At 44.2% G+C, this 60,795-nt stretch overlaps 1 protein-coding gene across 1 annotated transcript; it reads right to left on the reverse strand.

The window, feature by feature from the left end:
* Positions 1-9,876: 9,876 nt before the first annotated feature.
* KLF9 (KLF transcription factor 9) lies at positions 9,877-26,011 on the reverse strand. Its single transcript, XM_050329009.1, has 2 exons — positions 25,133-26,011; positions 9,877-12,572 (listed from the first exon to the last, which is right to left on the reverse strand). Exons 1-2 carry the CDS (start codon positions 25,596-25,598, stop codon positions 12,340-12,342), a joined length of 699 nt encoding a protein of 232 aa, XP_050184966.1. The 5' UTR covers positions 25,599-26,011; the 3' UTR covers positions 9,877-12,339.
* Positions 26,012-60,795: the final 34,784 nt, after the last annotated feature.

Raw genomic sequence — 60,795 nt, forward strand, 5'->3', positions numbered from 1 at the left:
TAGGAGAGATTACTTAGTCAAAACAAACTAGAATGAGGAGAGACCCTTGCACCACTACGCTGTTTTTAACATGCTTAGATGAAGCTTAGTTTTGTACTCGAAGAAAAATAAATGTGTTCTGACAAAGTTGTTGCTGACTGGGAACATCTGTTCTCCGGGCTTTTAGAGTTACTGAGATGACAGAGCTGGGCTGGGCTGCAGGACGCTTACTGAGAAGTACAGTAGGTGCTCCTTAGGGGCCGGGATACAAACCTGCTCTGGGCTTCATAGCAAAGGGTACTTAGAGTTAACACTACTGGAGGCTTTTGTCTATGGTTTATTACAAGATGTCTTCTGTTACGAAGATCTCTGTCCAATGCTTCCTGTCTAGAAGCTTCTGGACCATATTCAGATGCTGCTTACTGTGGATTGTGGAAACTAACTTAGGTTTCTTCCATGAAACTGCAGTTTCCTGCTTGTTCCCTTGGCAAGGTCTCTAAATTTTCCAAATAGCTTTTACTAAAAAGCCTTATTTTTCACCTTTTTTGCCCTTCCCATGCCATTTCATAGTGTCTGCTTGAAAATAAAATGTTAGAGCAAACAGATAATCAAGATGTAAAATCTGTCTGTTTTACAAACTCTTGGCAAAATATTAGCATGTTGTTTGATACTATCCGTGCTGTCCACTTTGGACAGTGGGGTTTGCCTGGGGGATGGAAGGAAATGTGAGAAAGAAATCTGTCGTTCAAGTTGCTCTACATTTGCTAAATGGAGCAGGGGTCCTGTGGCTGTTCAAAGGAGTCCCACATTGTGCAGAATTCCTTCTCTTGTCTTAGTACCTCACAATCCTCAAAACCACCTGTGTTGGCAGAGGAGCACCATGCTGAGGTGAAGGACTGTCCCAGCTCAGCAGTACCTGGTAACTCTACCTAAAAATGTTTCATAATTTCATAGAAGTTGTTTCAATGTTGCATGCATCATTTCCTTGTCTTCTCCCCTGTCTTTATTTGGCCTGCATTTTGAAAGAAGAGCTGTAGTTATTTCTGATTTGATTGTGTCCTGGTTCCATCCAGGACAGGGTTACTTAATTTTTATGGTAGGTGGGAGGGAACATGGCCAGGACCTGGATGCTGTTCTATACCACCTTAGGTCGTTGGCAGGGATGGAGGGAAAGGGACTTTCCTTGGAAGAAGGGGCTCCTTCTGGTCCAGAAAATGTCACAGAGAAAGGTGTCCAGTATTGTCTATTCTCACAGAGTTTGAGTGAATTTTTTTTTTTTCTTACACCCTTTGTCATTAGTATTGTTGCTGGTTTTATTTTCTTATCTCATTGCTTTTTCCAGTAAATTCCTATTGACCAATGATCTTTGCCTTTTGTGCCCCCAGTTCTCCCCTCTGTCCCGCCACAGCAGGAAGAGAAAACGGAGCAAGATGGAGCAGCACCTGTTTGGAGAGTCTTGGTGAGGGCACTGAACTGGGGAGTACCATTCCTAAACCAGGACAGATTGGCACAGTATCTTATGGCAGATGGCTGTCAGAACTACATTATGGGAAGCAGGGGGAACCTTGACACGCTGGCTTCACTGTGAATAACTGAGCTGCGCTTCTGACTCACTGAAACACAATGTCCAAATAACTTCTCCTAAAACCTTTTGTTACAGAAGCATTTTTCCCAGTGCCTTGATAATTAAGAATAAAACCAGGATTCAGTACACTATAATTTGGAGACGAAGGAGATAAGGAAGGGAATTAAATCCACCTCTGCTCCAAGTAAAATCCTCCTCCTGTTCCTGCCTGCACATCTGAAAATCATGGGAGTATTTCTGTGCTGTTGCAGTCCAGCCAGGCTTGCCAAGAGCCAGGTTTCTATGAGGCTCATTGGTCCAGCTGTCCTTTGCATATTGCAATTGCCTGGGAGAAGGACAGTGTTTGTAGTAGGGACTCATTTAGCAGTTGCTATACCTCATTTTTTTTGGTGCTAACTTTAGCCATTGACAATGCTGAACTATTAAACAGGGAGAGGGGAAATGAGTGCAGGAACCAGATGTTTCTTTGCTGTTAAAAGTTTTTCAGGCATGACTGTAGTGACTGTAGCAGTGTTGAAAGTCAGCAGTAAAAGCATGGAAAAATAAAGGCCAGCAGCAACAGCAGAGGCAGAATGAAACGTGGTGATAACCAGCACTATAGCAGCCACCCTCTCCTCTGGCTCACCTCTTTTCCCACCATCTCTTTAGTTTCCACCAAATTCCACCAGATTTTCTCCACTAATCTCTCGGTTCCTCTTGAAGTAAAATTCCCCAGTTGTCCAGTCTTTCTTCTGTTGATTTGTTAACCCCACCAGGCCAGTGGGGTGGTTTTTTCTGGCAGATGTACTGGTTTGGGCTGGGATAGAGTTAATTTTCTTCATAGTAGCTTTTCTTCACTTTGGGTCTGTGACCAAGAACACTGCTGGTAACGTCAGGATGTTTTAGCTATTGCTGAGCCGTGATTGCACCGCATTGAGTCCTTTCCTGGTTTTCACACTGCCCCACTAACAAAAGAAGTTTACAAGAAGCTGGGAGAGGACACAGGCAGGACAGCTGACCCCAGCTGAACAGAGGGCTGTCTCATGCTGTATGACATTGTCCTCAGCAGTGAAAGCCAGGGGAAGAAGGAGGAAGGGACATTTGGAATTATGCCTTCTCAAGTAACAACTGTGTGTGATGGAACCTTGCTTTTCTGGAGGAATAGCTGAATACCTGCCTGTTGATGGGTAGTAGTGAATGAATTCCCCCTTTTGCTTTGCTTGTGCACACAGCTTTTGCTGTACCTATTGAACTGTCTTTATCTCAACCCACGAGTTTTCTTACTTTTATTCTTCTGAGTCTCTGGCCTGTCCCAGTGTGGGAGTGTGGGCAAGTGGCTGTCTGGCACTATCCTGCTGCCTAGGATTAACCCAGAGTGTATCTTTGTCTCAAAACATGACGTTATGCCCTTCATTATTGCACCTGGAGCTACATGAAATCATGGCAAATATCTTTGCTGATTGTATACTCATAGAAGAGCAAGTCACCTGCTCACAGGGAAGCATGCATATGAAAACATGGCAAGTTAGCTGGAAAGGAATGACAGAATTCACTTTGTTGGGGATAAGGAACCATGCACAGTGGCAGTCAAAGCTGATTTCGCAAGAAGCAAGAAGGAGGGAACGGATGATAACTCAGAAGATATCAAGGAGCCTTGGAAAAGAACAAAGAGCAGAAGAGGGCACAGGTAATGTGGGAAAATGAATGATTCAAAGCAAATTAGGATGATGTAATTTAAAGGGGAAAACTCCAATTCCCCCTTACCCAATTTGTAACCGCAGCTGTAGACTGTGAACAGTATGCAGCTTGTTCTTAACTGCGGTCCATTAGCACTGGTTTACCTCAGTTTGGGTCCTGTAATGGCTTTTTCATGGAAAATAGAGTGGTTTTTGACTGTTGATTTTTGGTTTGTGGAGTTTTTTGAGGTGTTTTTTTTGGTTGCTTTATTTGGGTTTTTTGGTGGTGGTGGTGTTTTGTGGGGTTTTTTTTGGTGTGGGATTTTTTTTTTTTTTTAATAGGTATTTTGTTAGTTTTGTTGTTGGTTTTCCTGAATTACAAATACAGCATAAATCCAAAGCAGATGATGGGCAGAAGGAGTGCAAAGGGACTTGCTCTCAGACACCGCTGACAGTATCAGCCTCACTTTGTGCTCCTGCACTGATATTTAAAAGTCTTTTCAGGTGAAAAGCGACTGATAATACAGTTTTCTGTGGGCTGTGGTGGTTGAGGAATATGATTCCACTTTGTATCTGCTTCTGAGCTGGCTGACTGTACTGTCCGTGAAGAACTTTTTTGGTCAGAAATGTTGTAGTATTTAAAATACACTTTGCTGTATAAAATATACTGGCTTGGTGCTAATACAATAAAGTGGTACAGTCGCCAGTGTGTATGCAGTTCCTTAAGCATCAGTATGTTCATGAAAAATCATTGGAGTTAGTTATACTGGGAGAATCTCATTTGTTTCAGTTTGGATAAATTTACAGTAGGGCTGTCCCTCTTGATATGTTTCAGTTTAAAAATGATAGCCCTAAGAAATATGGTTCATTAGGTATAAGAGCTGAATGTAGCTTAGCTTCTAGATAAGGCCTGGATTATCTGCTGCGGTTCAGCAAAGCAGAGGCAGTGATTTGCCACCAGCATTGCACAGGCTAGTAACACAATTGTGGTTTTCTCTGACAATGTGTTTTCTGACAGAGCAGTTATATGTGGCTTTTTACAGTCTCTCAAAAGTGTTTTTTGGCTTGGAAACACTATTCGAGGCCAGCAAAGCAGTCATTAACAGCAGAAGGGCCCAAATCCAGTATGGTCTCTCCAGGGAGCTCTAATGCAACTTACATCTGTGTCTGCTGAAACTTCTGCTGTTGTCTTTCTGGCCCCTGCCCATTAGCCAAAAGAGGAAGAAAAAGCCATTGGGAAAAGCCTAAGACTTTTCTGTGCACCTTTTTAGCACAGTGTCGGGAGGGGTCTGATATTGTCTCTGTTCTTTGGTTTCTTTTACCCATGTGTTCTGAATTCGAGTAGGGTTTTCTTGGATCTTGGCATGGGAAGCTGCCCTTATCTACTCCATGATTCTCCTCTTGCTGCGGTTTACATGCTCCGTTTCCTTGGTACCTTGTGTTTCGCTGTGCAGACACCCAGGTGTTACATGGCCTAAGAGGCAACAGACAGCACTGAAATAGAGACTGATGGGTTTTGATATGAAAAGTGATAGGATGTTTATCCTTGTGAACTGGAGGCCACAAGCCAGTAAAAATACAGTAACAGTTGTAGCAATTTCAAAAATACAAATCAAAAGCAATAGGGATTCTTTTCTCTCTCACCCAAAAGTTAGAAAAATACAGAAAGAAGCATCTGTTAAGGATTGGAACTGATGGCAGTCAAGACCTTCTCTTTTTGAAATGGGAAGATTTCCACAATACTTGTGGAAGTGTTTGAGGAGGTGTTTTAGAGGTCAGGGAGTTTCCTGGTTGAGGAGAGCACAACACTGAAAACATGGTACCTGCAAAATTCTTGCCATTGGGAAAGCTTCCCCCGCTTTAAGGCAGTCCCTTAAAGAGTAGTTGGGTAAGTACAGTTGGCTGGCAATTGTGAGTTCACATTAAATTACTGCTGATGAAATTTGTCAGATGTGGCTGGGAAGTGCAAGGAGCTCAACCTGGAACAGATTGTTTCCAAAGCAAAAGCCATTGAGAAACCTTTTGAGAAAGCCATTGAGAAAGCCTGCAGAAAGGAAACCTCACTGACTCCTTAGCCCTAGAAGAGGGAGTACTGAACAACATTGTTCTGGACTCCTGTGGAGATCAAAGTCAGTCATGTCAACCAGCAGGCAGATTCAGAAAGCCACCCTTCCTTGTATGCAGCTTTCTGAACCACTCTGCAAGCATTGAACCAGACTTTTAAGACATTTTATGGCACATTTCCCTTATTCTGTTCTTGGCAGAGAGGAAAAAGGAAAATGCAAGAGACCCTCACAACCTTGTAGATGTGCTCTCAGAGTCAGCTGGTCTGTGTTCACGGTCACTCTTCCCCGTACCACTGTCGAGTCTGCCAGCACCACTGTGGTGTACCCAAGCCTTCACATGATGTACAAAGTCAAGTCAAAATTTACACCGTTCCTGGCAAGACTACTCTTAGAGTGTATGAGATCTCAGTCGTACATCCTCCTAAGGCTAAGGCCTTCTCTGCACTAGAAAGATTGTGGCAGCTCTTCCAATTACACCACTAAAGACAAATACCAGGGGTTCAAGGTGAAGAATGGTAAATTTGTGGAAAGTCTTTAATGATGGGTTTGCAAGGGAATGAGGCCAATGCCAATGCCACAATGTCCCTTATTCCTAAAATCAGTGACAAGCTAAAAGAAGAAAACCTTATGCTAGTTTATCTATCCTTTGGCCATCTAACCCAAGAAGAGGAAACTCCATCATCAAGTCAAATCTGGAGGCTACTTAAAAGTTTAGTTCCAGATGCAGATGATGTGCTTCCACTTGACCGTCTCTGCCCGCATTGCTGGAAGGTTACATGTTCCCTTGGGTCCAGGGCTTATCCTGCAGCCATACCCTAGCACTGTTCCCATGCACCAGGTTAAGTTAGTTCATCTAAGTAGTTGCTTTTAGGAACTACAATGTCAGTGACTGTAAATGTCAGTGAGCTTTTTGGCACAGGGTTCCTTGCTCTTTTCTCCTTCAGAGGCTAAGCAAATGCTTTTTAATCCATACACCAGCAACCCTCCCAACACCATGGAAAGCTCAAGGCAGCAGTGTGGCTGCACAGGCTGAAGCGTCATTAGTTCAAGGAGCAGCTGTGTGAGGGAGAGCACCAGTCTGAGCTCAAAAACCATGGAGCAGGGGGAGACAGATGTCTTAGGAGCTGGGGCATGCAGGTGATGAGACACTTTGCCCCCACTACAAGTTGTGTCTCCATCTCCCTGCTGTACTGGCAGGAGGAATACCTGGGAAAACACCTGGGAAAAGCAGAGAAACAAGACCCAAGCCAAATAATGACTAGCAACACTAAAACCTTCAAAGCTGGTTCATACAGTACTCAAGCCATGGATTTCATCATGTGCAGCAGGATTTTTTTTGTAATCACTGATTACAAGGCAATGACCACTGCTTGACTCCAATCATTCAAGACAAAGTTGAGTTTTTTTACTCTTTTTTCTTTATTTGGACAATATATATATACATATGTACAAAAACATCTATGCCTACTTTTTTTTTCTTTTCCTTTTTTTTACAATTTCATATGATTTACAAAACAGGACAGCAAAATAACTTATAAAGAATACGAATACTGTACAAAAATAAAACTGATTAAACTGTTGGAAGATGGTATTTTACAGTGTTACAGATCACTAGTTTGTAAAACAGCACTTTGAAGTATGTGTCCAGTCTGGGCTAAGTCCTTCTGTAAGCTGAAAACAGATCTGTAATACAGGTAATGAAAAACTGTTCAAAAAGAAGAATGTTACATAGCTATACCTTTAAAGCCATGACTTCTCTATACTAATGGACTTTCTTAACCAAGGAGAGGAGCTGTCCTAACTTCAGCACTATTAAGTACTTCCAAAATAGTACAACAAGTACATACGGTATTAGAGAACCTGATTTTTCATTTCTTTACCAACATTTGCAACACTCTTCAAAACTTAACTTCAAGATGCAAAGAACTAACCTGCAGTTTATTTTATGTGTTAAAGACATTATTTGCTTTTACAAAAAAAAAAAAAAAAAAAAAAAAGAAAAAAAAACCAAACCAAATTAACAAAACATTAATATGAAATCCCCAAATCTGATTATTCCCAGCATATTGTGTTAGTGGTTAACGAATCACATTAATCCTGTCTGCCCAATGCTGAAATACAGGATACATTACAATTTTTTCAGAAACAGGATCTTGTCACCGGCAGTGGTGACACATACCTCATATGTCCCATTGTCCCACGGACTGAAGTATTTCCCTCCTGTTCATTCTTTCAGACTTTGCAGGAACAACAATATTTCTTTAAATGTGCATTCTACCCCAAAAAAGCAAGGTGGAAACTGTAAATCTGGCCCTTTACTTCCATGTATTGGTTAAACGCGGTAGCTAAGTGACCAAAACATCTACGTACTGATTTAGGAGCTGCTTATCAGCTGCTTATCAGTGGCTTCCCATTGTGGTTGACAGAACGTGAGATTCTCTTGTATTTCACAGGATCAGGCTTAAATTTTCCAAGTGCTGCATTTGTCCCACAAAATGGCAATAATCCAGACTGCAGGACGGACTGGAAATCTTGCTTGATCTTCAGAAAGAAGAAGGAAGATGAACGTGCATGCACCTTTGAATTTCACCAGGCTACTTGTGGCTCTGACCCCACTCAAGGCAGCATGAACAGTACTGGTAAGCAGAACACTTTCTGTATTTCTAGATCAATAGAAATACTAGTGCTACCAGTTTTTATTGTGAAGAACCTATGTCCCTATGACTCAATTTGAATACGAGAAATTAAAGTTTGGTTTCTAAAACAAATGTTTCAAAAAGGTGAAACGGAGGTAGAAAGTGTGCTTGGTTTCCTGATGTCTTCACTGAAGAAAACACATCCCTTTTTATTCCACAGACTGTTCAATATCCCCAATGCTTTAAAAGCAGTTCTCTTCATATAGACAGAATTTATCACGAACTACACAGGTAAAAACACAGTATGCAAACTGATTTCTAATGCTGAAAGCCATATACAACTGTAGAGGAAAACACTCTAATCTCCGAGTTAATTTTTTATGTTTTTTTTTCTAGGAAGCAAGCTTTTTATCAGATAAAACAATAAGATACTGTAATTGCAGGTGTACTAACAAGACTTTTTATGTACAGGATTTTACAAGGTGACCTAAATTCATCTGCAGTGGAAACACTTTGGGTTTCAGTGTGATTACTCAGAAGATGAATTTGGCCCTAAGTCTCTGTAGTAGGGGTAAAAAACCAAACAGAAGAATGTTTCTGGAAAAAAATAATGTGTAAACAGAATTCTCCGTCTTTATGCAGCTGGGGAGGAAAAAAACATATCACTGATAACCCCTATAAATTTCATGCTTTTAACATAAAAAATTTGACATTTTCAGCTAATCACCATGACCGAGAGTTTTCATTTAGTGATCTTTTTGCTCCTTTTAAAGAGCAAAAAACAGCTTTCAAATAAAAGTAATATTGCCTTTATCAGCATTTGACGTGCCATGCATGAAACACGTACAAAGCAAGGTACCAAGAGAAGCTTGTGTCGTAAGGATTATTGCAACACACCTTCCATATTTCAAATTAGCTCTTGGTTTTCCCCATACTCTAGAGAATTAGCAATCAAGAGACAAAGGAGCCCTTCCGAAGTGCTCCTTACAATAGTTTCAGGTGTTTCCATTAGCAGAGTACTCTTAAGGAAAGATCTACTCTCTCCATAAGCACACACAACTCCCAGAGGGCTCAAAGGGAGTTAGGCCACGGTATGAAGAGAATAAATCTTTAAGGCAAGTGTAGGAAGAGAAAAAGCCTTTAAAAAAGCAGCAGTTTGTAAAGATGGTAGCTGCTATTATGCACCCATTCAAACAAAACACAGCAGAATAAAGCACTGTTAGTGGCATTTCTACAGTACAGTACTGTATTATTGACAAGTAAAGTACAGGATCACATGAGAGACATATGCTCAGCTCCCACATGCCCACCACGCTATCTAAGCAGACTTGTATTTTTCCAGATAAGTGAATAACAGAGCTAAATACACATATGGTCAGAAAATGACTGAGCTGTTGTGGGTTTTTTTTGCTTTAAGTATCTTCTTCGATTATACATGTTTTTACTGGAAAAGTCCAGCTTATATTCAAAAGTATAGGTAATGCAAAGAAAAATTAAAAAGACCCATTTATTTGATGGGCCTTCTTGAGTATAAAATCACCTTATCTCAGTATATCAATCAGATGCTATTAGTAACATATGTAATGTTCTCTTAACAGTATCTTTAAGTGCAGGATCACTCTGACACAGAAGTAAACCCACTTCTACAATGTGCTATGGAGTTTTTATCTGAGAGTTATTTATGTGACTCGGAAAGTGTTTTTACTCGACAAACTCTAAATACAAGCAGCATTACACTGTTCAACAAAACATGTTCATGACACAGCAATCACAAAGACTTTGGGGTCACGCTACTGTGGTGGCACAGGCCAGACCACCCAGTCATATGTATGTACACCAGTATCAATGCTTTATGTTTGAGGAGGTGGTCACCTCCTCTGCTGGCTGCCCCTTCCCTCTTCTCACCTTGCAGTCCGCTTGCTCCAGACTGTTGTTCTCAGAGCAGAGCTGTAAATCTGGCCCTTTACTTCCATGTATTGGTTAAACGCGGTAGCTAAGTGACCAAAACATCTACGTACTGATTTAGGAGCTGCTTATCAGCTGCTTATCAGTGGCTTCCCATTGTGGTTGACAGAACGTGAGATTCTCTTGTATTTCACAGGATCAGGCTTAAATTTTCCAAGTGCTGCATTTGTCCCACAAAATGGCAATAATCCAGACTGCAGGACGGACTGGAAATCTTGCTTGATCTTCAGAAAGAAGAAGGAAGATGAACGTGCATGCACCTTTGAATTTCACCAGGCTACTTGTGGCTCTGACCCCACTCAAGGCAGCATGAACAGTACTGGTAAGCAGAACACTTTCTGTATTTCTAGATCAATAGAAATACTAGTGCTACCAGTTTTTATTGTGAAGAACCTATGTCCCTATGACTCAATTTGAATACGAGAAATTAAAGTTTGGTTTCTAAAACAAATGTTTCAAAAAGGTGAAACGGAGGTAGAAAGTGTGCTTGGTTTCCTGATGTCTTCACTGAAGAAAACACATCCCTTTTTATTCCACAGACTGTTCAATATCCCCAATGCTTTAAAAGCAGTTCTCTTCATATAGACAGAATTTATCACGAACTACACAGGTAAAAACACAGTATGCAAACTGATTTCTAATGCTGAAAGCCATATACAACTGTAGAGGAAAACACTCTAATCTCCGAGTTAATTTTTTATGTTTTTTTTTCTAGGAAGCAAGCTTTTTATCAGATAAAACAATAAGATACTGTAATTGCAGGTGTACTAACAAGACTTTTTATGTACAGGATTTTACAAGGTGACCTAAATTCATCTGCAGTGGAAACACTTTGGGTTTCAGTGTGATTACTCAGAAGATGAATTTGGCCCTAAGTCTCTGTAGTAGGGGTAAAAAACCAAACAGAAGAATGTTTCTGGAAAAAAATAATGTGTAAACAGAATTCTCCCGTCTTTATGCAGCTGGGGAGGAAAAAAACATATCACTGATAACCCCTTAAATTTCATGCTTTTAACATAAAAAATTTGACATTTTCAGCTAATCACCATGACCGAGAGTTTTCATTTAGTGATCTTTTTGCTCCTTTTAAAGAGCAAAAAACAGCTTTCAAATAAAAGTAATATTGCCTTTATCAGCATTTGACGTGCCATGCATGAAACACGTACAAAGCAAGGTACCAAGAGAAGCTTGTGTCGTAAGGATTATTGCAACACACCTTCCATATTTCAAATTAGCTCTTGGTTTTCCCCCATACTCTAGAGAATTAGCAATCAAGAGACAAAGGAGCCCTTCCGAAGTGCTCCTTACAATAGTTTCAGGTGTTTCCATTAGCAGAGTACTCTTAAGGAAAGATCTACTCTCTCCATAAGCACACACAACTCCCAGAGGGCTCAAAGGGAGTTAGGCCACGGTATGAAGAGAATAAATCTTTAAGGCAAGTGTAGGAAGAGAAAAAGCCTTTAAAAAAGCAGCAGTTTGTAAAGATGGTAGCTGCTATTATGCACCCATTCAAACAAAACACAGCAGAATAAAGCACTGTTAGTGGCATTTCTACAGTACAGTACTGTATTATTGACAAGTAAAGTACAGGATCACATGAGAGACATATGCTCAGCTCCCACATGCCCACCACGCTATCTAAGCAGACTTGTATTTTTCCAGATAAGTGAATAACAGAGCTAAATACACATATGGTCAGAAAATGACTGAGCTGTTGTGGGTTTTTTTTTTGCTTTAAGTATCTTCTTCGATTATACATGTTTTTACTGGAAAAGTCCAGCTTATATTCAAAAGTATAGGTAATGCAAAGAAAAATTAAAAAGACCCATTTATTTGATGGGCCTTCTTGAGTATAAAATCACCTTATCTCAGTATATCAATCAGATGCTATTAGTAACATATGTAATGTTCTCTTAACAGTATCTTTAAGTGCAGGATCACTCTGACACAGAAGTAAACCCACTTCTACAATGTGCTATGGAGTTTTTATCTGAGAGTTATTTATGTGACTCGGAAAGTGTTTTTACTCGACAAACTCTAAATACAAGCAGCATTACACTGTTCAACAAAACATGTTCATGACACAGCAATCACAAAGACTTTGGGGTCACGCTACTGTGGTGGCACAGGCCAGACCACCCAGTCATATGTATGTACACCAGTATCAATGCTTTATGTTTGAGGAGGTGGTCACCTCCTCTGCTGGCTGCCCCTTCCCTCTTCTCACCTTGCAGTCCGCTTGCTCCAGACTGTTGTTCTCAGAGCAGAGCAGGGGAGGTGGAGGACAGGGAGGGAGGTGCTGAGTACTTTTGTTTTTTTAATGTCGGCTACATGTGCTTTTGGACAGTGAAGGTGACCGGCACCATAGCGGATGCTTGTGCTCTGGCACCACTGCCTGCATCCCCTCCCCAGCCTGCCTCTCCCCCTCTCCCCTCCCAGGGCCAGCCCTGCCTTCACAAGGAGCTGCTGGAGCTGGACTTCTTGGATCGCTTGATCATGCTGGGGTGGAACTCGGTGTGGCGGCGGGCGTGCTTGGTCAGGTGGTCACTGCGCATGAACCGCTTTTCGCAGAGGGGGCACCGAAACTGCTTCTCGCCAGTGTGGGTTCGGTAGTGCCGGGTGAGCTCATCGGAGCGGGAGAACTTCTTAAGGCAGTCGGGCCATGTGCAGGGGAATGGTCTCTCACCTGCGGGGAGGAAAGGATGACAAGAGATTTAGGGAGGCAGGGATAGTACAGGTCGGCACACACCAGCTTTGCAGAGGAGCCAGAGAACATGCTGCTGAGGGGAAGAAGCTGCTTTTGTTTCCTGCCACGATGCCAGTGGAATCTGTGGACTTGCTGATGACTCACTTCATCAGGTTACAGTCTCACCTCCAGTAGAAGCCAAAAACTCCTCCAACCACATGAAAATCACTCTCTGGTGCAGAACCTTACATGACCTGAAGACTCAAAGCAACAGATGAGCACTGCCTGTTCCTGTATGCTTTTCATGTTGGGCTCACTACAGTGGTTTGGGAAATGAAAGCTAGAAGTATTCCTCTGACACTTACATTCTACTAAACAAAAGTATTTGTAATGGTTAGAAAATAAACCAAAAAAAATCCTGCACCCAGGACAAGTCATCCCAGCCCACGGACAACCGAGTGGGGAGGCATCAAGGAGAGCGCTGAAGTCTTGGGGCTGCAAACATGTACAGCAAAACCGCTGCAGCCACAGAGAGAAGTCCCATGCTCCCCCTACATGGTATGGGTACACCACAGGCCAGGAAAGCCCTAGTGAGCCTCAATTAATACCACAACTGCTGTCATTATTGAGGCTCCTGATGGTTTGGTGGTCCCTAACAGACAGCCACCCCATTCCAGACCAACCAGTGTGCAGCAGAGCTGCACCTGGATGAGTGGGACTGCATTAGTTACAGCAGCCTTGGAGCTGCATCCTCTGAACTTGCCTCCCTTGCCACATGGCTATGCTAGTCCTCACTCAGGGAAAAAGAAGCAGAGGAAGCCAAGTCAGCTGAGTGCCTGAGCCTGGTGGAGGCCCAGCTGCCAGCCATCCCAAGCTGGGACTTTGGTGGGTTTTTTTGTTATACATGCATTTCTTAGCTCTCTGCTGTATGCTTTTGGACATGGTTGGAAGACTTTCTGAACAACCACTGCCTGTATAAAACAAATTAATTAAAACTGTATGTACGCTCACATATGTGTGAAGGTCACAACTACAGTTACACAGCAGAGCAGGACCAGGAGCTGTCCAGAGGCCTCACAACACCGCTCTGCCCCAGCTTTGCCCTGTCCAGCATCTGCCCTCAGCGTCTGAGTCAAGTGTTTCACTTGTACTGCTCTTTTGCTATCTATCTCACGGTTTCTGTCTCAGCTCCTGGAAGCAGGTGGCAGTGGGAGGTGCAGAACAGCTTTCTAGCTCCCCCCAGGAGTGTGGGAAGACAGTGCTACACACCCTGCACGTGTGGAGCCACCTAGTATATGGCTCTGTGTCAGGCATTTACAGCCCAGAGCAGCAGGAGCAGCTGAGGCATCCTGCCCCTTGTGAGAGGCTGAAATGATTAATGGCTCAAACGTTGTTTAGATCACCAAAGGACTTTGCCCACTATATCAAACTGTGCTAAAAAGCAACTGCTCATCTTCAACCACCAAGACCACCCCGTGAATATGCCTCCCAAGTGGAACTGGAACTGTGGGTTAAGCCACTTGACAGAAACTTGAGATAAGGTAGCTGTGATACTACTGTCCAGTTATCTCAGGTCTAAGGAGAGGTACACAATGCTGGGGGAGGCCATAGCCCAGAATCTCATTTGCCGAGGCAGGGTTTGCACATGCTTCTCCCTCAGCCAAGTGGAAGGAGAGTTTTTGGGTGTGTGGTGGTGATCCACATAAGACAGAGGGGGTTAACACCCACCACTGGAGACTACAAGCTTTTGAGGCAGGTAAGAGGCAGATCCTTTGAGGTGGGATGGTGCTTTTAATCATGCAAATTGTCCTCCCTCATGAAATTCACTGTTGTAAAACTCCCCTCCCTCCCCCTGGGGAAGGTCTGGTGGGACATCAACTGGCTCAACCTCACTGATGTGCGAGGCAGCTGTCATGTCTTAGAAGGGGTCATACACCATCAGAGACCCCAAAGCGCACCCAGACTCATTTCTGAGGCCTTCCAACAGAGAACTGAAACAACCCCTTCAGGGAAGGTACCTGGGTGTTCCCAGCAAGCATTATATTAACCCCTCAGACTTTGTGTTTTGTGGGCTTTTTCCCCAACCCAGACAGATCAAGACTGACCATCACATCAACCAATGGACATCAAAACTGCAACAATCAACTCTTGTCGCGAGATCCACAGGTGGCGATATGTTTCTACTCTTCCTTCCTTCCTTCCCTTGTACATTTTCTTAAGTGATATTTTTATGCTTTCCTATTGCTGTATTACTACAGTAATAATAGCAACTAAAATGGCTACATACCTGCCTTCCATTGCAACCAAATTGTTCTAAAATAAACCCTAAAAAAATATATACCTGTGCAAACACCAATCATTCAGTGCCATTTCACTCTAATCTGCCTCACAGGATCTATTAACAAGAACCTGGGTTACCCTTGCCTTCTGGGATGGGTCATAACACCCCATCTCCAGAAAGCACGTTTCCAATCACCCACCTCAGGACAGCTCTTCAGGTCTCAGCCTGCAGAAGTGCCCAACTGTACAGCAGGGAGATGAGGTGCCTAGGCAGGATAACAAGCATCATAATCTTTGGGGTGCAGCACCTGCATTTTAGGCAAGGCAGTATCCAACCTGTGTGCCTAAAAGCAGTGTTTAGTATCTGACCCTCAAGACAATGAGCTCCTCCTCCATGCTCCCTGGAAATTGCACATGGCAAAAGAAAATGAAGCCCTGCTTCTGGAATTCCCTGTGAAACATGATGGGAGCAGCAACACCTTCACCATGGCTACCCCACACACCCATTCCATATGCCAGGGGAAAGCACTCTAAGGTTATGCAGCACAACCACAAAGCTTTAGGGAAAGGCAGGGTTTGCTCAGTATCCCTTGTGTATATTTGGCACTGCAGTCCCCGGTGAACCAACTCAGGGCTTGGCTGGGGGAGCGCACCAAGGCTGCAGGAGACTGCTGTGGTGTAGCACGCCTCGCTACCCACAGGAGACGTAGCTTGTAGGGATGCAGGACAGGGAATGCAGCAGAGATCACAGATAGGAATGAGCAGCTGTGCTCCCTGGATCACCAGAGCTGCCACTGGCACCCACCACCCACTGCTGAGCTCCCAAGTACAGTGGCTGAGAATGGCTTCACCACCTTGGCAACACAAACCCACGGAAGCTGTCACAGCCACTTGGAAAGTGCCGGAATGAAAGTAGGCCAGGCATAATCCCTGGCACCTGAATGCATTAAACTCCAGACTTCTCAGAGTAGAGACACAAGGGGGAGGGAGGCTTTTCCGGGCCCTCAGGGGTTCTTTCCAAGCCTAAGGATCCACCACTCCCCTCGGTCACAAAGCTGTAAGGGGTGGTGTCAGTGACAGACTCAATAGGTGCAAAGCAGGGATGGAGTGTTCCTCCAGGAGGCTTTTAATGCAAGGCATATGATAACTGTCCACCTAGCAATGCTTGTAGATGTATTTGCTACTTTGTAAAGCAGCGGAGATGTTTGTGGAACAGCCCTCTGAGAAAACAGGTCTTGCAGCTCATATGTTTGCTGGGCAGGCAGTGCCCACAGAGCTGCAGTGCAAGTTAATGCTGCCTCCATCTGGAGATACGGATTTCTTGCCATGTCTCAGGCAAGAAATATCTTTTCTGTATGATTTTTCTCCTCTAGTTTTGGGGGTAATAATACTAAAGCTTGAAACAGCAGAATGAACCATCAGAACAGAGTGCTATTATACACTGATTCCTTTGTTGGTTACATGTTACTAACATTTTAAGATAAGCCTTAGATGGGATTTCTATCAAGAGATGAATTAAAAAATTAATTAAAAAATTACCTCAAAAATTAAAAAAAAAATTATCAAGGGCAGCTTACAGAAGTAAGAAGTGAAATAGAAACTGATTCACAGATGCATCTGCAGACTCCCATTCTTTGTTCTCTGTTCCACCAGGAATGTAGTGAGAGACATGGTTTATTCTGACTACAAGCTAATGGTGGTGCTTCACAGGTCTTCTCTGCAGTCTGAAGAACTCCTGCTCCTGCAACCCTGTCTTGTTTTAAATACCATATGGATATAAAGGCCATCACAGATCCTTTCAGTCTTTGCCCTCTTGATTCACCTGCCCTTTTCTAGCTTTTCCTTCTCCCTGACCACCATCTCAATGTTTCGTTTCTTCTTCCTGTGCAAGTTTAAACTTGCAAGCTACATTGCATGACCCAAGACAGGCCCACTTTATTCTATTCCATTTCAATTTTATTCTGAATAGATGATAAATAATTTAGCTTTTTTTCCCTACCCCAGGAGATTTCAGATTTTTCCCACTGTGGTCTTGTGCAGGAAGAGTTTATGAAAAAGAATACAGAGTGGGCATTAGCAGACTCATTAAACATAAGTACAGGTGGTAGTGGTATCCTGATCTGCCATTGCTCTTATCACCTCAAAATGCTGCTTTGTGCAGGGATGACTGAAGTTAGGAGCTGCAGTTCATGGTGGCTTTAATAAAAACGAGTTTGTTTGGTCAAAATAGGGACAGAGAAATCCTTAGTGACTTTTTTTTTTCTGGGAGGGAGGGAGGCTTTGCTTGAGAAAGCTGGTGACAGTTTATGATCACCCACTTGGACAACTCTCTCGGTGTGTAACAGGACATGCACTAAGACTGGAGCACAATGAACTTCTGCAGTGAATGAAATACTAATTTTATGTGAATTACTAAAATTGCTTGAGCACTGGTTTCATGGAAGACATTCAAACATTGTTGTTGTTGCGGACAGAAGTCTGGCCAAGATGAACTGTTTTAGTAGGCTCAAACTGGCTTCCATGCTGACAGAAGAGGGGTTGGACACAGTCATGAGTCAAGAGCCTGGCACCACCACTAGCTAACACAGGACAGTTTGCTGTCCAGTAGTGTTAATGATGCTGCTTCACACATGAATTAGAAGCCAAATAGCTATGGCTGCATGAATGGATGGACACCCAATTAGACCAATTATAAGGGATTTAAAACCTTCACTGACCTGTGTTATTGAAAATGAAACCACTGAGTACAAGGAAGGGTTGTGCTGCCTGGTAATGCAGTCACTGTTTTAAGTATAAAAACTGAGGAATGGTTCAGAGTTTGACCTCTGGGACATGGCTCCAGCTCAGCCACTGCCATGACACAGCCCACCAGTACCTCCTGCTGCAGGGATGCCCACCCTGCCTGCAGCGCCTGCCCTGAGGCCCAGCCTGACTGAATGGCAGCAAGGCTGGCTTCCTGCCAGAAAACTGAAGCAACTGATGGAGAAGAGGGAGAAGGGAAAGCACACAAATACAGAAATCCCAAACTGCAAAATCTCTTGCCATCATGCAAGAGCAAAATAGTTCCGGCAACTGATGGAGGGCAAAGGGAAAGCACACAAATACAGAAAGCCCAAATTGCAAAATCTCTTGCCATCAAACAAGAGCAAAATAGTTCTGGCATAATTAGATCTGCATGGTTCAAATGGCAGAATCTAATCCCCTCTTTCTTCTTCCAAAATCCTCGTGTACCTCTGGCACCTGGGGCTTGACATTTTCAAAGAAATCTTGGTACCCCAGTAATAACTGAAAGAAGAACTACAAGCCTTAACTTAAAGATGTCACTGATAAACAATTCTTTATTTTTTTCCTGTGATCCCACTCAGCCACCATTCTTGTGTGTCTCAGTGCCTACTGAAGTATGACAGGTTCTGTAGGTGGATGTCAAGAACATGGTCCAGCTTATTGCCAAGAGGGGAAAAACATAATATGAGGCTATCTTCCTTACCCTAGAATCCCTGCTATCTCAGGTCTCTCTCATTTTTCTCCCCAGTGTGTTGCTTGCCCCACACACCCTGAACGAGTAATTCCCTGTGGGACACTGGACTTTGACTAAGTGTCCACATGCAACATACGCTGGTGAAGATGGATCTTCAGGGCAGAAAGACTGGAGACCTTTCTAGCAGACTTCTTCCTCTTCAAAGATTTTCCAAAATCAGATCATTAAAACACATGGCAACAAGGTACAGATACTGGTGCAGAGTGAGATCAGTGATGAGGATGCTATATACCATGTGCCTAAACCAAGACTTTCTGGAACACCTAAACTGTGGCCATCCAACTTGGCAACAGATCAGACAGACACTGCCTATTGGATAGGTGATGGATGGGTTCCAGCAAGGGGTTTATTCTGCCAGTATTTAGGATTAAAAAAACAGCATAGGCTGATTCAAGTTCTGCTTTCAGCAAGTATTTTGAAGGTTCTGACATCCTCAGAACCCCACTCAGCAGCTCCTTCAAAAGTCCAGATGCAAAACTACCTGCTAGAACCTACTGCAGCTGAGACTCTGAATTTCAGGGAAACTCTGTACTGCTCATATCCTGCTGTGACATAGTATCAGACACAAAGAATAGTCTTACAGCTTCTCTGTCAGAGCAGAACCACCTTGCCCGAAATACAAAAGGCTTTCTCTGGGGCACTGGGCCTCCATATCCATGTGTAAGTATATATAAAAAAGTAGGTATCAGTCAGAGAAGCTATTTGGGAGAGGAGAGACCTTTCCAAACCTCACAAGAGAGTAAAATCTACACTTTCATAGCTGATCAGTGCCCTCATCAGTGCTTTTGGGTACATGGGACAAGCACTTCTCCTTTCTTGACTTCTCTGTGTGTGAACTTCCTCCATTTTGCAGTAATACTTAAATATTAACTGAGCACTGGAGAGAGACCAACTCCTAGCCTGGTGCTTAGGGCACTTACCTGGGATCAAAGAACATTGGATTTAAGCTCCTGTCCTATCTGAATAATCAAATGCTCACTAAGAGGAGACAGCTTGGACTGAGAAAGGAGAAATGCACTTCTATGTGCATTCAGAAAGATAATGTAACTTTTGTTATTTCACTCTAAATTTACTAGCCAGTGTTTCAACTGACTTTTCCATCAAGTTTGAGGTACTTATAGAGTGCTCTCAGGCTATTCACATTCATCATAAACAGATGTTAACTGTAACACAAGTTAACAGTATTTGAAGTGTGCTTTGCTTTCACTCCCTCAGATCCTCTTCGTTTAATCTCAGATTGGCTCTTGCCTGCTCTTCCAGCTGCAGGTTGGTAGCTGTGCAAGGCCAGGAGCACAGGAGTAGCAGCCTGATGCACAACACAGCAGGCAACAGAGGGGAGCAATTGTTCCTGCATGGATCCTGACAACTGGGGCTGCAAGACACACAGTGACATCCATCACATGGTCTTCAGTGCCTCAGCACAACAGTGTGCAGGAAATCCATAAAGCTGCAATTTCAAAACATCCATCTGGAAGCAGGAGTTGTGCTCTTATGGGTGGTGATGCCTGCTCACTGCTTCTGCGCTACCTGTGCACTTCTTCATGTTGACTCAATTGATAAACAAACCTTTCTGGAGTGCTTTCCCACTGTGACACATATACCTGCTTCATTTTTTTTTTTCCTAGCAGAAAACAAAAGAAAACAACTGGGAATTAGGCAGCATTGAACTTAATCTTGAGGATTTTTGCGTATCTTACTCAGCTGGCAAAAGTTCCAATCAGAATGATCATGTTTCTCCAAGACTTGGAAATATGCCCACTAGAACTCCAGCAATTTGCACATTTTCACTAACCCTTGAGAATGGGTGTTCCAGATGGCATTCTGAATTTAGCAAAAAATGCCCTGCTGGCTCCACTTTTTGCTCTTTGGTCCTATTCTAAAGGATCTGGCAAAGTGACATTGCATGAGTTGGATAAGAGGGGCTTAAAATGCTAAATTTCAGATTATATTCAAACAAAATCCCCAAAAAAGCTCTCAGTGAGCACAGGACTGTCAACGTACCAGCATCTGTACAGTCTGTTGAGGCAGTGATAATCAAGAACACAAATAATAAAGCAGCAGAGTAAAACCCAAACTGATACAGGGGCTGGTCTGACACCATCATATCTAGATAGCAACTGCACCACTTGTTCTTCCTCTCTACTGGAAATGCTCCTCAGCTTCACTGTGCAGATCACCAAGCTATGGGTCCACACCTTTGCCTAAGCCCTGCTACCAAGCACTGGTGAGAGTCAAATGCCTACGGCACTCAAGGGTGCATCAGCTGTCTGGTGTAGCAAAGCTATTGGCATTGTTTGGATTTAGTTTACATGATGATGCAGAACTTCTCCCACATTTGCGTTTTGGTGCATCTAAGCTTTTAATTAAGGGCACCTGAGGCATATGTGAACTTCCCATCAATCCTCAGCCTCTCCAGGCAAGTAAACTCCCACAGTTCTGTAGTAGGAGACATCTCACAAACTAGTTTTATGGTACCTTCTGTGTCCCTCCTTCCTGACCAGGAGGATCTGGTCTCAGTGGCCATGTGCCCTTTAGCTGGATTACATTCACACCATCATAACAAACAAATTCCGTAGAGCTTCTTTCTCCTGCCAGCTTCTCTCCTTGCCCTTTGCTCTGCACTCCCTGGCCAGGACTTCTGAGGTTGCTTGTTTACTCTTGTATGCCTTCATTTTCCCTGGAAACTCTCCGATCTGAAATTCCCTCTCTGCTATGATGCTCCTCCCACCTTTGTCTTTGAGGCTAGTAGTAAACCTATATAACACCTGATATAATCAAACCTCTAAAACTATTTAGAGAAGTCTGTGCACTTTAAAGGTAACTCCCTGGGTATCTGCTGTTGCTTGTTATTTTCTGGTTCAGATGAGTCCTTCACCCTTTCATAGAATCATCATAGAATCATAGAATAGATTGGGTTGGAAAAGACCTCCAAGATCATCAAGTCCAACCCCTGATCCAACTCCAATTACTGTATCATGGCACTAAGGGCCACATCCAATCTCTTTTTTAAAACCTCCAGGGATGGTGAATCCACCACCTCTCTGGGCAGGCCGTTCCAATGCCTGATTACCCTCTCTGTAAAGAATTTCTTCCTAACATCTAACCTAAACCTCCCCTGGCAGAGCTTGAGCCCATGTCCCCTTGTCCTACTGTTGGTTGCCTGGGAGAAGAGACCTCTGTACTGCTTCCAGGGCTCAGGTCTCACCTGGGCCTTTTTCTATGCTCTGAAGGGTAAGGTTGCAAGACTTGATCATGACAATTCAGTGCTCAAGTCCCTTACGCAGACACACAGCTCATAATCCCTCCTGCCACCACTAGACTCCAGCTGAGTTTACATGCCCATATTCCCATAACACCATCCTTTTAAGGGATGGGCAAACTTAAGGCACAGTCATGTTGTATGACCTATCCCTCCACCTGCCTTCCTGAATAATAGCTTTCAGCTTGCGAGCCATCAGGCATAATATCACCTTTTCCCTCCTACACCAAGCACTGTGAGCCTCAGAGATTCTACTGGACTCAGCTCATGCCAAAGAACAACCTTTCCTGGGGTGCTCTTCCTGCCCAAGACACCAGAACTAAATTCACAAATTCTAAGCTACTTTTGGATGGTAGTAAAGGGAGAGGAGAGACAATATCTCAGTTTCAATTATGTAGTTGACCTTGTGTCCCTGGGCCGTTGCAAACTGCTACATTTTGAATCTAGGTACACATACATGACAAAACAAAGAAGTGCCTGATTGTATTGCAGAAACAACAGGGGTCTAGTGAGGGATGAAAAGACTGTTCTCCCAGGAAGGGGCAGACTTCCTTGGCTTCCTCATACAAATTCTGCTCTTCTATGTCAGGCTGAGTTCAGTGGGACAAGCAAGGGGGCTGTTTGTGCAGGTAGGATGTGCAGTGCTGCTGCCCACTGACCTTTTTCTATTAAGATCAAGTCAGAAGACTGTTTCCAATGGATGGCTAATTTGGGTCTTTTGCAAAAGCCCAAACTTCAAGGAAACAGTTATACAGACATTTTTAGTACCTGAAATATGGAACCTTTGAGCCAACAAGTTTAAAGAATTATTAGTAAGATAAAGACCTCCAATCTCTGAGCATCAAATCTTTGGCTTTCTAGTCTTCTACCTTGATTTGGTATTTCCTTTCTTACTTTGCATTAGCTTGCCAAGGATGGTCTGGTGGGTTTTTATATCTCCAGCCACTACATAGTAAAAAGCAGGATACAGAGCTTCCCAACTTGCTTGGTTAGGATCCATGAATAAAGAGAGCTGCAGCTACAAGCAAGCTCATGGGTATGAACAGGAATCCTGAAGCCATTTTCCAAGGTAGAAAGACTAGGATTAAAAATTAAAAATTTAAGACCAGGAAGCTTCTGTTGGTGGTTGCAACCCTGGTCCCACTAAAAAGGCCACATAGCAGCAAGAAACCTAGCTGGTGGCCTGATGAAAAAGGGCAGGTAGATGAAAGAGAATATATTTTCAAACAAGGAAAAAATACAGTACTAAGGAGGGAGCATTAATGCTCTGCAGTATAGAATTATGAATAACTCCAGAGGTCCCATTGAATCCCACTGTTGCTAAGGAATTGTTCTGTCATCTATGAAAATAATTAACATTAGCAGTATCGTTTAGCATTTCAGTTAGCTACAATTAACTTCACATTAGGAAGCTCTGAAAGTTCATTACTGTTGGATGTCTACAGTGGTTTTAATCACACAGAACTATCATGATGGTACATCAGTGTGTCTGAGTCAAACACCTTATACTTGGAGCTAAGGCCACCCACTTGTGAGCAGCACATGCTAAACCTCATGCCACTTTAGGAGTACTTATTATAACAGTATTGCTTACAGCAAGCTGTGTGGGTTGTACAGTACATTAATTTACATGTCATCACACAGAACGCTATCTCAGTCAACATCTATTTTGGTTCCCTTATTGAGGTGCATATCTGAGCATGGGGTAGTAAATGAAAATGATGCTAAAATATTTTCTTTGTCACTTATGAGACAACACTTTGCAAGGCACCAGTTACATTCAGCCTCCAAAAGAGCATCAGAGCTGCAGTCTTTGAGCTGGTAACACAGCAATTCTTGGCATTGGTCATGAGGTCAGTACAGGGTCACTACTGACCATCCTCTTTCCCGGCTCACACAGACAATCTAACTGCAGAGCTCATCGCTGAGCCATAACCAGTAATCCTCCCCGCCCTTGCATCCAGTCTCTCGAGCTAAGCACCCAGCAGATCTGCCAGCAGGGCACCAGCAGGCAAGAGCACCAAGTCTCTTCCTCTGCAGTGCATGTACACCTGAAGCTTAGCTGAAGACGTGGTCATACCCTACCCAAGCTGTGTTAAATTCTACAGCTATGCCTTGCAGTATGTTCCTTGGGTGATAAACTCGTTTTGTACTTCACTAATAACCATCTCCACCAACAGACAAAACCCAGAAAGGAACCATCATTGACAGAACCGATATGAAGCACGTGAAATAAACGTTGGCAGCATTTGCCTCCTTTGATTCGCTTTCCGTACTTGCGCACAACCCTTTAATTTCGAGCACTATTAAAGCAGCCGTGTGTACTCCGTGACCCCAAATGCAATTCAGACACGTAAAGATTTTTATTCAGTCACTTGTACTGAAAACAAACAAACAAAACTACCAAAACGAAAACCAACAAACGAACAGAGAAGTCTGCAGCTGTTGCCCTCTCGGCGGCCAGGCAGAGTCGGAGGAGGTACGAACTGCTGCCACAGATGTGTTTTATCTCTAGGTTTCCATGCTGCCACACCCTCCGAGGCGCCCAGACGAGGGCCGGGAATGGGAGCACGGAGCCTGATGAAGCCCTCCACGAACCCGCCAAAGCTCGGGTCGCGATAATCGATAGCGAGGGGCGCTGCTGCCGGGAGGAGTGGGGTCGGTATCCCCCTGATGGCGACTCCATCCCCTCAGACGGCTCCTCCATCCCCTCGGCCGGGCGTGGGGAGCAGCCCGGCACCCCGCCGGTGGTCTGTGACACCGGGAGCCCGAGCGCCTGACATCGGCTTCAGGGGGTGTGTTTCCAGAGTTCCCCCATCCAGCCTGCCAGAGCGGGGTGTGTCCGCAATGCCCGCAGGTGCCGCTCACCGGCGTTCAGGGAGACTCCACCGCCCCCTCCGGAGCCGAGCCGGCGGCCTCGCCCGCTCCTGCTCCGTCGCCATGGCCCGGGGCGAGCAGCCCCTGGAGCCGAGTGGAGCTCACCGGCAGCTCTGCGGGTCCGGACGGCGGGAGCAGCGAGGGCGGCGCGGGAGGGAGGCTGCGCTGCCCGCGGCTCCCTTGGGGAATACGCGCCGAGCTCTGACCCGGTGCAGGCGCTCCCCGCCCGCAGCGGCAGGAAACCCCAACCCCGCCGCCCGCCTGTTTCCCTCGCCGACGCCCCGAGCGGGGTTGGCCCGCGCCGGACACGCGAAGTTCGCCCCGCTCCCGGTGGGCGCAGGTGGGCGGCGGGGAGGGCGCGGCGGGAGGCGCTGCCGCAGCCCCGCCCGCAGCGGCCCCGCTGCCGCCTGTCCGGCACCGCGGCGGGAAAGGAAGCGAAGAGACGGGGTGGGGGAAAGCGGGGCGTGGGGGAAGGAGAGCGATGAACCACCCCCGAAGCCCGGGCGGATGGCGGGGCCGCGCAGGGATGCCGGGCGCGCCGCCGGCCGGGTTCACCCGAGGACAAGCGCTCGCTCCTGCGCCCCTCCCGCCGCCGCCGCCGCTGACCTGTGTGCACCCGGTAGTGCGCCTTGAGGTGGGAGGATTTGCCGTAGACCTTGCCGCAGCCGCTGTAGGGGCACTTGTGCCGCTTCTCGGTCGCCAGCTTCCCCTTGGGGCGGCCCCGGCCGTGCGCAGGCGGGGGCGGCCCCGGCGGGGGGCTCCGGGGCGGGCTGGAGCCCTGCTCGGTGGCCGCGTCGCTGTCGGAGCCCGCGTCCTCGTCGGGGCTCTCCACGCTGTCACTGCAGACGGAGGGGGCGGGCAGCGGCCGGTACTTGTTCAGCTCCAGCAGGCTCTTGGCGATGGCCAGCAGGGCGCAGTAGTCCTTCCAGGCGTCGCGGGGGTCGCGCAGCTCCCTGGCCGCCTCCCCCTCGTCCGGCACCTTCAGCCGCGCCGCCTCGGGCACGGCGGAGCGGTTGGAGATGGAGACCAGACACTGCGCCGCCACGAAGTCCACGTAGGCTACGGCCGACATGGTGCGGCCGCGCCCCGACGACACGGCGGGGGGGCGGCTCCGGGCGCCCTCACAGCTCGTCCGCCGGTCCGGCCGTGCCGCCGCCGGCCATGGCCCGCCCGCGGCGCGGGGTCTCTGCAGCGCGGGGAAGAGCGGGGCGGAGGAGGAAGGGGGCGTGGGGGGCGAATAAATAGCGGGGTGCCGGGCAGGTCCCTCACCGCCGCCCCCCGGGGGCGGCGCGCAGCCGGCGAGGGGGGAGCGCCGCCCGCGCGGCCGGGCCGGGTCCGGCGCGGGGGCCGGGGGAGAGGACACCGCCCGTCGCGTCGCCGCCCGCCCCGCGCCCCGCGTGCTCCTGCCCGGGGGCGGCCGCGCCGGGGCCCATCACGTCAGGCGCGGAGCCCCTCCCGCCCCGGCCGGTCCGCGGGCTGGGCCGCCCGGCTCTGTTTACTTTCTCCCCCCGCCACTCACGGCGCCCCTTTTCTAGGGGGGGCGTGTCCGCCGCGCGGCTGTCCCGCCAATCGCCGCGCTCCCTCCCCAGGCCGCGTGCTACTCCGGGCGCCCCCTTAAAACAGCGATGCCGGGGCGCCGCCGGGGGGGCGGCGGCGGGGACGCCGCGGCCCCGCTCCCCGACTCGGGGGCCGTACCGCCAGCCCTCCCGCGCCCCGAAGGAGCCGTCGGCGCCCCCCGGCCGCGGGCCCGCGGAGGGGGCTGCGCGGGGCGGCGGCACCGAGCGGGTTAAGTGGCTCCCTGTAAGTCCTACGGTCCCAGCAACGGGCCGGCCAATGGAAAGTGAGCCGGCTGATGTCACTGGCAGCGCCCGGCCAATCAGCGCCGCGGAAAGAGGGGTGCGCAGCGCTTGGAAATGCGGGGAGCGGCGGGCGGGGAGCGGCGGGCACCGAGCGAGTCCCGGCGGCCGCTCCGCCCCTGGCGCTGCCGGCAAAGGGCAGGGGTGGCGGCGGAGCCACCCGTACCGTTCCACACCGGGGATGCTCCTCCTGAGCCGGGTGTCGGTCACTCGGGCGCGAACCCGAAACCGCACCCCCTTCAGTGGCTGCGGCGCCGCGACCCGTGATGCTCCCGCACGGCCCAGGGATAGGGCAGGAGGCGGGAGCGCGGGCGCCGTGTCGGGAAACCCGGCGGTGTCACCACGGAGACACACGGGTCCCTCAGGCGGGACAGAGAGGGACCCTCCGTGCCCCCGCGGGTACCTCGGCGGGGTCACTCCCCGAGGGCGCTCGTCAGGGGAAAATTTTAGTGCCATTTTATAAAAATTCCGCTGTCGGCTCGCCAGTGTTGGCAAAGTCAGGTGTGGCTGGTTAAACACTTCATCCTGTCGTTCGGTTAGTGTCCAGATTAAAAGAATCTGAAAACCCTGACACATCTGTTCAAATAACATGGCCCTATCTCCATCTGCTTCAGCGAATGTACAGAGCTCGTGTAGTGTTGTGAAAGTTTACTGACCTGAGTTCAGCTGGAGAAGAGGGAAACGTTGTCTTCTGGATCAAACACGATTTAAAAGAAGGAAAAGAATTTGTCATCACCAATAAACCAGCAATGCTGAGGTGTGAAGTATGTCAGTATGTTTTGCTGCTTTGCAAGTGTCAGGAGAGAGCATAACAGGGAAAGAGTCTGTCTTTCAAATTGTACACAGAGGCCTCCATACAGAATTAGCCAAAGTAAAAACGGGTGCCTCTGAAATCACATCTAGATGGAGAAGCACTCCTGTCAGATGGAGGAGCTTTCCTCTCCTTTTGTGAACTGCATCCCAAGGAGACTGACCTGCTGCAGCCCAGAGTCCTTCCCTGAATCTCACTGTCCTCAACTGCAGCCCACCCTTCCTTGCAAAAACAGACAGGGCCTGAATGGTGAAGGGCTTTATGGATTACTATTAATCTCATGAATGTTGAAATAATGAGGAAGCAGCTACAGAAATGAGGCTGTGTTGTTCTCTTCCTGCAGGACATAAAAATTAGTAGGTGTCAGCCATTTTGTGTGCACGCCAGATCACTGCAATAATAATCCTTTAACATGGATAATTGGCATCAAGCTGAAATAATTTTACAAATCATAGCTGTGAAAAAAAGCCAAAACACACAAACAAAACAACAGAACTAGAGACTAGATCTGTAAGTGAATAGTCATCTGTAGGGTGATGAAGATCAAATAGAGAACATGAGTAGAGCAATATACCTAGCAAGGCAGTCACCAAGGGATGAATGTCACTCTTAAACAGTTCATGAAGAATTTTTTCCCAGCTGATCCAACATCCATCGGCCTCTGGTGTTTAGGAGACACTAGACAGAATAGGAAGCTGTGATCTCCAGGAAGGAAGAGCAGAAGATAGTGTCCTTCCTGTACTACTAATACTGTTGTCTTTTTCTGTGCCTACAACCGTCTCTTTCCTTCAAAGGGGCAACAGCATTTTACACGGAAAGCTGCACCCCAGTCCGTTAATCCGGACACCCAGGACGTATCTTCACAAGTTGCTTATTTGACATCTTTTTTCACAGCACTTCCAGAACTACTTAGGCTGACACTACCCAGAAGTTCCTGCTAGGAGACGTCCTCATCCACATTTCAGTGACATGAAACTTGCTTCCCAGAAGGTTACCTGCCTATTTTATATCAGATTCTCACATTAGCAAATCCTCAGTTACATGCCTCTTGCATTAATTTACACAGTTCAGAGAAGGAAATGTTAATAACCAATAATAAAAAAAGAGCCAAATCTTTTTTATTTGCAAGCTTGTTTTATTTTAAGCTAACCCTTGGCATCTAAAGATTAGAAAGTAATCTGCAACCAGTTCCATAATGAGGAACCATACCAAGCTTCTAAAATAATTCCATTATGCCTCCAAGAATACACTGTCTATTAAAGACAAATCATGTCTTTCCTTTTGTTGTGTGTAGTAGTCCAAAGCTCCAAGACTCTAAGATAATTAGGTCTAAACAACACTTAGGAAATGATGCCAGTGGAATTTTATACTTGGAGAGACTGTCAAAATGACCATAACTACTCTCTGAACAGGAACACTCATGTACCAGGAAATGGGAATGTGATTGCAAACCCCTTTATCTCCATGTGATCCAGATGATAGGAGTCATCACTTGGCCTGTGGTGATGGTAACATTTGGATACGGTTTCAGAGCATTAATTTAATCCAGTTTTTAGTTCACAGCAAAGCTAATTTTTTGAGATACCTAGTCTAAGCAAGGGTGATACTCGCATATTGTACAGGTAAGAGATAAGACTCAGCAGACGGGTAGGAAGTAGGTAATCTTTATGGTCCCCTCCAGTGCATACAATTCCATGATTCTAAACCCACTACAGCACTTTGATACAGCCCTAACACCTTGGGTGCCTTCATCACCCAAGAGCACGTGCCAAAGGCTGCTGTTCACAGCTCCAAACCATCTCTTGGTGGGCAGATGTTTGCCCTCTGTGTGGTCCCCAGATACAGGAACATAGCACGTCTAGGTGTGGTCAGGGTGGAAGGTGGCAGCAGCCACTTTTGGGGCAGCTGCTTGTTCTCTGGGCCAGAGGAGAGATGCACAGACAGAAACTGCTACAGAGAGTGAAAGAAATGAAGACTGTGACCTCCAGATGAGTGAGAAAGGCATAGGTAATGGCTCAGGTTGCTAGGGGCTCACATTTGAGGGGAGGGCAGGGAGATGTTGCAGGGGAAGTAGCAAAGAGAAGAATGAGAAGTGAGATTCAAGAGCCTGCAAAGAAGGTGAAGGAGAAGAAGTCTGTCAGTTTGTGTTTGTGAAGGAGAAGGACCCTTCCCACAGTGCTTATACATTCCTCACCACAGAGATGTACACAGGTTCCGCAAGAGAGGAGAGGCTGCAGAGGAAGAAGGGCTATTTATTATTTCTGAGGGTTTAAAAAATGTCTTCTGCTTTCAAAACCAGAACTTTTCAGAATAAAAAGCATGCCAACTCTCCTCCTCAAATCTTGTGCACTGTTGCAGAATTAGAGGCTCTCTGGGTTGAAACAAGAATAGATCAGTTGGTGGGAATCTGAAAAGTCCCAAGAATAGGTGTTTTGAGAACTAGACGAGTGTTTGGAGAACTAGACACTTGAGAAAAATAAGGGCAAAACAGCACCTGCTATGGGAGGCATGAGAATGGAAATATTGTTATGAGATTTAGAAGAATAGGAATTTAAAAAATAAGATATATAGAATAGCCAATAAGAATTGTGTGAACAATGTGTGTTTTAAATGTGTAACCAATAGCTATTAAAATAGTTAAATATGTTTTAAGTATGTATCCAATGATGTGTGAAATAGTAAAATATATTATAATTATTAGACTGCATAAAAGTTTGTGTGATGGCTAATAAAGTTTGAAGCTTCCGACATCATATTGGTGGAGACGAAGTTTCCTTTGGAGTTCTCGCACGTGTTACAGTGCACCCTGACCCTGTTCCTAAAACACTGCACCTTTTTTTTGGGAGGATGAAGATAACATGCAAGCACCTGGCAAGTATACTTGAAGAAACCTAGAGTCTGAGAGAACCCTCAAGTTTTTTGCTCCAAAAACCAGTTTGTGTAATGACTTTTAGTGGCACTGTGTCCAAGACTGTCTTTTGAGGAGCAAATGTGTTCACAAAGAATGTCAGGAATCATGTGTTCTGCTTCAAATCATGTTCTGTTGCTTTATGTGGGCTCTTCTACAGAGCACAGAGGTTTCTTCTCTGATAGTGTTTTTCTTCCAAGACAAAATGAAGAAATCCGTCCTGGTTCTGTATTAATATTTGCTAATATTTTGAATGTCAGAGGCTCCAAACATTATTCCAGATTCTGCTTTGACTTCTTTCATTCTCCAGGGCTCTTGGTATAAGCTCCAAATGATTTGACAAGATGCTGAGGGACTGATCAATGGTTAGAAATGGCTGAAATTATATGTCAAGATAAATGGCCTGTTTGCTGACCTGTGTTTTTAAAGCCCAGTCATGCTGAAAATTCATGACTGATATTCTGGCAACATTACAGAATGGAACACGTTGTAAAATATTTTGCATGTACGTAATATCTTTCCTACCAATGTGTTGCCCAGATTGTCTGCATGTGTTATCAGGGAAGTATGACAACCTCTCCCATCAGACAAGAGACACAGATCTCATTGTGGAATCTGGTGCAGTAGGAAGGAAGTATTTTAACCTTTTGAAAAAAGTCTCAGTCACTGAACACATAGAGCAGACAAAAAGCTGCTTTATAAAGCCATCTGATATAACAGAAACCTTCAAATTCAACCTCTGTAGATCAGAAAGAATCAGCACAATTGCTTGCTATATAAAGGCCTGCAAGAAACAGTGAGTACTGCTAGTAAATTGTCCTTCTAAATCAAAAGAAGCTTCACAGTAGAAGGCTACTGACAGAACACAATTCTGGCCCCAGAATCCAGGAGTATGAGGATTATCCATCTCACATTCAGTTTCCTTCAAGAACAAACATTGTGAGAACAGAGCTGTGCTCCTTTCCTGTTTACTACTCTATGGCATACCATTTGCTACTTGGAGAATGTTCTTACCTTTAACTTCTTCTGGTCTAGTTCTGCCTGTATTGTGAGTGACAGGACTGATCGCGAGTCTTGGTCTTGAAGTCTTTCTACCTTCTTCCCTAACTGTGAGCAATTCAGTTGATCCTGAGCCTCGGTAAGAAGGATGGCTCCTTCCTCTCAGATCTTACCTCTGCAGTGGTAAGTACACAGGGGATGTTTGTGCCTGAATGAAATGACAGCCCACATGGGCACCAGGAATCTGCATTTAAACTTGGTTTGGGTGCCGATAGTGGTGTAGCCATGGCAGCATTGAACTCAGCGTGGGCTAGCTACTTGAGTATGCACCCAGGATCCCAGATGGATTTTACTGCATCAGACACCATCCTTCTGTGTGCATATGGGTGCGTGAGCCTCAAGTTCAAAAGTAGAAAGCTAGACTAGAGTTAATTTCAGAACATCTACCTTTGGCTACAGCAAAGGCATCCAATGAAAAATGAACTGGGAGAAGAGGAGCCATGACATACTTGGGGAATGTGGACTGGGGGTCAACCTCATTTTATGGCTAGCCTTAAAGGATGCAATTCCACTTGAATAATGGTTCAGACTGTTCTCTTAAGCTGATACAAAAAACCCCCACCAAACCAAACATTCCAGCCTCTGCTTTCTCAAGGTTTGTACCACTGTACTAGGTGAAAATATCTCATCATTTCCATCAGACAGCACTGGGTCAAAGCTCTTCAGGTAAGTTTGTTGAGTGCCATTGTATGCAAGGCCATTGAAATTTCCAAATTTACATTGGTGTGACAGCAAGAGTTGGTAGCAGCTCTGCCGTTCCACCGTGGAAGGCTGTCAAGGGGAAGGCTGTGATACAGGTGATAAATAAGCAGTCTGGGACAGCTCAATCCGCTAAGGAGGCACTGCAAAAAAGTAAGGTAAAAAAAAAGTTAAAAAGTAAAGGAAAAGGACGGAAATCCAATGAGCTGAAGTGCACTCCATGCGCTTCGAGGAGAGCAATAGGTTCCCGAGGGCGGGAGCGGGTCAGTTCAGGCAGGGCCCTGCTCCGCACTGCGGGTTGCGGGTGTACGTGCGGCGGCGGCGCGGTGGGGCCCGCTCGGCGGCATCGCCGCTTTAAGGCGCGGTCTGTGTGCGAGGGCAGCGGCGGCGGGTTCAGCTGAGGACACAGCCCCAGTTCTCAGAAATCCCCGCGCTGCGGGAACATCGCGCTCCCGGTACGGAACGAACTGCCCTACATCGGGGGTGCCGGGCCCGCCCCCCGCCCGCCGCCGGCCCACGTGAGAGTCCCCCCACGCACACCCCTCACCCGCGGCCCCCGCCGCACTGGGGCTTTGCGGCTGTTTTCCTCTCCGTGATGTATCACTGCTATTTCATATTATTGTTTAGTGGGTTTTTTCTTTTCCTTTTTTTTTTTTTTTTTGTTGTTGTTGTTGATCAGAGGGTTTTTTTTTTTTTTTTTTTTTTTATTCACCGCGGGGAGGCCCCTGCAAGAAAACGGCGTCATCCTTCTCAACCTTCTGCCATAAAGAAAAAACCAACCAACCAAACAAAAAAAACCACTACACAACCCCCCCCCCCAAAATATATAGAATATAACATGCTATATACGGTATGCTACATAAAAATATACACACATATATTTTTATATTTTATATATAATACATGTATACCCGTTGTATTACATACATATATTGGTACATGTAAATATACATGTCTATAATATATACATACATAATAAGTGTAGTATATGCATATTTAAATAATAAATATAGAAAATGGATGTTACATTTAATTTTTTTTTTGTCTTCGTTTGTTTGTTTCCGGGAGGGTGGCAGAGCATATCAGAGGACGGCAGGCGGAGTGGGCTGTCGGGGCGCGGGGAGCCGGCGGTGCACCAGGAGCGCCAGGGCTGGCAATCCACCGGAGCACACTTTTGTTGGGAGCCGGGGAGACCGGATTTCAGAGACCTGAGGTTTATTAATAGCGCCGCGGCCGCGCCGATACGTGTGCAGCAGAGATACCCCTGTACCAGCACCCCCCTCCCCCTCCAGCTCCAGCCACAGCCCCTCCGACCCCTCCTCCCCGGAAAAGGGACGGGCGTCCCCGCCGCTGGCTCCGCCTCGCTTCACCTCGGATGCCCTCGGCCGCCTCCATCTTCCTCCCTCCCTCCTCTCCTCCCTCCGTGCTGCCTCCGCGGCGCAGGCGGGGCCGCCCCCGCCATGTCCTTCTCCCGCACCCTGCCCCGACGGGCGGGACTGGGGCTGCCCTGGCTCCCCCTGCCCGCCCGTTCGCTGGCGTTCCCCCGCTGGTGTCCCCCCGCCCCCACCCTTTATCTTCTTCCAAGGGCCCCTGGACCTCTATGGGTTTGTGGCTTTCTTTGCTGCGTGCCGTGCGTTTATTTTTGGGAAAACCGGTGTTTCTCTGGATAGGCTCCCGAACAGGTTAGCACAGTGGACTTAACCCATCACTGAAGGGCCCTCAAACTGAGGTACAGTGAGAGGCTAATGGGGCATCCTCTGAGACGATGTCATACCACCCCCCTGTCAAAACTGAGATGTTACATTAACCCATAATTTGAGACCTTGCCACATTAACACATAGCCAGAATTTGAGACGATGCCAAGAGGTGAGGCATCACCTTACTGCTGCAGTAAAGCCGCAGCAGTCCTCTACCACAGCAGCACCACCCCTCCTGTTCCACCATGTCTCCTGACATCTGTGTATATACAGTTACTGAAACTTAATTTTCTACAAAGCCCTCAAAGCCAAGATGGCAGGTTATTCTTCTTTAACTTAATCATTTGAGATTTTCTGCACAGCAGTTCTTGACAATAAGGTTTTAGGGAGGGTGAGAGGCAGTGAAACAACTGCTTGTGTTGTACATCCTGAAAATCAAAGTTATTAAAAAAAAATGTTTCCCAATACAGTGTTTTATTTAGATATCCCATTTGCCTCAGAAACAAAAAACAAAAGGGGGGGGGGGGCAGAGGTGAGGGAGAGGTGGTGGGTGTTGCCTGACTTTATATTAGACTTTCTTAATGTGGTAGCTGAATTTGAAGACATCTGTATTTGTCTCCCTGGATGATTCTCCTCAGGAAGTGAGGATCTTTTGCAATCAATCTCTCACCATTGTGTTGCTACTACTGCAAATCCTCCAGCAGTGGGAGTCCCGAAGCATTAGCATAAACTGCCTTTGGAGCTTTGCAAACTATTGTACTGGAAAGACGTGCTAGATGCTGTAAGACTACCAGCAACTAATAATAATGGCCACTCTTCGCGAGCGAAGATCCGGGGAAGGTCTTTCCACCTTCCAGCCTGCGCATTGGATTTTTTAGGTGAGACACAGTGTGCGCGGAACTGAGCCCACCCTTTAATCCTAAGGTTCATCTGCCGGGGCCAAGCGAGCTTGGACGGTGGCAGCGAGGTCCTTAGGACGTAGGTGGGTTGCCTTTAAGAGCTAACGAGGCCCACCTGCCCAGGAGTGGCCCTGACCGGGAATCGAACCCGGGTCTCCGCGGTGATAGCGCGGCGCCTTTACCACTGGACCACCAGCAACTAAATTTATAAAAAAGTGGTAATTGCCACTGCTGGTGGAATTATGCCAATATGCAGTTCACTTGTGAGAGTTTTCCTTAGGAAGTTTGATTTTTCATCAGTAGAAATTCTTTCTAGACAAAATAAGTGTCTGGAAAGCAGCTCTGCAGTAAAAGGCTGGGGGTACTAGTAGTTACCAAGGTGAACATCAGCCAGCATTTTTTCCTTTGTAGCAAAGAAGGTAAATGGTGCCCTGGGCTGCATCAGAAGGAGTGTTGCCAGCAGGTGGAGTTAGGTGATTCTGTCCCTTCCCTCAGCACTGGTGATGCCACACCTGTAGTGCTGGGTCCAGTTCTGGGCTCCCAAGCACAAGAGAGGCATAGACATACTGCAGCAAGTCCAGCAAAGGGTACAAAGGTGTTTAGAGGACTGGAGCATCTCTCTTGTGAGGAAATGCTGAGTTGAGACTTCTCCCTTCAACCTTGAGAGAGAAAGCTCAGGTGGAATCTTACTGATATGCACAATACCTAAAAGGAGGGTGCACAGACAGAACGATTGGTGGTGGGCACAAACTGCAACACAGGTAGTTCTCTCCAAATATCAGGAGACAATTTTTTGCTGTGAGAGTGACACAGCAATGACCCTGATTGCCCAGGGAGGCTCTGGAGACTCCTTTCATTCCATAGCTTCCTGACCATGGTCCTGGGCTGTACATGGCCCTACCTGAAGAGGGGAGTTTGACTACGTGACCTCCGCTCCAGATGTCCTTTCCAAATTCAACCAGTCTGTGATTCTGTGATCTGATAACTGGATAGGTCCAGTCACTGCAGATTTGGAGTCAGTGTTTGGGAATATGCAACAGAAAAAGTGAAACAATTAAACATGTTAACTTCTTTTGATAATTTTGGGTACTGTTGAGTAACATTCTCATATGAATTCTTTTGTGTTTACTGGTACTAGTGAAGGAGTCTTGTGGGTTCTACAGCCCATACCCCTAGTGCTTTTTCAGCTTTTAGGATTTATTTACTACACAGACTTTGTACGTGTAGTACAATGTGAATTATATTGTGTTTGAATATGCCTGCACTTGCATATTTGCACTGCGCTATTATAAATCACCTCTAATGGAAATAGACTAGAAGGATATCTCTGGCCTTAAACCCATCCTCGTAGTCCCATTTTTTTTGTTTTTCTAAAAGAAGATATCCCTGTTAAAAAAAGTTTTATCTTGGAAAAATGAACCTAAATATTGTGATAGTAGGTCCTGTTTTGAGGTTTGCCTGTACCAGCACAAGCTTTGTTTAGTAACAATCAGTTAAGAATGTTGACTTACTCATTAACGTTATCTTAACTGTTACATTCACCTTAGAATATGAAAGATGTTATCATAACCCTAAATGGAAGAAAATACACGATTGTTTCCTTATACTTCTGTATAACAATCAGCCATTGATTTTCACTGCCACTCCTTTTCTATGTTCCTGTTTTAACCTTAGCCTGTACTGGGTTTAGGTAAAACTTCTTCTAGTAAGCCTTGCACTGAAATCAGCTTAAGCTAAAGTCTGTGGCAAAGGAGCTTTAGTTAACTTAATTTTGACTGTTTTGCAAGAGAGGCAGAGGAGGTTTTAGATACCTAAAGCACCATATGGGCACAGAAACTCTACACAAATTCAAAATTGAAAAGGCCTGCTATGTAGCTGACTCTTAATGCTAGAAGAGCATAAACTCCTGGCATCTCTTAAATTTCCCTGAACTCCTAAGTGACCCCTTGGACAGTTAGGTCCAAGTGTTAGGTCCAAGCATTAGATTTGTGAATTTGGTCACATTTCAGCCCCTGCTAAGAACATCAAGGCATCTGCAGCAAGCCTGTCAGGCCCACCATGCTGTCTGCAGCAGTAACCTTGGGAAGAGTTTAAGAAACTGCTTCAAACAAGCTTCGGAGCAACTTGGAGGCTTTTTTGATATCTTTATGTTTGACTGCAGAACACTAAGGAACTCTGAGAGAGGAGCCTTGGATTTGGATCTCACCCTGTTCCACCCAAAAATCCTAAAGAAAAGGTTCATTCTCTCATTCAAAGTTAATGGTTTTGAAAAGAAGGGTAGATACCATCTTCTTCAGATTAGCCCAACAGCCTGAGCCCTTGGTTTCAAGGTGAGACCCGTGGATGTCAATCTCCTCAAGACATGAGAAACTCCATTTGTCTTTAAGGACTGATGTCCTGGAGATAGCCACATCTCAAAGCACACCAGGGCTGGGATCCAGGATGCAGACTGGGAGCTGGGGGAAGCCCAGGGTTATACATTTCAGTTGTTTGAAATGTAGGAAGAACAGGAATTGTTACTTGTAGCATTTAACTGAGTGCTACTTTTTTTTTTTGTATTACAACTATCAACACTGAATCAGACAAATGGAACATCTTGCTGTGGGTTCAGAGTGTCGGACTTCAAGATTAACAATGTGCTGTACATCATTTCAGGTAAACTTTATTGCTCAAAAGAGTAGCCAGGCCTGGACTGAGTAGGTCTAGCTGACTGTAAGCCAATTTTTTTAACTTCAAGATACATGGAGAAAAAAATCTTTGAAAGACTGAATCAGTAAAAACATCGAGTTCATGGTGGCCTTAGACTATACAAATAATGGTGCTGATGTTCAAAATCAAATAGTTCAACTTCGTGTAACAGCTGCAGAGGTTTAGTTTTTAAGTGAGGCAACTTAACAAGACAGCTGCAAGAGAGCTTTGCAGGACAAATCAGTCAGTACTTCTAGTACTATGTCTTTTCCTCTGTGAAAAAAGTTAGTATTGTCTCACTAATACCATTTAAGAAGAAACTAATGCTGCTAGAAATACAAAACTAGTATGAAATATCCATTCTTATTCATTGAAGGGTTGGGAAGAGAGTCTTAATTTTGTCTACTACCATGAAGCTCCCTTCACCCAGTGTGGCAGAACCTGGAAAATTCTCCTTTTATGTTCCTGCTTAATCTGGCTGAGAACCTCCACTCACAAATGGGTGTGAATCAGAAGTTCAGTTATATAAAGTGTGTTTCTGGGCAGGTCACACCAGGCAGAAACAGTAACACAAAATGAAAATATGAAATATTTTCTAATGACCTGTAATGCAAACATGTATTTTGCCTGCTAATTTGGATTTAGCATCATGAAGTCCAAAGACATTTAAGAATGCATCCACTGGTTGCCAGAACAGAATTATAACAAAACTAGCACTTGCTTGCTGCCACTATTGCACATGAAGTTCTTTATAAATATTAATGTAAATTACCTATCTTGCAAGTTAAGTATTTGTCTGCATACAGCAAGTGGTACTTCCTGGTGTGCAATGGTTGTGGTTTAGCTCCACCTGGAAGTTACCTGTGAGGAGCTTATTGCCCACAATGCTGAATCTGCCAAGAGCTGGTCAGATCCACAGTTTGTTCTGCTTAGAATTCAATATAAGATCAAATAATAAAGACCAACTTCAGTAAACATTTGCTCTTATAAAAAAACATCAAATGACTATGCTGTTCCATTTAATACCCATAATGTCATATTTTGTGTGAGAGTGTGAATGGAAATTCAATTTACCTGTTGATGTTTACACCAGAAGATGTTTTGAGAATTTCAACATTCATTTCATTAAGCAAGTAAATATTTGCTATTCTATTTTTCCTAAAACAGCAGTGACTGATATTGCATGACACCAAAAGAAGTTTCAGTATTTTGCAGAAATTAATACATCATGATGCTTCCTCCCAGGAGTATCGCCCTGACTGTGAGAGGCAAGAAAAGTGATTAAATGTGCACTCAGGTATATTTACATGTACACACAGTTTTGAAAGCTGATTTAAATACTCACGTAAATAGTTTTCTTTCTATTTTATATATAAACATTTACTGACTTTCAATCTGCTGTACTAGAGAAGGTCCACTGAGAACAATACTGCTCAGCAGAAGCCAATAAGGAAACAATCTGAGAGCTAGTTTTATCTGTTTCTAAGGCTGCTGAAGGTACTAGTAGGAATTTCCCTAATTATCTTCTTACGCTCGTAGCTTGTAAGATAAATGTGCTTTATGGAGTAGGTATTGATATCAGAGTGAATACTGAAAGAGTTTGTTCCGTCCAACAGATGCAAATTGCATTATATTTTCATCTGTTGTTGGAGACCCTGCAAGTGCACACAGGTGTCACTGAGAAGTTTGTAAAGAAGATCATCTAGGATTTTCACTTTGTAATACTTTGCTGAGATGCAAACCTTGGGCTTTTTGGGATTGCAATCCACTGTTCTCATAAAACTGATTAAAAAACTCCAGCTTTTAATTGTCATTGTAGCCTTTGTTCCCAGTCAAACAGTTTCAAAGGGATTGCCACATTTCATAGCTGATATTACTTCATTGTGGAGTAGTCTGTCCTCCAAGAATGTAAAAGATGTGGAAGCACTCTGATAAAGTATCATGCCAATTCAAGACAATACTGCTCTTCACATGAATGATGAATATTGGAATAATCACAAACATTACCTCCTTTATCTGGATTATGGTACTGGAGATCTTAATTACACATACAGTGCTCTCCAGCTTCTTCTGGCATGCAGGAATGCACGGCCCAGAGCAATGGTTAACGTCCTCCCTTTGGGAACAACACACTCAAAAATTCTCTTAAAAGCTGGCATCTACAACCCTGAGCAGCTTTTCTGTAGTCACAATGTCTGTTGATTATTTGATATCTTTCCATGAATTTTGGTTGTTTTTCCTATTAAGTACTGTGTATTATTGTTGTTTTCACTGATGTGCAGAATGATTTGTAGTTCTGCACAAACACAGTGCAATACTCAGAGCAGACAGCATTTTTTTGCAGTGTTGCACAACAAAATTTATTTTTAGGTCATACAAACAATAAACATCGTTCTTGTGTTTGGTAGTGTTGTTTTTTACAGACATCATGTAATGAAAAATTCTCCCAAGATTAATGCAAAACAGGGTCTATTTCTCTAAATTAATCCTTCAAGGGTTCAGTTAATAACTAGAGCATAATGATTGTTATCAATAAGAAAGATGAAGCCTACACTTTTTGAAAGAAGTTGGATAGATATGTAATGACCATAAAGCAATGCATTTTTGAAAAAAATATTTTGTTTCAGTGACTATTGTTAGCTTATCTGTCAAAATAACAATTAATGGAACCTCAGAAACTAATATGACAATGAAGTAACAGTTATCATCTTCTTTCTTTTTGAAAATATGCAGTATCTCAGAGTTCCAGTAATCAGTGAACTTTGAGTGTTACTGGCCCTAGAGATGGTCTTTGAAAGTGAAGTAACCCTCCAGATGGGCTCCCTTATGTCCACAATATTGTTCCTGGTAAGTGAGTGATTTATGGAATTATTGACAGAATTCGTGTTTCAATTGGTGCTTCTGCTGTTTCAAGCAGTCATTTTTTATTTTTTAACAAAATGCAATAAAAGAAAAAACTATGAGAAATGACAAGGAATCTGTCTAGAGGCTATTAGGACATGAGTATGGACTGCCAACTAACATTTTACAGATGGTACCAAAAAATCCTGCAAGTAGGGGTTGTATGCCTGACCCAAACATATTTACAATTTGCATTTGAAAAATAAAGATCCTTACAGACCAGCATGCCCTGGATCTCCAAGGGGCAACACAGGTAAATAGATACTTAAGAGTGCATAAGTTTCCTTGGGCTGCCAAGAGTCAGCAGGTGATCATGATATTCATTCTGTTTTGTGCCCTCCTGAGGAATCTCCAAATATTTGAAAAGCAAGGTATGGGAATTATCATTTCATCCTTTGCTAAAAGGAACTACTTCTTCACAGGAATGAAGAAAAGACAATCCTCAAACAGCATAAAAATATAGGGCAAGAATGCTTTTTATGCAGCTGCAGAAATATATCCAGAGTATAATTATTTATATTGGAATTTGAACAGGAAATTTCAACTTCCAGTCTTTCATCCTGAGAAGTGCAGTGGCAATTTTCTAGCTACCTCATACGGGCATGAGTTTCTCTGCATTGAGAGCTAAACAGCATTTCCTAACTCCATAATTTCTAATTCTCACTGGTTTCATTCTGACCAATGTGAATCAATGCTACCTTTTGAATTATTGAAGTTAATTTTTGTGACTGTCTTCTTATTCTCTAAAATTCTTTTTTTCAGCTATTGGTCAGACCCATCAAATCTCAGCTGATGAGATCTGGTCAAACAGGCATTGCTAGGCAGTGAGTTTTATTAAAAATTCCTATGTGTTTTTGATGATCATGTTGTTTTAACACTTTTCTAATTTGTGCATAGGGCTGGTTCTGCAGTACTGCTGGCCTGCCTATGGTAATTTTGACTCTCAACTTTCTGATGCTCCCCTCAACCACCGTATTTTCTGTGCCTACAGCCTGGTGTGTGTACCTCCATCCTGCTTCATTCTAGCAGCCACTCATTTCTGAGCCGGTAAGCTACTGATGAGACTGTGAAATAAGTACCAACAATTCGCCTTCATTCCTGTTGGAAAAGACTGGGGTGTTTGATAAGCATGAAGCTTTATGTGGACAGCTACTACTATAAACTGCCTCTTGTTACAGTGAAACAAATAAGTGTTGTAACTGTTTGAATGTGTTGCTCTTCTCTAGCAAAGGACTTCTCTAGCAAAGAAAGTAAGACCTAATTAGTATTTTGTTTCACCTACACTTATGTTTGGATGTTGGCTAATGAACAGAAAACCTGTTTTATATTACTGCTCACACAGCAGGGCTGGAGATGCTAAACAATAGGCTTGATTAGATTATAAATAAGTGAGATAAAATGGTTGTGATCTGAGATCTAAGCCACCAAATATTTGGGCTGTTTCTATATTACTGCTATGTTTGTAAAATGTGTAAACTTCTCACTTAACTGTATGTTTGTAGAGTTTGCTCTTGTAACAGAGTCCTTAAAAATCTCACATACTCTTAATCAATTTTTCTTTCAGTTGTGTGGGAAATGCTATGTTTGGCATACACATTGTAGAAATGAAAGAGAGAAAAAAAAAAAGAAAACCCAAACCTCAAAACTTAATTATAAGGTACTCTATAGCAAAACAGCAAGGGGACTTTGTAGCTGTTATGGAAACATCCACATGCTTACTTTTATTCTTGTGGTTAAGAACGAATATTCATGCTAATAATGAATCTCCCTAAAGCAGAAGAGAAGCAATCTAAGCTTTTAGCATGTGGTTGAACAATCTACTACAGCTTTTAAGGATCAAGGCAATTACTGAGCTAGAGTATTTACTGGGCTAGGGTATCTCACTGTGCGCGAAGATAAATAAATGTAGAGGAGAAGGGAAACTGAAATGTGTCTCTGACCATGAATTGTAACCTACACCAGATTCCTTTGGTATAATTGGTCAGTTTGTAATTTCTTACTAATATTTAAGAAGAGCAAGTTGCAGTAAATACAGTTTTAGGTGGTTGCTAAATTACAGTCTGAGTTGACACTGAGATGGATGCTTTGTTTCCCCAGGCTCTCATATTTAGATCTTTTACTCTATGGTTCTGTGAGAGTAAAGCCTGTGACCCCATTCTGATTTAATACAAAAATATGGATCACTCGGGACTGTTTAATCATTCATAGAGAAATCAAGGCAAACTTTCCTCTGCCACTCAGTGCCTCCAGGAGCTGTGGGTTTGTTGAGAGATAGTAGTCTCACCCTTGTAATAGGTTGTTGCCCTTGACAGTATCAGAGCAGATTAGTATTTGGATATGCTTACACACCCCAGTGTGGGAGGGAGGCTTGTCAGTTATATGTTTTCTGTCAGCAGTATGAACGTTAAAAAAACCCCCAAAACAAAAAAACAAATAAACAACAACAATAACAACAAAACCCACAAAATCCCCAAACCAACAAACAAAAAAACCTTACTAATAAATTGATCAACTTATTTCTCAGCATTCATATTCCAAGAGGAAGGAAAGTGTCCTTAGAAAATGAAACCCAAAGGGAGATAAGTAGTTTTCCTGATAGAGCATTAATTCATAACATGGAAAAAAATGATATAGTAGATGAGAGGGCAGATTTACTACTAGAGTTAAAATATCTCAGACAACTGCTTGTTAATACCTTATAGCTCAGCACAGATGTCATGAATAAGCCAAGCTATGGTTTTAAGAAGTCTTGAAACCTAATTCAACCCCCTTATTAGCCCTGAGAAGTATAGCATAGGTTCTGGTGCCACAAGATAGTACTTGAGCATCTCTCAGTCCTCCCCACCATTTAGATTGTGACCGATTTCCATCTTTGAAAGCTGCACCATTGAACAGCCTTCACCATTGTGGCTGCACTGTCACATTTTTCACCCTTCATCCCCAGTCCACTCAATGCATGATAGTGCAACCATACTTCAGAACAATTCAGTTAGTTCTCAGATTTCTTGACCAATTGCTAATTCAAGCCACACAGCTTCAAACACTCTTACTCACTTTTGGCATTCTCTGTGATCCAGCCTCTTACATTCCCTTCCATTTACTATGTGGTGCTATCACCCCCTATGCTTTCATAGATTCATAGAAATTTTAGGGATGGAAAAGATCTCTAAAACCATCAGGCCTAACCCAGCACCATCATGTTCACTGCTAAAATATATCTCCAAGTGCCACATCCACACATCTCCTAAATACCTGCAAGGATGGTCACCTAACCACTTCCCTGGGCAGCCTATCCCAATGCCTCATCACCCTTTCAGTGAAGAAATTTTTTCTAATATCCCATATTGTTGGCTGAGAGGGTACGGAGCAACTGCACGCAGACGAATGTGATCGATAGGCAGATCTCATTTATTATGTGTTACAGCATTTGTTTTATACTCTCACACACATACATGTCACTACATTATTGGTTAACTGTAAGTAAATGTCGCTGCATAGTTGGTTTGCAATACTTAAACGCACTTCTTGCTACTTAGTACATGTCACTATATGATTGGTTTGTATGTGCTGTCCATGCGCATGAAATCATTGTCTTTCTCTGAGAGCTCCTTCTTATTATCTCAATAGTTTACGTTCTTGCAGCCTGATATCAATGCTAGTACTTTTCCCACAACCTGCAAGCAGGTCTCTTGCTAAGGCAGGCTGAGGCCTAATAGTATGGTTTGCTCATAGTGCCTGTTTTAGCCAAGCACCCCACACCATATAAACCTCCCCTGGCACAATTTGAGGCCATTTCCACCCATCCTGTCACTTTTTACCTGGGAGAAAAGACCAACCCCCATCTTGTTACAACTTCCTTCCAGGTAAGTTGTAGAGAGGGATAAGATTCATGCTGAGCCTTGTTTTCTCCAGGCTGAACAACTCCAGCTCCCTTAGCTGCTTCTCATCAGGCTTGTACTCCAAACTCTTCAAAAGCTCCATTGTCCTTCTCTGGACTTGCTCCAGCACTTTAATGTCTTTCTTGTAATTAGAACCCCAAAAGTGAAGATAGCCCTCACCAATGCTGAGTACAGGGCAACTGTGCTTTGCATGAGCGTTGTTTATCTACACACATATATTATCACCTCACAGTTTCTAGGCTTCCAAAGTGTTTCAGCTGCATTTCAGGGTGAGAGCCAAATATTCAACACTTTTGCTTGTGCCTTCAAAGCACAGCATTAGGATTTAAGTAAACAAGAGTAGAATATGTAGCATATCCAATGTTTTGGAAAACATTGAAATTAAAAATAAGAATTAGAAAACTGAAGTGATGAAACACAAAGACTCACCAAATCCTCCCTGAGAGGTATAAACTGCTTCCTGGTGAGTTTTATATAGTGATATTTCTGGCTGAAAAATGGATGTGAATAAAAAGACCTTGTTGATCTTCTCTAGGCCGTAAATGTCTTTCCTGTTTGCAGCACTGCAAAAGCCATTGCAGCTATTGTGAAGGTTGATGAAAAGTGTGCGTGTGTTGTGTGTGCATACATGTATGAGGTAGGTTTGGTACAATATGGTAAGTATTTGTATCTAAATTTGTCTTATATGAAAGCAACAGTTGTCTTTTGTGGTCACTGCAGTTTTTTTGTCAATATGTAAAAATTTAGAAAAACCTCCTGCATTTCACCACTGTCTACAGAACTGGGGCAGCTTATTAGCTGTGAGAAATAAAAGATATAGAAAAAAAACCTTGTGAAATCATTCCTTTGAAGCTGAAATAAAAACATTGTTACACCCAGAGATTAATTATGAATAATCGGATTCTAACTTCAATCTGTTCAGTTAAGGAGGGAAGCATGACTTGAGGAGGAATATTTTTCCATCTTAGAATGATCAAAGTATTTTTGCATATTTGCAGAAATTGGTGGAGACATGACAGTGAGAGAGGGGGGAAAAGAGTGCCAGTTTAAAATAAATAATGATATCAGATGAAACATGGAACTATGCAAAAAAAGGAACTGAACTTGTACTGGAGATTGTGCAAAACCTTGCATGGTTTTGCAGAAAATAGTAAACTCTCAGTTTCTTTATAATCTTCTACCTAAGTCTGTAGAAAAGTATTTCCATCTTCCAGCACTGCAGACATAGAAATAGCGCAATGTAAAAATAATACATGTACAATGAAAGGTAACAATGGCCAAGGACTGTTTGCTCAATGAGAAAGCCAATGCTTAAACTATGCAGTTTGACTTTGTATATTTTCATTTTATGATTAATTTCAAAATTTCTCTTCACCCTTTTTGCAACCTGTGCACCAAGGTAGTCTTGGAAGAGAGGAATGAAGAAATAATATGTTCAGACCTGAGATGCATTTTTGTTAGAGAAGGCAATACAAGGAATGAGTAATGTTTGTTTGTTTTTTAACCTGCCAATGGATCTGGTAAGTTTAAGGTAAAGCTAAAGAGAGAACTTTGTCTGCCAGTGTGCTCCATTTACTAGCTAACAAGGAAACTGCTTACATGCAGGCATTGTAAGATTGAAAAGACAGTTAATACCACAAACTTTTAAACACACAGTTTGGAAAGTGTCCCTGTAACCTGGAGCTGTCAGCCTGCAGCAGGGTACCACAGCCTGAGCCTGCTTCCATATAGAGATCCACATGGCACACTGGCCTGAGCTGCATCTCTTCACAGCCTCGTGATTCCTGCCTGTCTTCCTCTATCAAGCACCTTTAGCCTACGACTGTTACCTACATTGTCAAAGACAAGCAGCATTCCTTCTTCATGGCCCTTCCTTCCTCTCAGCCTTCACTCTGGTGACCTCTGGTTTCATTTTGGTGGCATCCCCTTATACTGGGAACCAACTGTCAGAAGAGCACAGATGGGGTTTTAGTGTCAGATTTTTTGTTTTGTTTTGTTTGTAAGAGCTCATATATTTTTCACACCCAGGTTCCATTACAGATTATTGTGCAAGAACAAGCCTCAGTGCTCTTATGTATACGGAATGCTTGTGGCTTTCTCAGTTCTCTGCATTTCTTCAGAAAAAAGAAAAAAGTCCGTACCAGTCTCACTTTTCTACGTTTAAAGTGTAACAATACCCAGTGACTGCTGAAGGAATGAATCACCAAAATTTACATATACAGGTCAGCAGGGAACATTCTCACACAGCTGAAAGCATCCCTGCAGTCAACACTGTGCTACTCCCATTGCAGTCACCTCTTGGCAAATCCAACGCGTTTTTTTGATCCTCTAACCTTTTGATCCTTTAACCTATTGATCCGTTAACTGGTTAACAGGTTGAGTGGTGAGGAGGCTACACTTTTCGTCGCTGGGAGGGGACCTCACCATGCAGGAACCTTCGCCTCATGAAAGCTGTTCCAAGGCTTGGCTGGCTGCAGCTGTAGAGGGGGGGGAAAGAGGTGTTCCCTATTGTCATTTCCCTTTGAAGACAGTTAGAAGAAATCACTGGTGGACCCAGGCTGCCATGTTGGAGTTCAGGTGCTGGTGACACATGAAAACACTTTATTTAGTCCCTGTCTGGGTGGTGTTAGTAGGAATGGGACAGTGTTCCAACCTTTCCAAGGAAGGTCACGATCCCTTCCTTCAAAGTGCTTTCACTCTAACTAAACTCAGTGGAGGGTGGGTTGGGAAGGAAATGACCTTCTCCGTCCATCTCAAAGCGAGGGAAAAGCATCTCAGCGTTCACACTGCATGCGGGTAATGGGCAGGAGAGCCGGCAGAGCTGAGCTGTGCCGCGCCAAGGAGCACCGGGTCGTGTCGTGCTGCTGATGGTGTGTTATGGCTGGACCAAGAACAGAACGTTCCCTGCCCGCTCCTGAACTGGTATTGAACTTCCCCAGCCCACTCTGAACCAGGACCGTGCAGGTACATTGCAGGGAAGAGGAGAGAGACAGAGAATAAGAAAAGCAGGAGGGGTGGAGAGAAGGAAGTTCCTGAAGGGTTTGTTTAGTCGTAAGTACTTAGGGTTGGGGGTTTTTTGTTTGTTTGGGAGGTTTGTTTGTTTGTTTTGATTGTGGTGGTTTTGGTTTTGTTGTTTTGTTTTGGGGGTTTTTGTGTGTGTGGTTTTTTCCTCCTAAGTAAAAACTAAAAGAAAAGCAAACAACTCCCCAAACATGCAAGGCAATCAGTATCCCCAAACAAATGTAGTCTCAGTAAAAGATGTAGAAAAAGAGACGGAACTAGATTTCTGGCGCTGTTGTTTCTTTGACTTCCTGCCATTGTTAAACAAGTACTTTTCCTTTACTCTTCTCCCTGCCCTGACCATTATAATTAAGTTTCCGTCCCAAAGGAAACTGAAAGTGCTGCTGAAACAACCCCCCTCTCTCCCCCCGCCCCGAGAAAGAAAAGAACAAATGTTTACAAACACCTCATCTCCCAAGCTGTTTTATGTTTTCTAAGAATGTGCCTTTAAAACAGCTGGTAACTCTTAGAAGTTTTGTGCCATTGTGGTGCGGGTCTCACGCAAGGCTGTGTGCCTGTGAGAGGTGCAGAGGAACAATTCAAGCAGTTACAGCCTGTAACAGGTCAATGTGTCAGTAGGCTTGGAAACATGGATGTGTTGGCATCACGGGCATGTTCCTTGGGATTGCACTGTTTCTGTGAAAGCTTTGTTAAAAGGGGCAAATGGATTAGCAGCACACTTGAGCATTCTTGTTTCGTATAATCAGTTCTGTGCCAATCTTGAATCATGAATGTTGAGAAATTCTGGTAGCTCTTTTATATAATGCAAACCTCACGGCTTTTGAAAGACTTTTTGCCTCTCTCTGATTTGGTTTCACTAAGGAGAACATAGGGTTAACCCACTCACTGTCTGTGTATTCTTCACAGCAGCTAAAGTCACCATGTAGTCCAGTTTAACTGACTTGCAATTTATTACTCAGAGATAATGGAGTGCCATTTTGTTTTTGTTTTTGGTTTTGGTTTTGTTTTTTTATTCGTAGCAAACTTGGATTTATATCATGAACATGTGTTATATCATTAGTGTGTTCAGTCCATTAACCACCTTATAAAATCCTTTAAAAGTATTGCTTGTAGTTTGTTCAATAGCTAAATGATACAGCTTCTTTCAATCTGCAGTTCAACCCAGGGGAGCAAGGACCTTTTTTATCTAGTTTTACTACTTTACTGCTCTGAATATAAGATAAGCCTCTTGCCTGTCAGATGCAAAAATATGCAGAAACCCCGCACCACTCTCACTTCAGAGTTCTTTCCCTGTGTGCTGTGAGGTAGGTTAAGCCATGACCGCTTTAAAGGTTGTGTAGCATCCTGAGAGATGCCTTCAGCAAGTGCAAGAGCAAAATCCCAGATAGCACCTGCTCCAGGCTTTGGTCCAAAAGGGGGGTGTATATGCAGCAGCACCCTTTGGGTCTGACTTGCCCCCTTTGATAGCTGGTTCTCTACAGTGCACTGGAGCTGCAGCAACCAGTGTAGCCTTGTTACAGGCTTCAAGGTTAAGGCTTGAGTGTTGGCACTTCCTCATGCATTCCTTGCCTGCTAGAGATATATCTGACTTCCTCACATCTTTCTTCCCCATTCTCTTTCCACCACAAGATGCCCTGACCCTTGGCCTTGTACTGAGTCCAATTGATAAACTTCTCTCTTTGCTTTTTATGCTTTCTCTTCCAGCTGTCCTGCCTTTTGGCCTTTCTCAAATGTTGGCACCTAGCACTACACTGGCACCTGCATCTTATCAGTTAGTGTGTCTGTTTCACAACCTTGTGATTTTATCTAATCAACAGCCCTTAAAAGTTACTTTAGATATTTTTCTTCATGTTTGCAAGGCTGCTATGCCATAACCATGTAAGATTCATCCAAAAGTAATGCAAGGTTGCTTCCTTTCTATGAAATGGGGTAAGCCACTTTTTATAGGCTGTGGGCCTGGTTTTATGAACAGAAATTCCCCAGGGTGGGAAGATGGATGCGTCCAGGGAAGATTGGGCAAATGTGGTGCCATATACACTCTGGTTCCCACAGACCGGTGTCTGTGGAATTCCCCTTCTTTAAAGGTACACGCAGAGCTCATCACTGTGCCTCAGCACTCAGAGCTGGATGACCGCATGGGATACTACCCGGGAACCAGCACCTCTCTACCACAACGAGTCCCGGCTACATTCTGACAACGTGACACCTTAAGAACTGCCGTCTGTGAATTTAGACAGCTTCCAGATTTGAAAGGGCTGTGTCAGTGAGCTCTACCTATACCTGAAGTTATGTATGCTGAAAGTCAGAGGCATTCAAAAGCTGAAGGGAGAGATCTACGTGGTACAGAAACACATAATTTCAAATCCTTTTCCTTGGGCATCCGTCCTGCCCCAGAGGCAAGGGTGAGGCTCATCCCCTCGGGCAGCGGTGCTGGGGCTGCTCTCCCGCTGGCAGCTCCGCCGCAGCCCGAGCCGCTCCCGCGCTGCCCCCGCACGCCGCTGGCTCTGCCCGCACGTCCAGACGCCGCTTGGGGCCCGGGATGCCATTTCGGGGCAATGTGGCCGCTGGATGTCACTGTTCGATCTCCGACACACAGCCACGGGGACACTTGCATCTGCCTCGAAACAAGGGAATTGGGGTCCTTAAGGACAAAACAAACACTCTCCAGAGACAGAGCTTCCCAGGGAAGCCCCGGGACAGCTGTTTGTAGCATCCTTTATTGAGAGAGCAGCTGACACAGGAGCACCAGGGGACAAGCAGGGCCCCTGCTATAGCAAAGGTGGCACTGCGAGGCTGGTTGCTGGCTGAACCACAGTGAACTTCAGCTGAGATACTCTATCCCTTGAAGGCTTAGGAACACCAGCAGGCTGAAGTGGGAAACACTCGGAAGTAAATTCTTGGGTCTCTAGATAAACTCTGAGCTCTTGAGCAGATAAAGCTGCCACTGTGTAAAGCAAGAGACTTTGGAGGAACAAGGAGAGTGCCTGATCTATTTGCATTACCCACGCTCACCGCAACTTTTCCAAGTCCTGGATGAAGAGTATTGCATAAATAGCATAACTGTTCAGGTGGAAGCCACCATCAGTTTGGAATTTAACTATGTATGGGAATGGTAACGCTATTTCCTATCTAGGGAAGCATTAGGAAATCTTTGTTGGGTTTTGATAGCTCAGAACTTTGTTAAACGTTGCAGTCCTTAGGGTTGAAATGTCATGGGCTGGTTCCTGGTTGGAGGGACAGATAAGCAGGCAAACATGAAAAAACATGTTCATGCTAAAATAATATGACACAGTGGTACCCTAATCAAGCCACAAAACCTTCCCCAGCAAAGGCCTGCCCTGGCTTTAAACCAGGCCTGGGCACAGAAAGACTGAAAAGGGAAAGGTGGTCTATATGAAAAGGTTTCTTCCATCAAGGGACTTTGGGACATCTGTTGAGACAGGGAGCCACAGAAAATGCTGTACTGACCATGGACTGGGCACCTGGCATCTCTCTTGCACTGGGGTAGGCTGAGGCACAGTGTCCTTGGGGGTTGTTATTCAGAAGACAACATCCTTGAAGAACAAGGTGATATGGTAATGGTGTCCTTCTCATTTTCTGAATTTCTGGCACTGTTTTCTTGTGGGTGGAAGTCAGTGGAGCACTGCAAAGAAGTCATGAGGTTACGCAAGGAGAAAATTAGAAGGGCCAAAGCCCAACTGGAACGTGACGTGGGGAAAACCTGGTGGCAGAGGAGGAGAAATGAGGTACTCAATGCCTTCTTTGCCTCAGTCCTGAACAAGATCAGTTGTTCTCTGGGTACCCAGCCCCCTGAGCTGGAAGACAGGCTCAGGGAGCAGAATGAAGCCCACAGAATCCAAGGGGAAATGATTAGTGCTGCACCCTTAGACCCACACAAGTCTCTGGGACCAGATAGAATCCACACAAAGATACTGAGGGAACTGGCAGAAGAGCTCACCAAGACACTTTCCATGTTTCACTAGCTATCCTGGCTAACCTGGGAGGTCCCAGATGACTGGGAAATTTGATGCTCATGTAGAAGACCAGTAAGGGTGTGGCATAGAGAGGAACTGAATGTATGGTGAACAGAAGTAGGGTAGACTTTTTTTCCTATCTAATGCATGCATTCCAGCTTGGAAGAGGCTTCCCAGGGAAGTTGACAGGCTTAAGATGAGTACCCCAGGGTACTGTGATGCTGGGGTGCCTAGGAACATGGTTTAGTGGTGGAGTAGGAGGGTTTATGGTTCAAGTCAGTGATCTTAAAGGTCTTTTCCAACCTAATCAATACTTCAATTCTTTGTGCATTGCTGTATAATGCCAAAACTCCTGAGAAAGCATCTCCCCAATATGGACCTAAATCTGCCAACAGAGGATTTCTCTGCCTGTTATTCTACTCCGACAAACACGTAGCAGGAAAAAGTACATGTATGCTATGTTCACCCTTTAGGACCAAGAATGCTTCTTTTTACAATATTCATCAAGGACATGAAAAAATTGGGTACAATCTCTCCTCTACATCATATTTGTCTAAGACAAATCCTTCTCTTCCATCTCCCTAGAAAGTTGCTAATCACTTTTCCATCTGTAAGTATTCTTGGGCAAAGCAGATTCTCAATCAGAAGAATGTTGGAAGTTATTCCTCAAGCTAGAGCTCTCCAAAGGCATTCCCTTGGTGCAATTTGAGGAGTCTCAGACAGAGAAAATATTGTAAAGTGTGGAAAAACTTTCAAAGTTCAGAGTGCTTTTTATATCTGTATAATAGAAGGGGACACCAATGATATAACCAGCTGTTTCTCCTGCTCCTTATTTTATCACACATGTTCTGAGTTGGCCTATTTTTAGCCTCCTGGGCTTGGAAATCAAAACAAGAAGGCAGAGGGAGAAAAAACTCTTTAAAGATTCCTTAATGGATTTCATACATCAGCCAAGATCTTGGCCATCTGAGAAAATCTGCATAGAAGGTAATGGATATGTTTTCCCCAAAAGATTTTGGAAAAACACAGGCAGTTATGAACTTGAGGCACCTAGTGCATTAGGCAACTACTAAGCAGATTTATGAAGCTAACTTTTGTGCATAGTTGTTTCAAAGAGCCATTACATTACATTATTTTGAAGAGCCGCTGCTAAATCACAATCTGCTTCAGTTCCATGTCTGCCAACAGAAGCATTGCACAAGAGAAAGGAGTGAAGGTGGTCAAGGCTTGTATTAAACATTTTATTTCCCTACAGTGTCATATCTTCAACCAGTATAATAATATGGAATTACGGAGGGGTCTTATTGGTATCTATTTAATGCAGAGCGAAAGCTGAACTAAAGAAAAACCTGACTACTGCACCCACCCAAGCAGCTGAGCAATGACAAGACTCACAGCTTTATTGCTTTCAGGGATCTGAGCCCCATAGAACCACTTGTAATACATGTGTTTCTGTATCAAAATAAGAAGAAGAAGAACAATAACAACAACAACAACAATAGCAATAATAATAATAACCATCCAGTATTGCAAAAAAATCCTGGCAACCCAGGGCTGCTAGTCTACCTTTCTGAAACCCCTGTAGTCAAGTCTAAGCTGAGTTCAATTCACAGAAAGGGCTTGAATAGCCTAAAAAATATAAATTCCTCTACTTTGTGCTATGAGGTTTCCTCAAAGGTAAATTAGTTAAAGCAGAGAACCAAGTCTTCCACTCAATATTTTTCACAGAGCATGTCTTCATACTTTTACAATCAAAATCTCAAAAACAGTACTAAATGAACATTCGGAAACACGAAGTAACCCTTGATATGCTGCTGTACACCAGTTTGTATTCCCACTGTGGTGAGTAGAACAGCCACTTAGCAGTATGGATACACAAATAACAAACTGATTATAGTGAACACCTAACAGGAACACAGAGATCAAAATTGACATTTTACTTTCTACATAAAGCAAAACTTTCAAAAATACACTCATTACAAACATTTCCCTTCATGTAGAAAAAGAAACATCAGTGTTTGTGCTTTCTGAACACTGTATCAAAAGTACAAATGGAAGGAAAAAACACATACTTTGAAGACCAGAGTCTCACCTTGCTTAAGCTCAAATTGCTCAAGTGTTGCTCTGCTGAAACTCCACAGTTACTCAAAGCACGCACTTAAATAACCAGCTAAATAACTAGTAGAAAAACTTGTCACAACAAATGAAATTGGCCTAACCAGCAGTACAGTGGGATTGGTGATGTTGATTGTTCCAAATGGAGAACCATCTAAACTCAGAGGAGTAAGAGCTACCTCAGGTTTTTCCTCACAGGTGTATCAACCTTACTTTTCTTACAGCTTTCTACAAAAAAAAAATCATTTCAGCCCACTTCTCATATAGACCAGTAGTGCATAAGCCATGTGGGCTGCGATGATTCATCAGAATGTATGTGGTAGCTACATGCAAGGTTTCAGCTCCTTTCAGTAAGGCAGACCAGCTTAACAGCCCGGAACTGCTCCATGAAAGCTATTGTTAGAGTATCAAGGCAAAACATTGCTCCAGCTGCCAGCACTAGAGTCCCAGTAATCAGGGCTCAAAGAAAAGGAGTTATAATTATCTTTTACTCCAGTCATAGCAGCACACTGCAGGCACATACTTTTATTACTGCCATTATTGATGGCCACATTTCTAAATCTAACATCAGACTCTTAAAGCCTACTTGTGCCCACATATTATTGTAATTCATACCTGATGATTAGCCAGAGCTGTAATCTGAAAATGAAAAGTTCAGGGTAAAAATCCCTTTTACTCCTCCTTTCAGCCAGCATTTTCAAGCAACTTCCTGAGCCAAATCTTGTAAATAAAAGAACTACAGCATTTGCATGTTGACACCTGTCAGCCCACTGTTGCCACATACACATAGATGGTACACTCAGTAACTCATGAGGCCAACGTGGGTGTGCAGCGTGAACTCTGCTAGCCAGATGCCACCATTCCTCCTGGCAAAAATTGGCTGACATGGGAGATGGGGGCAGAGAATGTCTGATTAGGCAGCATTTAGGTGAAATTGCAGCTGTAGCAAAGCACTGTACAAAACTACAGTAATGACACAGAGAATCACAGAATATTCTGAGTTGGAAGGAACACACAAGTATCATCAAGTCCACTGCTTAAATGAATGGCTCACAGGGGGATTGAACCCACAACTTTGGTGTTATCAGCAACAGCAACGTTTAAATGCAAGATCTGTAATTACCCACTTAACAGACATCCCAGCTGTCCAACTCCCAGCAAGAAAAGGTTAGGATATCCCAGAGTAATGGGAGCAGTCCATGGCACAAATTGACTCTAAGGTGCTACAGAGTCCTAGAAGAGTTTATTACAGTAACCTGGAACCCCCACCCAAAGATGTAGAGTCCCAGGCACATCTTGTCTCCCTGTTACAGTTACCTGGGGTGGGTCACTCCCCACACCACCTCTGCGGGTACACCCGCACTGGGGCCAGCGTGGTGCCCAGCTGCGGATCCCACAATCCAGGCAGCAGCACCTGCATCACACCCGCAGGTCCCTGAGGAGCAGAACAGAACGCTGCATACTCAGGGTTCGTTAATCGGCACCAGTTTCGTGATCCACCCCTGCGGTGCTTTCCTTTGAGCCCCACCCCCGAGCAGGGCTCCACTGCCCTGGGTCTCCATTGGATCAGTGCCTGTGTCACAGGGCTCCCACTGTGGTACTGCTACACTTTCCCTAAAGCCAAAGCTTTCACTTGCTGAATGCTGTGCCTCATCCCTGAGGAATCTGCACAGGCCTTTTTTTTGTAACAGGTGTGATTAAGCTATCTGAGGAGCTTCAACAGGTGAGGCTCTGGGTAGTTCACGGGTCATTTGCTATAGGCTGCATGGTCACTGCTGTCCTAAATGGGGGCATAATATAAACCACCATTCTCTTTCAATAGGGAAGTGCTTCCAAGTAAAAAAGAGCAGCTGCAAAAACAAAGGCTCAGAGGTAGAAAGGGAGAACCATGAAAGAAAGTCTCAACACTTGCTAAGGAGGGTACTTTAATAAGCTTGTAGTTTGTAGATGCATCCTCAGATTAGACCTTTTAGCTGTAATTACAAACTTATTGCTTCAATTACATATCTTTGGGTCACAGATGATCTTTACAGATCATTTCCTACCACACTGTTCCTTCAGATGCATTCATTTGCTCCAACACAGCTACAGTGAACCGGCACAGGTGGCCCACCACAGGGCCTCAGTCAGCAGATTGTCGATAACCTTTCTTGGCACAGATTTACTTGGATTTTGATTCACAGAAGGAGCATAGTTGTGTTGAGTGCTTCACAGACCACTAAAATGCTGTAACTGTTTCCATCTACATCTTTATATGGTATGGGAATAGTCATGTGAGTTTTTTTAGCTTTTAAACTTTTTCTGTACAGATGGTGGGTTATGAACACCAGCTGAAAAGGTCATATCTTCCCATTTTCATATTAGAAAAGTATTCTCCAGAGGACTCAACTCAGACTTTCTCCCCTACCCCCAAAACCATTGACATCCACACATTTCTGTGGGCTTCTTACCTGCATTCATTCACCATGAACCTGCCACTGAAAAAAGAAGGTAAATAGTGTAATAAAATTTACCTTACAACTCAAAAATACTCACTTTATTTTTGTAAAAAAGAACGAGAAAATGGTCAAATAGCTAGAAGCCAGAAAGAGCAATGTCCTACAACTAAATAAAAATTATAGAGTAAGTTTCACATTGGTATAAATTTTAAGGTCATTTTGGGCCAATTTTTTTTATCAATACAGTAATTTATTTTTATGAAGCTCACCTCTGTTAGCAAACAGTACATGGACTTTTTAGACAGACACTGATCTTTTCAGAATCACTCTCTGTTTGAACAATCTGTCAAATATCTGCAAAATGCTTTCTTAGCTTTTAACTTGTTTCAAGAAGCTCATTCTCTCTGATCAGATAATAAAGGAACAAGACATTTTAAATTCTCTGACAAATTGGAGTATATCCAAATCTTTCTCTTGGAAATGGATTTTTTCGCCTATGAATTTGAAGTATGTTTTGTAAAATATTTTGCAACTGGCAATTGAAACTTGTGCTTCAATTAGGGCATCAAGAAAAATCCATTCCTTACAAAATATGCAGGCTTTGAGGTGAAAGCATAAAGTGAGTCTTCTTCCTACTCAGTTCTAGGAAATCAGAATTTAATATTTCTGCTTTCATTTAATTAAACTATGATTTGGGATCAGATATTTTAAGGTGTTTAGCACCTAATTCTTCATAAGTATTTTAATATGCAAATACCCAGGAAGCTGAGTTTTTCTCCTTCAGCCAAATAGTATTTTTACAATTGAGCTATCGAGGTTAATGAAAAGGATCACAGACTTAACTACAGTAAGTTCCTTAGACTATAAGAGATTTCTATTGAGATTCTTCAGCTATCTCTTCAGCACACTGTGGGATCAGAGCAATACACATGTTTTAATATGAGCAGTTCAATGATTTCAAGTCTTTCAAAACTGTAAACAGTAAAATAAACGCTAGACTTTCTTTCTTTGTGGTAAGGGAACTCTATGTGCCAACTGTAGTTTCTCTATGTCCTACGTTAAAAACCATTATTGAAGTTGCAAGCCTTGAAGAGGTCACCTTTCTACACAAAGTGATAGATTTATTCAAATATTTCCTCTTCCCCCCTTCCTACCTGTAGAATTGGTTTAGATTAATAAACAGCTATTCTGTTTTCACATCAGCACCTGCTCATCTTTCTCAGTCTGCTCTTGAAGATCAACATGTAATTTCATTATGACTTTTTCTGTGATAGTAATTTTAGGTTACCAAGTGTTTTTGCACATGTATGAATTCACTTATTTTCACAACAACTTTGACATGGCTAGGTATTGATAATCTCAGTTTACCAAAGGGCCTGTAACTGTGGAAAACCAATTTGAAAAACTTGTCATCCAGACTTGTAGACCTCTAGCATGTTTTCTACTCAATGTTATCCATTTTAGGTATCCTTGGTGGTTTTTTCTACATCTGTGAGTATATATTGCCTTTACAAATGGCTTCAATTCAGGTATCTGGAAAACAAAGGAGATTTGGTGAAAAGTTAAATTGCAATGACTTAACCAAATTCAGGGCTTTGCAGCAGAAACAGGGACAGGCCCCTCTCCTTCAGAGACTTCTCCATCAGATTTTCTTTCATTTTCTTGGAGTCTCCTGTGTCAGACCACTGACTGGAAGCTTTCCCTGGGAGGTATTTTGTGAGAGAAAATATCTCTTTAGTAAAATTAAATACTATTTATGATGTAGAAAAACAGCAGAAGCAGAAACAGTCTGTCTTCAGCAGCCCACCCAAACCCAGACCATTCTTCTCCCTATACATGCAGCATCTGCTGCCCCTCTAGACTCTTCCACCTCCTTGTGAGCCAGGCAAGGGAAGCGAGGCTTCACCTAATGGCAACAGGGCTGGAAGGGCCTTGTGATTATCAGTTAACCTTTCTTAATGCATCAGGCATTAAGAAAGCAAAAAAACCCCAATAATTCTGCTATCCATTCTAGAAGAAAATTTTCAAAAGACCATACCAAAACCCAAATGCATTTTTCCCCACATGAGGGGTTGTTAGACACAAATTACCTTTATTCAGACTCTGGAAAGACATGAAATCTGACTGCTGCAGACAAATGCCTCTTTGCTGCACACCTCTTATTCATCCCCAAAGCAATTCCATCCTGAGTGAGGATGGAATGAGGAACACAGTCTGAGGCAAAATCCTGTGGCTAAGATGGTATGTGATCATATAATTAAATCTGCTGAACACATAAACCTCAGGGGTCTAACTGGAGCTATATGGGCACCTTAAAGTGTAGCCTTTTTCAACTTATGAATGTTGAATTTTGAAAAATGAGTATTAGTAATTTGGGACATCTATATAATTGGCATTTTTCTTAGTGAAGGAAACTATTCACCCATGCATCCTAGCCAGGTATCCAGGTATTCCTTCATGTGCAATCATATGGGATCATAACAGAGATGGAGCTTGCAGTATTGCAGCTTTATGCTTGAGTTAATGGAAAAACTGGTAGAAACTGGTGTCACTTACAGAGTCTGCAGTAAGGATGGGGTGCCAGGCCTTCTCCTTCCACAACTAATAATAGGTAGCCTACCAGCTCCCCATCACTGATTCCTCCAAGGCTACCCATGTCCAGCTCACAGCCCCACCTCTTTCCTCCACTGCACACTCTTCATCCTTGTACCTACCTCCCACCTTTCAGACATCAAAGGAGGAAAGGAAGCTGAAAAATGGTTCTATGAACAACAGTTCTCTTTCTGAGTCTCAAGCAGTTTACTTCGATTGCAAGAAATTGAATTGCTAGGAAATGAAGGCTCTCTGTTTTGCCAAAAATCTGAAAGGGAATATGCCTGAAAGGATGACTCTTTCTTACATTTGACTTCACATAAATTATATTTAACTTCTCTTCAGCAGTGCTAACCCTGGTTTACCCTGAGAAAAAAAGATACAGAATTAGGCTAATGTTTTAATTTGTGTGATACGTAGACTCTAAAAGAAGATAGACAACTCAAAGATTACTTTTTTAACAATTGAAGTTTTAAAGACTTCCATTAGCTTCTGAGAGTCCCTCACTCCTGCACTGTTGTGAAAGACCCCATATAAAAGCCAACACAATACCCTTGGGAAAAAGTCAAGGATTAACCCAGATGTTACACCTAGCACAGAAATGTTAATGAAGCAGCACAGCAGGTGCTGCAACTGAAATAATCTTGTCTTTTATCTGTGGAATATGGAAAACTATGTCAGAAAAAAAATATAACTTTCACTCATGACCTGGTCCTAAAGTTATAGCCCATACTGAAAGCATCTGATCTTATCCATCAGCAGAACTTGGGGTTGCATCAAGTCCAGGATGCTGCTCAGGTTCAAGGGACCATGGACACAAAAAGCCCAAGTAACTTCCTGGAGTACTGTGATTCTGAATCATAGAATCATGAACTCTTTCAGATGGAAATAACCTTAAAGATCATTGAGTCCCTGTGCCTGTCTTCCAGCTCAGGGGGCTGGGTACCCAGAGAACAACTGGTCTTATTCGGGACTGAGGCAAAGAAGGCATTGAGTACCTCATCCTATTTCTCCTTCTCTGCCACCAGGTTTTCCCCACGTCACGTTCCAGTTGGGCTTTGGCCCTTCTAATTTTCTCCTTGCGTAACCTCATGACTTCTTTGCAGTGCTCCACTGACTTCCACCCACAAGAAAACAGTGCCAGAAACTCAGAAAATGAGAAGGACACCATTACCATATCACCTTGTTCTTCAAGGATGTTGTCTTCTGAATAACAACCCCCAAGGACACTGTGCCTCAGCCTACCCCAGTGCAAGAGAGATGCCAGGTGCCCAGTCCATGGTCAGTACAGCATTTTCTGTGGCTCCCTGTCTCAACAGATGTCCCAAAGTCCCTTGATGGAAGAAACCTTTTCATATAGACCACCTTTCCCTTTTCAGTCTTTCTGTGCCCAGGCCTGGTTTAAAGCCAGGGCAGGCCTTTGCTGGGGAAGGTTTTGTGGCTTGATTAGGGTACCACTGTGTCATATTATTTTAGCATGAACATGTTTTTTCATGTTTGCCTGCTTATCTGTCCCTCCAACCAGGAACCAGCCCATGACATTTCAACCCTAAGGACTGCAACGTTTAACAAAGTTCTGAGCTATCAAAACCCAACAAAGATTTCCTAATGCTTCCCTAGATAGGAAATAGCGTTACCATTCCCATACATAGTTAAATTCCAAACTGATGGTGGCTTCCACCTGAACAGTTATGCTATTTATGCAATACTCTTCATCCAGGACTTGGAAAAGTTGCGGTGAGCGTGGGTAATGCAAATAGATCAGGCACTCTCCTTGTTCCTCCAAAGTCTCTTGCTTTACACAGTGGCAGCTTTATCTGCTCAAGAGCTCAGAGTTTATCTAGAGACCCAAGAATTTACTTCCGAGTGTTTCCCACTTCAGCCTGCTGGTGTTCCTAAGCCTTCAAGGGATAGAGTATCTCAGCTGAAGTTCACTGTGGTTCAGTCAGCAACCAGCCTCGCAGTGCCACCTTTGCCATAGCAGGGGCCCTGCTTGTCCCCTGGTGCTCCTGTGTCAGCTGCTCTCTCAATAAAGGATGCTACAAACAGCTGTCCCGGGGCTTCCCTGGGAAGCTCTGTCTCTGGAGAGTGTTTGTTTTGTCCTTAAGGACCCCAATTCCCTTGTTTCGAGGCAGATGCAAGTGTCCCCGTGGCTGTGTGTCGGAGATCGAACAGTGACATCCAGCGGCCACATTGCCCCGAAATGGCATCCCGGGCCCCAAGCGGCGTCTGGACGTGCGGGCAGAGCCAGCGGCGTGCGGGGGCAGCGCGGGAGCGGCTCGGGCTGCGGCGGAGCTGCCAGCGGGAGAGCAGCCCCAGCACCGCTGCCCGAGGGGATGAGCCTCACCCTTGCCTCTGGGGGCAGGACGGATGCCCAAGGAAAAGGATTTGAAATTATGTGTTTCCGTACCACGTAGATCTCTCCCTTCAGCTTTTGAATGCCTCTGACTTTCAGCATACATAACTTCAGGTATAGGTAGAGCTCACTGACACAGCCCTTTCAAATCTGGAAGCTGTCTAAATTCACAGACGGCAGTTCTTAAGGTGTCACGTTGTCAGAATGTAGTCGGGACTCGTTGTGGTAGAGAGGTGCTGGTTCCCGGGTAGTATCCCATGCGGTCATCCAGCTCTGAGTGCTGAGGCACAGTGATGAGCTCTGCGTGTACCTTTAAAGAAGGGGAATTCCACAGACACCGGTCTGTGGAACCAGA

This window comes from Myiozetetes cayanensis, unplaced genomic scaffold, assembly GCF_022539395.1.
Source record: "Myiozetetes cayanensis isolate MyiCay16 unplaced genomic scaffold, myiCay2020 scf4, whole genome shotgun sequence".
Lineage (NCBI taxonomy): Eukaryota > Metazoa > Chordata > Aves > Passeriformes > Tyrannidae > Myiozetetes > Myiozetetes cayanensis.

What these genes read in the sequence shown, in the direction of transcription:
- KLF9 (XM_050329009.1), bottom strand. Translation starts at nt 25,598, where the DNA reads ATGTCGGCCGTAGCCTACGTGGACTTCGTGGCGGCGCAGTGTCTGGTC. An exon ending in GCACTACCGGGTGCACACAG is followed by an intron (nt 12,573 to 25,132) that starts GTCAGCGGCGGC and finishes TCCTCCCCGCAG; the next exon opens with GTGAGAGACCATTCCCCTGC.